General features: G+C 37.2%; 9 protein-coding genes across 12 annotated transcripts in view; 7 read left to right on the forward strand and 2 right to left on the reverse strand.

Annotated features, from left to right (window-relative positions):
• The window catches only part of LOC119066582 (senecionine N-oxygenase-like), a 2355-nt gene extending 2018 nt beyond the window's left edge, over positions 1 to 337 (forward strand). The window contains exon 1 of the mRNA XM_037169138.1: positions 1 to 337. This exon is cut by the window's left edge and continues 2018 nt beyond it. The gene's annotated coding sequence lies outside the window, so the exon portion shown is untranslated.
• A 7971-nt stretch (positions 338 to 8308) lies between these two features.
• On the forward strand, positions 8309 to 9436 carry LOC119066589. Its single transcript, XM_037169146.1, has 2 exons — positions 8309 to 8752; positions 8815 to 9436. The coding sequence occupies exons 1-2, from the start codon at positions 8367 to 8369 to the stop codon at positions 9404 to 9406; spliced, it is 978 nt and encodes a 325-aa protein (XP_037025041.1). The 5' UTR covers positions 8309 to 8366; the 3' UTR covers positions 9407 to 9436.
• Positions 9437 to 13844: 4408 nt separating this feature from the next.
• LOC119066596 (pathogenesis-related protein 1-like) lies at positions 13845 to 15044 on the reverse strand. The gene is made up of 4 exons (XM_037169152.1): positions 14942 to 15044; positions 14604 to 14870; positions 14463 to 14545; positions 13845 to 14376 (listed from the first exon to the last, which is right to left on the reverse strand). Coding segments are annotated over exons 1-4 (798 nt in total). The 5' UTR covers positions 14943 to 15044; the 3' UTR covers positions 13845 to 13929.
• A 3508-nt stretch (positions 15045 to 18552) lies between these two features.
• LOC119066578 (L-dopachrome tautomerase yellow-f-like) lies at positions 18553 to 21498 on the forward strand. The gene is made up of 8 exons (XM_037169132.1): positions 18553 to 18730; positions 19320 to 19579; positions 19736 to 19847; positions 19915 to 20119; positions 20537 to 20716; positions 20774 to 20858; positions 20921 to 21112; positions 21186 to 21498. Exons 1-8 carry the CDS (start codon positions 18610 to 18612, stop codon positions 21372 to 21374), a joined length of 1344 nt encoding a protein of 447 aa, XP_037025027.1. The 5' UTR covers positions 18553 to 18609; the 3' UTR covers positions 21375 to 21498.
• A 2704-nt stretch (positions 21499 to 24202) lies between these two features.
• LOC119066590 lies at positions 24203 to 27371 on the reverse strand. The gene is made up of 7 exons (XM_037169147.1): positions 27285 to 27371; positions 25608 to 25647; positions 25448 to 25545; positions 25067 to 25386; positions 24866 to 24996; positions 24623 to 24798; positions 24203 to 24563 (listed from the first exon to the last, which is right to left on the reverse strand). The coding sequence occupies exons 1-7, from the start codon at positions 27286 to 27288 to the stop codon at positions 24388 to 24390; spliced, it is 945 nt and encodes a 314-aa protein (XP_037025042.1). The 5' UTR covers positions 27289 to 27371; the 3' UTR covers positions 24203 to 24387.
• Positions 27372 to 38473: 11102 nt separating this feature from the next.
• LOC119066585 (testis-specific serine/threonine-protein kinase 6-like) lies at positions 38474 to 40241 on the forward strand. The gene is made up of 7 exons (XM_037169142.1): positions 38474 to 38658; positions 38725 to 38924; positions 38990 to 39121; positions 39200 to 39271; positions 39415 to 39779; positions 39839 to 39970; positions 40032 to 40241. Exons 1-7 carry the CDS (start codon positions 38551 to 38553, stop codon positions 40193 to 40195), a joined length of 1173 nt encoding a protein of 390 aa, XP_037025037.1. The 5' UTR covers positions 38474 to 38550; the 3' UTR covers positions 40196 to 40241.
• A 1532-nt stretch (positions 40242 to 41773) lies between these two features.
• Positions 41774 to 45106, forward strand: LOC119066561. The gene is made up of 12 exons (XM_037169109.1): positions 41774 to 42059; positions 42211 to 42381; positions 42448 to 42682; positions 42749 to 42836; positions 42949 to 43076; positions 43136 to 43282; positions 43343 to 43608; positions 43669 to 43899; positions 43961 to 44299; positions 44368 to 44500; positions 44567 to 44694; positions 44761 to 45106. Exons 1-12 carry the CDS (start codon positions 41880 to 41882, stop codon positions 45085 to 45087), a joined length of 2373 nt encoding a protein of 790 aa, XP_037025004.1. The 5' UTR covers positions 41774 to 41879; the 3' UTR covers positions 45088 to 45106.
• A 4085-nt stretch (positions 45107 to 49191) lies between these two features.
• On the forward strand, positions 49192 to 52985 carry LOC119066576 (transcriptional repressor CTCFL-like). 3 transcript variants are annotated; one of them, XM_037169127.1, is made up of 5 exons: positions 49192 to 49492; positions 49550 to 49726; positions 49963 to 50323; positions 50395 to 50533; positions 52389 to 52985. In XM_037169127.1, the coding sequence occupies exons 1-5, from the start codon at positions 49304 to 49306 to the stop codon at positions 52918 to 52920; spliced, it is 1398 nt and encodes a 465-aa protein (XP_037025022.1). In that variant the 5' UTR covers positions 49192 to 49303; the 3' UTR covers positions 52921 to 52985. The 3 variants fall into 3 exon arrangements, with proteins under 3 accessions (XP_037025022.1, XP_037025021.1, XP_037025024.1); XM_037169126.1 differs by lacking the exon at positions 52389 to 52985 and adding an exon at positions 50922 to 51646; XM_037169129.1 differs by lacking the exon at positions 52389 to 52985 and adding an exon at positions 51692 to 52218 and having other exon boundaries at positions 49194 to 49492.
• A 3031-nt stretch (positions 52986 to 56016) lies between these two features.
• LOC119066573 (sialin) overlaps positions 56017 to 70448 on the forward strand; it is an 18843-nt gene continuing 4411 nt past the window's right edge. The window contains exons 1-2 of one of the 2 annotated variants that reach the window (XM_037169124.1): positions 56024 to 56087; positions 56516 to 56759. In XM_037169124.1, the coding sequence (XP_037025019.1) occupies positions 56717 to 56759 (43 nt within the window). In that variant the 5' untranslated portion in view covers positions 56024 to 56087; positions 56516 to 56716. Of the gene's footprint in view, positions 56760 to 70448 lie in introns of both variants that reach the window. The other variant, XM_037169123.1, reaches the window with a different exon arrangement.

Below are 70448 nucleotides of genomic sequence, written 5' to 3' on the forward strand. Positions count from 1 at the left end.
AATGGAATTAGCGCCAGTCAGGGGAATATGCTTCAAATCAAAATTATGGAATGTTTGGAGCACTTTGTCGCGAATAACCAAGGCAAAGAGGTTCCACGATTTTTAGAAACATCCTACAATTTCAAGTGCCTCAAAGTCGTTTGTGCGAACGAGTTTAGTTTAAACTGGTTAAAGGAAACAATTGCGAAACTATCGCCATGGCCTCAAGCACGATTGGAAGTAACTTTCATGTCGACGTATTCCGTTTATTCGACCGTGTCACAGAAACAGACACCTAAAGCAATGCCAACACAAGGCCAAGGACGATTAAAGTTTGCTATTCCCAACAACAGTGCAATGACCGCAACAGGAGGAACAGCATCAACAACAGCAACGACATTCGGTGAAATTACGAAGCAAATTGAGTTGCACAATACGCCAATGAACGTTGCCAACTGGAAGGAGTTACATAAAGAAGACAAGGGTGCATACACGATGTACTTCGTATCAATGGATCTCAATTGTATCGAAGAGATTAGAAAGAAAGGTAACCGTCTTTTCTATAAACTCGGTACGATAAAAGTTGCACCGTGGAATCAAAATGACGAAATTGTTTATAAAAAGAAAATTCAAGAACAAAGGAAACAAAAGGCGGCCGCTTTGGCAAAGGCTGCTGGACAGACAAAACCACCACCATAATATACATTAAGAGCGTGCACCTATGACTTTTCTTTCGTCTACTCTCTAATACGTAGTTGTATTGTAGTTGAGTACTTTACCTCCATGCTGTAATTGGCAGAGTTTCTAATTTGATTAAGATTGTTGTGGGAATTGCGCTAATCGATCATTATAATTAAATGAAAAAAATCATGTAAAAGAAGCAGGGTAAGTATTGAATATGTTAAATATTTTTGTTAGAGAGTCGCGGGAAAGGAATTCTATATTTTCAAGTCAACTAAGTTGTTGATTTTTCGCCACCTGAACTTGTTCCAGACCATAGTATGAAATTGTGGACCTCTCGAATTTTTTGTGGACAATAATTAGACAATAATTTCGCAGCTTTCGAGTCTAGAAATAAGTAGCTAGTTTTCAAATTTTTGGGAAGACTGTAACGAACGGCAATGTATATAACCAACGCACTTCAAGCAAGTTATAATGGTCAGCAGGTCAGCTGCAGAAAGTACTCTATTTTACATGAAAATATTTTTACAGTGTTTTTCAGTTGTGTGACACACTGTCAGGTTTCAGAATCCTATTTAGAGTACCACTCACACTCATGCTTGAAGTGCGTTTATGTAACTAAAATTTCACACGACTGACTCTAGCAAACCAACTAGGAAAATTAGGGCGTAAAAACTGTACAGTGTACGCTGTCATAGAAAATTTTACACTTTTAAAAATAAATTAAATGCAGAATGAGCAATGCACGTCAAAATTCAAAATAGAAAGTGCGGAGGTCTCTCTAACGTAGCGTCATTTTCATACAATGAAGCGTTGAAATGTATTTTTCGGTTCACTTTTTCATCGAATCGTTAACTCGAAAAATTCAAATTTTAGGCACACTTACGCGCGATAGTGAATAATTCAAAGCTGTAAACTTTGGGGAGGTCACGCAGATCGCCATTTTATTAGATACGCGGGAACACACCACTTCTGTAGATTTTACGTATAAAAAAAATCGTCACAGTAAGTGAATTTGTGTATGAAATCCGCCATTTTATCTTCAACTGTCATGTGTCACCCGCGTATCTGTTTCTGCGTGACCTCCCCAAAGTTTGTAGCCTTGGAATAATTTGTGTTTGTGATGTCTTTTTGTGTGTGTTGCTCCGTCCTTTTTGGTGTACAAAAATTAAATAATGTTTGATTCCCTCTTACCAAAAAAGTTCTCCGTGTGAGACAAAATTGAATTTTTAAAATTTTTGCTTTGTTTACTTGACAGCTCGCTCTCTCACGTAGTACTTTTTGTTGAGTGGAAACCATACTTAAAGTCTAAAATTTGTGTTTTTTTGAGTCATGTTAATATTGTTTAAAAAAGCAATCTTTTGAAGTTTCAACTGAAATTCTTGTGCTACAGCCTGGGACAGTCAAAAAGTGCATTTTTATTCTATACGTGTTTCATCGATTTCAGCTGTTTTGCCATTGTAATTTGTATTGTTAAAACAGCTGAAATCGATAAACACGGAAATCATAAAAATACACTTTTTTGACTGTCCATGGCTGTAAAACAGTCATAAAACATTTTATTTGATTCGAAGGACAAATGAAAAATTTGTGTACGTCTTTGAAAAACAAATAAAAACAGTTTAGTGTGGAACACAAAAACTACAATGAGACCTTATATCAAACTGAAGTGTGTCCATTTAGTAGCGCAATTCATAGAGGGGCTTTAGCGCAATTTTATTCCAAATAATTTCCAAAATGAACACAACAAATCCCATTATCCATCCATACACGATCGACGTTGGGAATTCAATGTGTTCCATTGATATAGGATTGCCATTCCGTAAACGTTTGAGATTTTTCGTAATGATGTTCTTTTCTTCCAAAACAAAATCTCTCCGCGCCCATAACTGGTACAGTCCCGCACTTTTTAACCGGTGAAGGATGGTGTTCAACCGCTCGAAATAAATAAATCTAGGATGTACGTAATACGAAAAGAGAACTGGAGAAAATGCTATTTGAGCCTGATGATAACCCTTTATGTTCAAGCGTTTTTGGACCTCTAGCAAAATATTCGCTTCGTCTGATAGTACCACAACTATCATCGATCGATCATATGACTCGATATATCTCTGAATAAATCCCTCCAACACCACGATCCTTTTAATCCAATCTTTATACTTCGTTTGACTCTCAAACTCATTCAGAATATTAAATTTCCAATCCGGCTGATACGTGTAAACTTGATAGGGAGAGCTGTGAATGTCGTCCAGCGAATCGATTTGAGGCTGCAGTACGGGACGCATGAGATGGCTTTTTAAATCTGATAGGACTCCATTTACGGCCACAAATCCGGCGATTGTCAAAGCAACAATTACGAAAAGCTCTGCGTGAAATAACTTCCGGTAGTTTATGTATCCGTTGTCGTACACCAACAAATTGAACACATCAGCGATGCTTCGTAGAATAACGAACCGTCTTTGGTGTTTGATGCACCGAATGGCGATCAGTGTCGCAATCGATGCAACTGTTGAAATAAAGGAGTAGATGAGGAGATCGACAGACATTCCATTTTTTAGATAGGCCCAATATTCAGAATAGGGCAATGCTTCCGGTACCAGCACTACAAGACGTCTTAGGGCAATAGGATAAACATCGATGAGTACCGGATCATACACCGCATGCAATTTTTTGACTATATCGAGCCCATTCGTGTATGCTTCGTAGGGAGTTGTGTAGTGTGTGTTGTAGGGTTCCTGATAGCTAGCGTTCATCATACGAAACACTGTGAGCCACACATTCTCATCAGAGCCGCCCCAATAGAATCCTTCAAAATGCAACTTGTGCTGATGAAAATTGGAATTAACGCTCTGAAAGTAATCATCGAACGTCGCACTATCGGTGACATTTATAAGGTTCACTGTGCCAAAATCATTTAACGTGAAAATGTTGAGCGAACATTTTTGATACGAACACCGCGTAGCATCGGAGATGGGATAAATTGCAGCGAAAGTGTCTGTAACGTCGTTTTCCTTCAACCAGCCGAACAGGCCACTTAATTCTTGCACGGACGAACGATGAGTAAAGAATATTCCAACTTTCATCGATTTCTTGTGGATTCGAATGAATTGGATTGCCTCCAGTAAGGTGACCACATATTCGAATTCCGTTGAGTCAGCGGCAACAATAGCGAAACCGTTTTTGCTGTTTATTTCACCGAAATCGTCAACGTTAAATTCTGCATAGACGCTAGGCCGAACATACACAGTTCGAGGTGTGAAGCCGCTTCCATCGAGAAATCGCGTCGAGTCAGCACTTGAGTCCAGCACAAAGAAATGATGGTCGAAATTGAAATAGTCGGTTAGACGTGTTATCAGTTCCAATTCTTGAAATTCACAAAAAACAACCGACGGCAGTAAGATCATGATCAACTTGATCGGCATTTTGTGGTTTACAGACGAATAAGTTCTATGCTGAGCTTATGTTCGTTCAAATGTTTGATTTTTAATGACTGTGTTCGAGTAAATTAATGTTGGTTCGTACAACTCAACATCCAAGAACAACAAGAATTCAGTTGTTCGATTACAATCTATTAAAAACGTCCGTGTAGCTGCACTGGATGTTTAGACCCGTACGAAGTACTGGGGTCTTATAGGTTTACGCATACGTTTGTAACACGTCGAATTGGACTCACTGAGTAAGGGGAAACCTATTGTGGTTGTCTAGAGATGCCAAATCCGCGAAAAAAAATGTCCGTCTGTCTGTCTGTCTGTCTGCACGATAACTTGAGTAAAACGCATCCGATTTTGAAAATTCTTTTTTTTCCCGTTTGGTAATGTCAAAAGACAGGCTAAGTTCGAAGATGAGTGATTTTGGATCGACCCCTCCCGAGCTGTGGCCCAATAAGTGCTTTACGGTTTTTCGAAGATATCTCCGGACATTTAAACGTTAAACTTGTAAGTGATACGTCAAATAAAAGGTATTTACAATACCGATCGACAAAAAAAAAGTTTATGGAAATCGGATGTCCGACTCGTGAGTTAGACCCCTTGGTGTGGAACAGGCACAGGGCGGCAAGCAGTTTTTGCTTGTAGGTCGGCCAAATTTGAACATATTTCGTCTGTTTGAGCTTTATTAGATAGGTATTGACCGTACCAATCAGGGAAAAAAAAAGTTTTTGAAATTATGTTCTCCGGAGCGTGAGCTAGGTCTCTTGGAGTGAGCTCTTATCTGGCTACTCGGCCGTACAGTGAACGTGGAGTATTTTGTCAATATCTCGAGTAAATTTTGACCGAATTTCATGATTTTTTTTTGTTTGAAAGGTATTAACGAATGTAAAGCGTCGGTAAAATTTCCGGTCTCCTAACAAAATGGCTGCCGGTGGCCATATTGGATTTTAATAAAAGTGATATATCTTGGGAAAAATGGTACTTAGAGTGTTTCTGTTAACATAGAAATAATTTGTTATGTGTGTGGGGTTTCAGGGATTCCATATACGGACATCTATATATACCTATATTCACCTATATTGAGCTATATAATAGCATATTCATCTGTGAAATGTTTATTTATAGGAAAATATAGGTAAATATAGCGGTATTTAGCTGTTTAAATAGGAATTTATGAAAGTTGACTTCGTACGGGGCTGTCTATATTGCCTCCGGCAATTTATTTGTATATGCTAACAAGACAAAGAAAGATAATGTAAGTGATTTTAAAGGGCGAATAGCTTTTCAGTAGAGAATGAAGTAAAAGAAATGAAGAGTTTCACAGTAAAGGCTTTTTATGTTTTTATATTGCATTTACATGCCACCATACGCCAGTACATCTATTTGCATTTAGAAGAAGGTTTTGCGTCGTGATTTTTTTTTTTCGATCGACCGCTCGACTGTGCCATACTTTTCGATAATAAACTTTGCACCTAAAAATTACGAATGAGACTCAAAAACCATGTACATCTCGCACGTAGAATGTACATTTAGAGCGTACCAGCCATCTTAGTCGTCTAAGTCGTATTGGTTCTGTCTTTGCCTCAAATGTCTCATTTGGCTCATTTCGGTTTGCCACCCACCATATGCCTCCCTTCCCTTCGTTACTACTGGGAGACATTTTCAATTGTCAAATATTACTCTACAACCTAGAGGCAGGATACGGTCTCAAACAGTTACTATCCAGAGATGACAAAAATAATCATTTCACATCAATTATTCAATGTTGTCGCCACCGATAAAATTCACGCAGAAAGACAAACACATTTATAACGAATTTTAATTGCGTTGGGTAAGGTAGTAATATTTAATTTATTATGCGTTGCGTGTTAAAATTGTAAATGATCTTTCAAGCGCGAGAAATCCATATATAAAACATAGCTAACGCCGACCCGTACGAAACACCTATTCGTATCAAAAGCCTTTAATGTGAAACTCTTCATTTCTCTTACTTCATTTTCTTCTCTGCTGAAAAACTATTCTTCCTTTTAAATCACTTACATTATCCACTCTTTGCCTTGTTATCATATACAACTAAATTGCCGGAGGCAATATAGACAGCCCCGTACGAAGACAAATTTCATAAATTCCTATTTAAACAGCTATATACCGCTATATTTACCTATATTTCACTATAAATAAACATTTCACAGATAAATATATGCTATTATATAGCTCTATATGCCTGTATATAGCTCAATATAGCTGTATATAGGTATATGGAATCCCTGAAACCCCACACACATAACAAATTATTTCCATGTTAACAGAAACTCTCTAAGTATCATTTTTCCCAAGATATTTATATTTTACTAAAATCCAATATGGCCGCCGGCAGCCATTTTGTTAGGAGACCGGAAATAGTACCGACGCTTTACATTCGTTAATACCTTTCAAACAAAAAAAAATTCATGAAATTCGGTCAAAATTTACTCGAGATATTGTCAAAATACACCACGTTCACTGTACTTCCGAGTAGCCAGATAAGAGCTCACTCCAAGAGACCTAGCTCACGCTCCGGAGAACATAATTTCATAAAAAATTTTTTCCCTGATTGGTACGGTCAATACCTATCTAATAAAGCTAAAACAGACGAAATATGTTCAAATGTGGCCGACCTACAATCAAAAACTGCTTGCCGCCCTGTGCCTGTTCCACACCAAGGGGTCTAACTCACGAGTCGGTCATCCGATTTTCATAAACTTTTTTTTTGTCGATCGGTATTGTAAAAACCTTTTATTTGACGTATCACTTACAAGTTTAACGTTTAAATGTCCGGAGATATCTTCGAAAAACCGTAAAGCACTTATTGGGCCACAACTCGGGAGGGGTCGATCCAAAATCACTCATCTTCGAACTTAGCCTGTCTTTTGACATTACCAAACGGGAAAAAAAGAATTTTCAAATCGGATGCGTTTTACTCAAGTTATCGTGCAGACGGACAGACGGACATTTTTTTTTCGCGGATTTGGCATCTCTAGACAACCACAATATGTTTACCCTTACTCAGGGAGTCCAATTCGACGTGTTACAAACGTATGCGTAAACCTATAAGACCCCAGTACTTCGTACTGGTCTAACTAGCAATACTATTGCGTACTGTACATATCTGTTAGGTGATTTTTTTTTGTAACATACCCTGTATGGAAAATACTCTTGTTGGGCACGAGACTCAGGACTTCACATTCTCGAGTCTAAGAAATTTCCGCTGGAGCTCAAGCTGTGAATTTTTAATTGCCTCAGCTGCGAGAAATTCTCTACGTTACTTGTTGCAGTTTGATTGTTTGTTTATTTCTTCAATTGCAACAAGTACTCTACCGTGGTTCGCTGGTAAGCTTGTGGGTGAAAAAATTTACAGCAAAATAAGTTTATACGCTTCCTTATGATGAGAATAGGGACGAGTTAACTTCGTTTCCATTTTAAAATAGTTTTCTTGCTTCAGCGCGCCAGTTAGATATGAGCATTTTCCATTTATGTTATTAGTATACAAGTGAAATTTAACCTGTCACAGACGGCAAGCACATTAACAGTTTTACTATCTGATCTATTACTGCATTTGATAAAAGTTTTTCAGAGATTTATTTCAGAAATCTTTTACTTCATTTGTTTTGAACATGCTTTTTGCTATTTATGTAAGACCTCATCGGTCAGAGCTTGTCGTTTATTATTGCTGTCGTTGTTGATAACAGATGACAGGTCTCTAACAGGTTAAGAAGTGTCGAATGGTAGAGTAGTGCTAACAGCACCAGCACGGCCAGGTGGAAAACATGTGATGGTGACAAGATTGGAACTAATTTTCTCCCGCCAACGTTTAACACTTTTTCGTTGTACAGTGAAAAGCTTTTTGGAAACTAGAGCAACATGTTTTTGGAGAATTACGTTTCGCCATACTATTACTAATGTCAGCCCTCTGTTTATTTGTGAACCAACTTTACTGCTACGACATTTAATGGATATTTCACCAGAGTGAAGTTATTCACCTAAAAATAGAGCGCAGAGAATGAAGTACTGACAAAAATTGTGGCACCTCTACAGGCCAACCGAAGTTTCCTATTTTGTACAAGGAAAACGTACTTTGAAATTATCTTGAGCTCACTTCAGTGACATCTGGTATGTATTTACTCTGTATGTCGAAACCCAGTTTTGTCAAAATTCCCTAAGAACATGCTTTGAATGAGTTGGCCGTGGTTTCCAAAATTCAGCGAAATTCGTCAATCCTGATCTATTTCGTTTACTATAATGTCGACCAAGAAGTCTTTACCAACAAAATTGAAACCAGTAACAAAGGAAAATGCGAAAAATGAGAAATCCAAAATTTGGGATAGTCTTCAAGTGCAGGAACTGGTGGAGAAATTGGCAACAGAGATTTCCAATGAAGTGGTCAGTAATACGGTACGCAAGGCTGTTGCGAGTACTGAATTTACAAAGGACCTGCTCAATATCACAGTACGTAAGGCCGTTCAAAGTGCGGAATTATTAAAGAAATATCCCCCACTTCCCGACAATATGCGAAAGCTCGCCGAACCAAAAACGGCCACATACATAGCTTTGTACAATAAACATCGCAATATTCTCCGACCGAAGGCAGTCGGTTCTGTCAAGATGAAAATATCGGACTATCTACAGTGAGTAATACCTTTTCTACATACGGGTACCGTCGAAACTAATCGAATTTTCTACGTCGCAGAAAAATCGAAGAAATTTCGTTACAGAACCTACTTGACAAGGTTTCCCAAAAAGACAGCAGGAAACAACGGAAGACGGAAGCAAAGAAAGCACAAAAGGAAAAAGAATTTGCGAATTTTTGCGACGAAAAGTGTGACGAAATTTTCAATTTATTTTTGAAAAAATTCACAGAGACTTTCAACGCTGACAGAGAGATACCTAAGCCATTAATACTAGGCTCAAGTTCATTAACACTGTACCAGAGTATTCAAGGTCAAATTTCGGAATTAATCAGTCCGAAAAAAACTGTAGAGGCTGCGCAAGCTTTGGTACCCGTTAAACCAACCGTAAAACGATTAATGAGTGCAGGACAAACTTCGAAACAAACATTGGAAGCTAAGAAAAGTACAGATTTGCACAATTCCCGAAAGACAACCGATAAAACGACGGATAAAAGAACTGATAGCGCTGCAACTGCAGCGCCATTAGTAAAGAACACTGGTGATGCAGAAAATACCAAAGAAAACGCAGAAACTAAAGAAATTGTTGATAAATTGTCGTATTTTCTCATGGAATTTGTTCAAAATTCGTTAGTCGAAGCTGTGTCAGTGTAACATTAAAAGAACAAATTCCCAAAAATTGTTCATTGCAATCTATGCGTTACGATATGTTGTACAAAAAGTTCGATGATGTTGCTTTCATATGGTTTTTCGATTGCCAGAAATTGGAGCTTCTCTATCAATCTCTCCTCTTAAAAAAATAAAATCCATTCTCCGACCCACAGCCCACAGGTTTTCAGCGCTACAAACGCAATTTAAGCGACAATTTTCCTATTTTAAATTCATATATAAATAAGTTGGTAATAACGAACATTAATGCTTAATCAAGACCAGCGTTACGGAGACTATTGAAATAGACCAGCGTTACGGAGACTATTGAAATAGACGAGCGTTACGGAGACTATTGAATCATTTTTTAATTAAATGGATACGTGGTTTAGTTTTTTTAAATTGATTTTATTTCCAAGCTTTCGGCTGCAAACAGTAGTCTTCATCACGGAACTGTGAAGTTTATTTTTTGTTTAAAAACGCCCACATAAATTGACAGTAATATTCGGGCGCTTTTTATCATTGCATGTTCAAAATCAAATCAAAAATATTGCGCTGTTTGTCGTATCGTGTATCGTAATACTGCATGTTTACCAAATTGACTGTCAAAGTGTCTTTCGTTGCTCTATAGATCTCTTCGTTTGGTGAAACTGATGACGGAAACGTGAGGAATGGTGGGGAAAAGTGTGCAAACTAATTGAAACCAACTTCACAATTTCACATAGTAATGAATAAGTGAGTGCGTCCAATTCTTTGAAATGAATGTAAATGAACTAAATACGGGGAATAGACCGTGTTCATATGACGTAATTTGTTTTTTACCAAATGAACACATAGAAAAAACGCTCGGAACGTGTATAAATAGTTGAAAAAGTATTAGTTAGTATTTTTAATTTGAGTATGAAAGATTCAGAAAAATTTTGAAAATTTAAGCGCTTAAAAAGAAAGACCACATTCTGAATTACCAGAGTTAAAACGAAAAGCCAAAATGGCGCCGAATGGGATATTTTGATCGTTGACAGTTTGGTGATGTTGATAGTTTAAAATGGTGAACACATGAAAATTTTCGGAAAAAACAGTTTAATATGAGCGATAGCGGACGTAAAAGATAAAACTTTTTATCCAGAAGAAAGTGGTCAAAAATGAAGTTCGAAATGTTTATGAACGAACGACATATGTATAACATTTGTTCAGTTAAATTATAAAAAATCAAAACGAAATTTGTGCCGGTGTATGTGTGTAGTTGATGTTTGTTTCTATAATTAATTTTTGAGTGATATGTTTATATTTTGCGTCTAAAGTGACCACAACAGTTGAATTAATCATTTAATATCCATCTGCACCGATTAAAATGCTGCGAAATAATAGAAAATTGACGTCAAAGTGAGTCTCCAAAATTTGCTTCAAAACGAACATGGCTGCCAAAAATTAAAACAAAAAAAATATCCCTATCAGCTGTGGAATAATATCCTATTTTACATTTTTTAGAGTTTCTGCTGTGAAACAAATGGACCATCGGGATGGCACCGGGATGGCAAAGTATTTCTTAAATAATTTAATAAAAATAAATATAAACATTTGTTCTTGTGGTAATCATGCTAAATTTGATTTTTATGGACGTTCGAAACTTTTTTGTCAAAATAGCACTCGGTCTATTCCCTTAGAAGCAAAGTTGGTTGTCATTAGTTTGCACACAAAACCGAACCGTCGATCGTCACGCCAGCGGTCATTTTAGTGATCTATAGATCTCTTCGTTTGGTGAAACTGATCAAGGCTGTATACTTTGGGGAGGTCACGCAGATACAGATACGCGGGTTACACACCACAGTTGATGATAAAATGGCCGATTTCATACAAAAATTCACCTACTCTGATGATTCTCGTCGTCTGGATGATGTGGTGACATTTTTTACATGTAAAATCATCAGAAGTGGTGTGTTCCCGCGTATCTAATAAAATGGCGGTCTGCGTGACCTCCCCAAAGTATACAGCCTTGAAACTGATGACGGAAACGTGAGGAATGGTGGGGAAAAGTATGCAAGCTAATCGAAACCAACTTCACACTTTCACATATGAATGAATAAGTGAATGCGTCCAATTCTTTGAAATGAATGCAAATGAACTAAATACGGGGAATTCCCTTAGAAGCAAAGTTGGTTGTCAGTAGTTTGCACACAAAACCGAACCGTCGATCGTCACGCCAGCGGTCATTTTAGTGATCTATACTTTAGCATATATCTACCAGTCTTCTCAGTGCCTCACAACAATGTGTTAATGGTTTGTAGTTGGTTTGATTTTCCGTTTAAAATTTTTTTATCAAAAAGTCAAATCAAAGATGAACTTCGATAAAGAAACATTTAATTCGATCTACGGCAATTTAATGTGGAACGATAATAAACGAATTGACGGTGTTAACACGATTTAAATCGTCAAACACTGAAGGAACATGTAGAGACTTCACGCTGAATGTCAACGACTTTGAGATGTATCCGCAACGTCCGTGTCGCGGAGAATTTCTGGACTGTGAAAAAATTAACGGAAAAATTGCAGTCAATGGTCGTTATGGGCGAAGTAAAGTTGATGCATGCGTCACTAGAACGTGAGAATTCGGAGTTGCGTGCAATGACCGATTTAGGACGGCGACGAGCGCCCGTACCAGAAGGGCCAATTGCTGATGGCAAAACATTGTCCAATTCGACGTTAACTGACGGCAGTTACAACAGTATACAGAATGCGGGGAAACTAATGTCAGTGACACGGAAGGTATGTGATGTGCATTTAGTTGTGTGCACACACACACACACACGATTTATTGAATCTGTATTATATGCACCAATTGAATTGTTGTCGTCGTATGGGCAGGGAAGGTAGGGATAATGATGATGATCAGTTTATTTTTTGATTGGATTGGTTACTGTGTTAGTGTATGTGTTGCTATGTTCTTAATTGTATTCCTATTGGTTTCTATGAGATGTCCTTGAATGTTGGTGTAATCTGTTTCCATTCATTGCTTAGAACAATTCCTTTTTCGATATTCATTAATGGGCTTGAGTGCTGTTGCATGGCTGATTCTTCTTTTATTTTCCTCAGGCTGTGATCATTTTCTCTAACTAATAGTTTTAAATTGTTCCAATTAATTTTGTGTCTTTTATTTCTGATTGTATGTCTTGCAATTGCTGACTCGTTGTATTCGTATCTCCGGACGTTACCTTGATGATCTTCTAAATAAAACAAATTTGATGAATTTCACTAGTCTGATCTTCTGACGAAATATCTCTTGTTAGAGTCCTTTTCAGATGGAAATCTGACAAACTCCTAACGCTAAATTGACCGTTTATTTGACAAATTTCAGCGTTACTGTCGATGGCACATATGAGGAAAATCCTTGAAAACTTCTTGCCATTGATTGATGAGTTATAGTTGAAAGGACCCTTATGTGACGAAACAGTGTCTTATTTCGGACTAGGTGAAGATTGTGGGTTCGTTTCCCACCCGTGCACCAATTTTTCATTTCAAATTACATGTCCGCGAACACACTACAACACAATTACACTGACTCATTTGGTACTTTGATGGTCCGTTGCAAGAACCGCAACGTTAAAAATGTAACATACAGCCAGTCACAAAATTTCGTCGTAGAAGGACACATTTCACTTATTCACGCAACATGTCGGCACTGTTGACATTGAGTCATTGCAAGTGTGGTGTCGCTGGACAGCTGAGACTTCCAGCATTTTAGAATTACCCATTTTAATAACAAAGAATTCGAAAGAGTGGGTTTCAGGTGCCTCTGAAACTCGCAAATTTTACCAAATATGAGGGAAAAACTTTGAGCTACTGTCGGCCTCTACGTAGACTGTCTCCAAAAATAATTTTTTGGTAATTGGTAAAGGAGATGTTGTGCTCTACTGCGAGAACTATTTATTAGCTTCATCCCTCAAGTATCCACACCTGTATGACTGTTTGAAAATCACGTTTTTTAAACTTTAGCGTGTCTCTGCCGGCTTCCCTTGCACTAATGGTAAATTTTTTTTGTACAATTGTTATTAGAATTTCAGGCACTACCGATTGCAACCATAACCAGTTTTCCACCACTCTCTCTGTAGACAGGATGGGCTATACACCACTGTCACCGACTGTACGGATGAAAATCAAAAAATTTTGTGGAACCTTGTTCAGGGCGCCGAGCTGACTAATAATATCCAAACATATCAAAAGTGCATCGAAATAATCAGTTAAAATTCATTCAACCGCACCGTGTTGCCTTTTTCAACATTCAAAAAGTTTGATATATAAAATCAAAGCCTATAGACTGTTGAGGAGGTCATCCAGACCGTCATTTTATTAGATACGCGGGTAGAAACAAAACAGAATTCACCTATTATTCTACTCAGAATAAAGTCCTTTCAATGATAAAAATGAACGAAAAACAGGACCGTACAACTTAAAGAATTTTCTTGCATTTATTGAACCATTTACAGGCGTTTCTATATCTACAAATTTTATAAAGATATAAACGTCAGTAATACTTACAAAACCATGACTTTAGCAGGACTTAATTCGTTATCGTAGGACCGCGTGTCATTCACCCTTAATGCACGGTTGGCTCGTGGTGGTAAAACATTTTGTTCAAATTGTCCCAGATAGTTTCCAGGTGGCCTATAGTTTATAGAAACCACGGACCTATGACCCCAATTTGCATCGGGATAAGTAGCGATTCCGACTCCGATTTCGATTGATGCCTTCCAAACAACTTGTGTAAAATGACCGGTTTGTGAAGAGAAACCAGGATTATTCCAATCGTAATACTGGATCTCACTGTAAAAACTTTTAATCGCATTGGCCACTATGGTCTCTTTGTCGTTGGTGCCGCCCCATGCCTTATAAAGATTTTCACCGAATCCAGATCCACTTGAATGGTAAAATTGATCGGTTGAGGCTAGATAGTCCGCCCATTCTTGCGCAAAATTATTGATCTAACGAAGAAATTTTACGTAATTCACCTTAATCTAGCCTACGAAAGGACAGTTTTTAATTTAAAATGAATGGCTAAATTACACACATCGTTACTAAAGGATGCCACATCAGGTACACCGTGAATATCCCGATAGTAATTGTGTTCATTTACAGCTACAACTCTAGGATCTGCAAGAATTTTCTTTTCGTAGAAATCGGAAACGAATCACGGCACACTAGCACTTACCTATTGGTGGCTTCGGTGTAGTCGGTGGACCATCGTAGCATGGAAATGTGTCCGGGTGGTTGCACAATTGTCTGGATTGATCAAAATTATATGGCAAATTACACAAGCCAGGTTGTGGTACACTTTGAGCATTATGGCAATACCAATAAGCCTGACAGTTAGACGGATCGTTAACAAAAAAACCATCTGGAAAGTCTGCACAGTTTGGTAAAGCAACTGCCATTGCACTGGCGGATATTAGTACAATGACTGATATAAGATGTGCCACTTGAAATTGGATGTAAATTGTATACAAATCTGACAATAGACAAGGAAAAAGTAAGAAGTGATCAACTTACTTTCTACTGTAGCAATTGTGTTGACGTACTAAGCAAACTGATGGAAAAAACCTTCTTACGCTTCTATTTATGCGAAGTGAATTTATAGATTATAGATTCTGAGAAACGTATTTAATAGATAAGGTTGAAGGGGTTCGAGACATTTGTTCAATCATTTTGAGAGGATTCTTCCTTTCTATGCATAACAAACGCGCAGTTATTGATAAACAATTGGAGTGATCGAAATAGAAAATTTGTTTTTTTTTTTGAACATACAATCATTGTTTACCATTGTACCTCAATGGTGAGCAATACAGACAGTAAAAGATAACGCTTCTAATTCCAAGAAATATATTATGGCTTATCAAGTAGTTTGCGAGCTAGATCACTTTATCTTTGAATGTCAAACTACTCGCTACTCGTTCCAAATTTTCCATCAGTAGATGGCAACTGAAGATGGTCAGTCCACTCTAACCTGTGACCGCCGCTAGTTCTCGAGGTCGAAACAGCTTTTCTTTTTTCTTCTTTTTCGCCACTTTACGTGATGTGCGGGAAAGGGAAGAGCTAAAGCTCTGTTTGTCGTTCCAAAGGATGTTTCTCTGAAGGATGTTTCCTTGAAGTTGGATGAATGTGAAGAGGAGTCTTGTTTTTGTTTTTCTGTGTACGGAAATTCGGTTCTTGCAATTAGCGCCCCTGAGCTTTTCGTCTCAGGTTAAGCAAAATTGGTATGTACAAAGAAGTGAAAATTTTTGAGTTTTTGTTTTAACGGTCGAGCAAAAATGACGTCAACGATTCAGTGTTGCCTGACACATTTAAAATCATCGATAACTAAAGCACTCACGGCACTCACTTTATTGATGTGAAATGTATTGAGGGATCGTTACAGTGGTGTTATTCAAATTAAGTGAACACGAATGAAGAGGTTCCGAGCGTACGCTGAAATTGTAGCTGTAGCATACATTTGTGCGTTTCGAAATTTTTGATCGTTGATATCTTTTTACGAGAGCCCTTTTTGAAAAATGTACGACCACATTTTCGAGTAAAAATATGTCAGCTTTGAATAAAAAATAAAATTGTCTGTGAAAGTTTCATGTGCGTTGAGAAAACTGTACCGATGCCCCAAATTTACATCAAAGGTACACTTTTCTCAAAGCACTTGGAACTTTCACAGACAATTTTATTTTTTATTCAAAGCTGACATATTTTTACTCGAAAATGTGGTCGTACATTTTTCAAAATGGGCTATCGTAAAAAGATATCAACGATCAAAAATTTCGAAACGCAGAAATGTAGGCTACAATTTCAGCCTACGCTCGGAAGCTCTTAATTGTTAGTGTAATGTTAATTGAAGATCCGGTTGATTGAAGATCCTGTGTAGTTCAAACGTTTCGTACTTATCCAGGACGTTTGGGCATACCCAAATTGTGATGCGTAAGCACCTTTCGTCAGTATAACGATGAATCCGTAACAAATCATGGAATCATGCCCGCACGTTAGGAAGCGGACGTGACGCAAGTCCTCTACTACAAAATTGTCCAAAAAAAATTTTAGGGACTAAGGCGAATATTTACAGTTTTTTGATTTCATCCTCTTAACTCCACCACTATACTTGTATATTTGGAATCTGGGCATCTATACGAGTTCAACGAGCTATCACACGTTACTCTAGGTTAAGACTTGGGCTGAGATATTGAGTTTCAAAATCATGTCTCCTCTAAATAAGCATTTCATATTTTTAGATAATTCAAATTTGCTACGTAACGTTAGTTAGTTAGTCAGTTAGTTCCTATGAAAAAGGAGGATTTAGTAACTCTTAAACGTTTCTTACGATTTTCCTGAAATTTTGGTTATAGGTCAATCTCGGGTACGCAAGAGTTTTTGATTAGGGATCCCGGAAGTTTCCATACAAATTTCATATAACAGCGTGTTTTATGTGTGTGTATGTGTGTGTCAGAACTTAGAAGAAACAATTTTTTTCAGTTACAGCACAATGTTGGAAAAAGTGGTTTGATGGATTTGGGTTATATTCGATATAAGTCAGGTTTTCCACGGTTGGTTCCTAAATTTTGGAATGAAAAATGATTCCTCTGACACTTTCTTACTTTCATCGGATTTTTCGATGGACTTGGGCTATTCACGCCGTAAGTGCGGTTGAAATTCAAAATGGAAAGTGCGGAGGTCTTTCTAACGTAGCGTCATTTTGATACAATGAAGCGTTGAAATGTATTTTTCGGTTCACTTTTTCATCGAATCGTTCACTTAAAATTCAAATTTTAGGCACGCTTACTGCGTGAATTGTCGATATAAGTGAGGTGTTCCGAGGTTGGTTGCTAAATTTTGGGAGAGATGATTACTCTCACACTTCCTTACTTCCATTGAATTTTTCAATGGATTTAAGCTATTGTCGATGTAGTGAGGTGTACAAAGGCAGCTTTTCTTCAACCTGGTAAACGCACGAAAGTTGCAGCACGTTTATCAGGTGCTAATGGTGATGCGGGAGGACCAGACACTTTCGAGGTTGGTTCCTAAATTTTGGGATGAAAAATGATTCCTCTGACACTTCCTAACTACCATCGGATTTTTCGATGGATTTGAGTTATTTTCGATATAATTGAGGTGTTCCAAGGTTGGTTCCTAAATTTTGGGATTTGAGATGATTTCTCTGGCACTTCCTAACTTTCATCGGATTTTTCGATGGATTTGAGCTGTTGTCGACATAAGATGCTTTCAAAACCAGTGACCCTTACCCCTAAACTTCTCAAAGAACTGATATCCGCCGAAAAACCCAGGTTGAAAGGGTCAACAAAAAATTGACCAAAAAAATTTAAGAAAGAGAATTTTAGAAAAAAAATGCGTCACAAGTGGCAGATGTTGAGGAAACTATTGTTAGGAAAATAGTTAAAATATGGAAAAATATGTTCTGAATCATCTGCCACTTTGTGACGCAATTTTTGTCTGAAATTTTATTTCTTACATTTTTTGTTTCAAAGGAGGCCCATGAATGAGAATCCACATTTTCATCAATTTATTCCATTCAATTGATCAATATTGGTAGTGAATTCGTCGAATATTTCGTTCGTAAAGAACCTCAGTTTAGAACTGAGCTTCAAGATTCGTATGAAACATTGCACGAGTATGAATGGGACGTAATCGCTCTTAAATCTTAATAAATACGTTCCAAATTCTGTAGGGTTTAGAGTTGCTTACGAAATTTTGAACTTTAGTACCGGTTGCTGGTTGCATGAGTTAAGTTACCTACATACTTAAGAAACCTCCGGACCACTTCGTTTTTCTATTGTCCGTTGTTGTACTTAGTATTATCGATAAATTGTGTGCGCATTGCACTGTGGACGAATTGAAGTATAATCTTCTCTATGAGTATAATTGGAATTCTTTCACACGATAAATCAATCATATTCGGACAAAATTAAAAATCTGGTTTGGCTTATAGGAAACCACTCTGTACTGTATAACTCACAAAGATTTTTGACCTTGAATGTTAGGTGCACATAAATATCTCCCCCAAATGTTAATAACCGCTCGTGGTGGCTCGTATAGTGATAATCATTAATTGCTTCTCATTAAGTATCTTAAACTATAAATATCGGCTTGTCGAACATTAGAACTACATTTCATGCTGAACATACAGCATTGACGAAGTCCATTTATTAATAAAAAATTTCATCAAAATGTTGAATTCAAAATATTTTATAATTTTTCAACTGTTTTGCTTTTATTTTGTGTTTTCGCAGTGCAATTTGGTGGAATTTTATCGTTGGAAGCAGATAACTTTCGAAGGAATACCTATAGGTCAGTAATAGGAACTATTGGTGTGTAGTGATTTGAGACTAGAAGTGCGGTTCAAAACATTTTCCTTCTAATTGAACGATTTATTCAGTTTCCTCATTTTTTAAGTGCGATTCCTCCAGATTACCCAGCGAAAGTATTGCAATCAGAGAAATGATAACAGATTGCGCAACTCACTCTGTTATCATTTCTATGATTGCAATAGCACTCTAGCTTAAAGCATGAACTTGAACACTTAAATGTGAGATGTCAAATTTGCATGTCTACTGTCATAGCACTGAGCCAAGCACGACAACAGAATTTTCAAGAGTGGCCTTCTCGACGCAGTAGTCAAAATTTCACATACAAATTCACATATATCTAGTGCTCGGTTCCGTGCTATGCTCCTGTCTCCTGTCCTATGATTACAGCGGACTCCACATTTTCTCTGTTCTAGCTTGGAAGCTATAATGCTATGGTATTTCATTTCGTTATCAAATCGACGGATCTTAGTTTTATCTTAAACTCGTATTTGATTTAAATCGTATCGATGAATAGGAAACATGTGCATCTAACGGAGGTCATCGACAAATCAATATTGTTGCTATTTCAGATAGGGATGGAGATGAGCAACTAATTCCTCCCGAGCAAATTCCACACGAACAAACCCTATTCGGAAGTGTAAAGCCGTTCTACTATCAATACAACAATGTTCTTAAGTCAGCCGTACATTACAACGGAAAATTTCTGATTACAATTCCAAGAAGAGGATCAGGCGTTCCGTCAACTCTCAACTATGTTCCAGACGATTTGCCTGTCGGTAGCAGTCCCAGCTTACGTCCGTATCCAGACTTTGAAACTAATGAACTGCACGTAAGTGGAATTTCATTGTTCATGTTATCTGCCATTTTTGGCGTAATTGAACTGAGAAGACTTAAGTGAACTGATACTATTCAACGCATCCTTGAGAAAGGGGGCGATTTAACGCTGCGTTATGAATTTATTAACCGCTTTTCAACCTTTTAACAGCCGGAACTTAAACCAGACGAAAATCGAATTGTTTCAGTTTACCGCACTCGCGTAGATGTATGCGATCGATTGTGGTTCGTCGATACCGGTACCCTACAAGGTCATGAAGGAAGTAATTAAATTCAATAAAAATTGGTCGATGAAATGGCAGCCTGATATGAAATCGCCTTATTTTTCAGACTATAATAAGCTAATTCAACGACCCAGTCTGTGGGTGATCGATCTGAAAACAGATAAAAGAATTCGTCGTTTCGAAATTCCTGAGACTTTAGTTCCAGAGGGATATGGTATGATTAGTGTAAGAGTTGATGTGGAGAAGGATAAGTGTGACGATGCGTATGCGTACATTGCTGATTATTTGAAAGAGAAGATTTATGTGTACAGGTATGTAGTTACAGACGCAGAGCCCACATTCATATCATCAGTCGTTGATGACCGCGGTTTGCAACTTAAGACAAATTGTTACATTTATCCAATACTGAAAGGATTTTGGTTCTACGGCTTTTATTTTTTAGCTCTTTTGAGTCTTTTATGATCAATACCATCGTTGTGACACCAAATTTGACTTTATAATATATGAGTCAGAGTCAGCCGGGACCACACTAGACCTACCATCTTTAGGCTAATTCTAGGGCTCAAACTAGAAGTGGTGGATCTAAAATGCTGTTCGTATTGGATTAGTGTAACAATTTGGCACGAGATTTTATGTGGGACTGATATGCATGTGGGCTCTCGGTCTATTAACGGAATATGTACAATGCGGCGAGTTAATTAACGAAATCATTTTTTTTTTCGATTTAGCTTCAAGACGAATCGCATGTGGCCCGTTAGTCACGTTTATATGAATGATGAAAAGAAGTTCGGCATTTACAAAGTCGATGGTGTCCAGTTCGAATGGTTTGATGGCATCTTTTCGGTGGCACTAGGAAGGAAAAGTCCGTCCACTGGTTATCGAACCGCATACTTCCACCCACTCTCAAGGTATACAAGAACAGCCGATGGTGATGAATCATTTCAATAATTTTGTTTTGTTTTTAGCAACTCTGAATTTCAAGTCAGCACGAAGATTCTTCGAAACGAAACATTGTCGCAAGACGCACAAGCAATTCAACCTGAATTTGTGGTAAATTGAAGACATTTTTGGATATCATTACTTTGCCATTAAAAGTTAATTTCGTTCAAAAGAAAATCGGCAATCGGGGAAAGTCTGGCCACAGTCTGATGCACGAGTTCGATGACCGGACTAGCGTTATATTTTTCGCAATGCTTACCAGAAATGCGATAACCTGCTGGAATTCGAATACAAAATATTTAGCCGAAAATCAGGGCACCATCATCGAAAATGACGACAGGTTCAAGTATCCGGTTGATCTGAACGTACGTATAATTTCAGTGTATTACAAAACAACCGTGCAATACGTTCATAGAAATTTCGTTTCGTTGGTATTAGATTGACACAAATGGTACATTGTGGGCATTGTCGAACAATTTCGTGAGATTTAGTTACGGCAAGTTGGATACCAACGAATACAATTACCGTTTATGGCGTGGTAATCCCAAAGACTTGGTCAAAAACACTGTTTGTGAGCCCAGAAAATTTAAACCTGTCAATAAGGTGACAGACGGTGGTCCGAGATAGATAATTTGGTAGTAAGTAAAAATTTATGGCTCATAAGAGATGTGGTTAAAGAATGAAGATTGTGTGGGAAGAATAACTCATACAGCTTTGCGGTTTTACCAATAAATTAAGTACTCAATTTGTGCGACGAGCCTAAATTACATTGATTGATATGCCATCTACGCACAAAAGAGCAAAACTAGTAGCAGTGGAATATGGATGTCTCCCACCAATGTCTTTTACCAGTAAACAGAGTCCCAACTCCCCACTCAACTATAACCAAGCCTCGAATCAATTCAATTAGCTTTGTTTTGTTTTTGCTGCGGTTGAGTTTTAATCCAGGCCTCCCATTTAATTTTACCTACTTTTTTTGTATACTTTCCTACTTTTACTTAAGGACATGCTTTAAAAAATTGAAACTTAGAAGCCTCTGCTATCAATATTTTTTAACGGGCGAAAACGGATTTGTTCCACAGATTTTCATGCTCTATCCATCGCCGAAAGTTTTGGTTGTCCTCATATATAGATTAGATTAGATTGTATGGGGTGAGACGAATCTCTGCACCTAAGCCTCCGTTGGGCCTGTTGTACGTGCCCCTTTTTCGTCTAATTGGACCTACTGATTAAAGTGGAATCCGAACCACTGTCAAACGTAAGTCTTATTATCCTCACGTCGAGAGATACATTTCGACTTGAAATCCGGTATGAGTGTGATGTTTATGTGACATCACAGATGGCACTGTAAGTTACAATTGTGTATATGCATGATTGTCATACATGAGAAATCGCTTTCTTATTGTACTTTTTTACGACTTTATTACGGTCGAAAGAGCCTATTGGCATTGCTATTGCACACTTTGATTAGGAAAAACCGTATGAGCAAGTTTACTCCGGGAATCGAACCCGGGAACCATACGTTACGAATCCAATGCTCTACCGATTGAGATACCTGGACCTTGTACCTCATATATAACTCGACGGTTCGCTCATAGTAGCTCATAGTAAATTTTCAAAATCTTAAAAATCACCTATCGGCGGACGCCTGAGTTTCTATAGCGAACGAATGAAACTTGCTTGTAAACTGGTTGTGGTTATGCAACACTATTGCACGAGGCGGAGGTCTGCATTTTTCAACACATTACTACGACGATTTCCGCTTGGAAACTGTAGCCTACATAATATCATTCCTAAGCTTGTGCCTTAAGTGGTATTTTGCGCATACGATTTGTTACACATAAATTACTGAGTCTTTCAAAAAATCCGACGATAATAGCCACATTCCAACGACGATAAATGCTATTTTTAGTCAGTGTATTACCAACACACTTCAAGCAAAAGTGCTATTAAGAGGGTACAAGGGTTTAGCTTCGGACAAGAACCTAAAGTGCGCGAAAAATAGGGCATGTTTAGAAACATAATTCTCAGGATTCCAGAGATGGAATACAACAAAAAGGGGATTAACGGTTGATTTGAATCTTAAATCACAGAAATGTGTTTTCGCATTTATAAAATTACTTGATTTTCACAATTATCTTTCACAATAAAAACACGTCTGCAAGGCAAAAAGATTTTCCACTTTAGGTACATTTTTTCGGCAGTACATCGAGAATAATCACATAAGTTGCTATATCAAAACCGTTCCTTATGTCGCTGACCACGAAAATATGTTTTCCTTTTTTTAAAATTCCTTTTTGTTTTGACGAAATTAAGTAAAATCAAGAATTTTTCTACGACGGCGGCCATCTTGTTTTCACAGTATTTCTATGGTGGCCGTCTTCGATGTTCCAGATTCTTTTGTTATTGAAGACACAATGATCATTTCATTTGAATTAAAAGAGGTGGCGCCATAGTATTTGGTTTATGTCCACTGCTAAACCCTTGTACCCTCTTAATGATAGCTGCCAAATAGTGTACTATTTTGTATGAAATTTTATCCCCACTCTTTTTACAGTGTAAAATTTTATATGGAGCACTGTCAAGTTTCAGTACTCTTTTTAGAGTACCACTTTTGCTTGAAGTGCGTTGCTCTAACACATTGTGTCTTTTGCCAAAACATTCCGGCATTTCGGCGATTTTTTGATTGGGAATAGTATTGAAATGTCACCTGACACCATTTCAGGCAAAATTGGGGCGCGGAAAGCAATTTTAATTTTGTCACAAGGAAAATGAAAAATATAAAATGTCTTTCCGCGCCCTAATTTCGCCTGAAATGGTGTCAGGGGACATTTGTCTACCATTCACAGTCAAAAAATCGCCGATCCACTCTGTTCACCTATACTGCATTTTAGCCAACATTCCTGTTGTCTGCCGTCACAATGAGGTGGCGGAACATTTCTACACAGTCAATATCGTTAGGAACGATATTATCGTTTTTTAGACGATATTGACAGTATACTAGTATAATAGAAAAGGTGTTGAGGAATTTCGCGCCGTGTAATTCACAATAATCCACAAAGTGACATTTTTCTTATACAAAATGTGTCAGTTTGTCGATTATTGTGAATGACGCGGCGCGAAATTCCTAGCAGCCATAGAAAAGTCGCCTCACCTTCAAAATTAGTATATTAAAATCTCCAAAACGATATTGCCATCCAACGCACTTCAAGCAAAAGTGCTATTAATGACAGCTGCCGAATAGAGTATTATTTTGTATGAAATTTTATCCCCACTCTTTTTACAGTGTAAAATTTTGTATGGAGCACTGTCAAGTTTCAGTAGCCTATTTAGAGTACCACTTTTGCTTGAAGTGCGTTGTGCCATCTCATTGAACGATAATATTGGTGCAAGGAATGATAATATCGTCACACCTTTCGATGAAAATGTGTGTTTTGTTTAAAATCAAATTGCGATAATTCCTTATTTATTTTCGATATTTGAACAGAATGTGAACTAGCGAATGAAGGCTTAACAAACCTTTTATTTAAAAAATTACCCATCACCATTCACAAATTATTGCTTCTTATGTGTCGTCTCTGTCGACGTCGCAGAGATCCGTCCGTTATAGGTTTTTGATTAATATACATCTACAAAGAATTTAAGACAAATTCAGAAACTTCAAAAAAGAGTTCCATTTCTTCCAATGTAGCGGATTTGATTGCTTCCAAGTTGCGATTTTTTGACGCTTGTCGCATGACGGAGTTCCTTTCGATGTCGCTTCCATGTAGGTCTTCCTATTACCAGAAATTCGAGCCTCTTCTAGCAATTTGTCCTCTAAAAACAATTTCGAATATTAATCATTCGTTCCATTCGCAACCCACACTGACACTTACTATTACGCTCCCGATTGCATTTCACGTGCATCTTGTGTTCATAAGCAGTGATTACGTCCCACTCGAGCTCGTTCCATGAGCCGTACCTTTCTTGATATTTAACTCTAAACCGAGCATCATTTTGGACGAAATATTGGATTTTCCCGAATTCGGTTTGGTATTTAGTCACGTACTCCCTATGAAAAAATAGATGCACTCAAACGAAAGAGAAATTACTGGACTATAAACTGGGATGACACTTACGAGTCCCGCTTCAAACGAAAAATTGGATTCGGCGCAAATAAAGATGCAACGGTAATATACAGGACAGACGCGACTAGCGGGAAAATGATAAGCAATACAACGGGCGACCAGCCAAAGATGTTACATCCAATCTGTCGTTTAAGTGTAACATACAAAAAGCTGAGTATATGGATGTCAGTTTGCTATTTATGAAACTGTTACCAATGTCTCCCACCAATGTATATGCCCATCTGATCTGACACCGTTACGATTATTGCTATAATAATCCCTTGCACCTTTATTTTCATCTTCACTGCCATAATTGCCACCATTATTATCTTCACCACTGCCGCCATTATTATCGTCACCACTGCCGTCATCATTATCGTCATCACTACTATAGCTGTGTCTTAGATTGCTTTCGTTGCTGTTCAAATTTTTCTTCAGCGTCCCATATGCATCCAAAACTTTTTGAAAAGCTTTGGTGAATTTAACTTCATAGTCTGGATGTTCTTGGAAGTGTCGCAGAATTCTGCCATTGTCTAAATGATTTCTTATCAGTCTCAGTCTCTCCGTCAGTTTAATGTATAATTGACAAATTACTTGGATGCACATGTCGGCATAGGTTGCGATAGGCTCTGTTGATTGTTTTTGCGTCAGCATTAACTGATACATTCAGAATATTGTGGGATCCATCTGCACTAGAGTACAATAAAAATGATGTGGCCGTAAGAGTATAATGAATTAAAGCAAAATGTTTTACCTTATGATTCGTTGCAATTCCCATAATGCACTTTTCAAATCTACAAAGAAAAAATCAGAAGATTTCATTTCATTTATTTTCACAATAATAAAACATAACAAGTGACCTGCGTAGCTCCAGTTTGTAAACAATTCTAAGGAGCTACTTCAGTTAAAACTATTGTGGATCTTTATATATCTCCATTTGAACTACCGTTTAGAAGTTAAATGGGATTAGAGCCATATTTAGCTATATCAAACCAAAGTGGAGATTAGTGCCACATTAGCTGATGGCAATTTTTTTAAATTATTTTTGATCGACTCAAGCCTTGTGAATTTGCTCTTTCTCTTCTGATTCGAATACAAACCGAAATTATTTTTTGAAGGAAATATAATTTAGACCAGTTATTTTAAATTGCCTTGGGTGATTAACTGGACTTCGGAACTCTCGCTCTGATCAGACTACATATGCGACAAAGTTAAATATTCGTGGGACAAAAAAAAACTTGTGTTGGCAGCACTGATTTTGAGCGTTGCTCTGTAGCGGCGTAGGTTCTACAATTTCTTATACAATAGACTGTTATGATCAGAGCGAGAAAACCGAAGACTAGTTAATTATAACTTGCCTTGAGATACTTGTCAAAGTATTTTTCAACATGATACGTTGAGAGCGAGAGAACCACACATCACTTTATTATAACTTGCCTTGGGGTACTTGTCAAAATATTTCTTTCTCTTTCATCATACAACACTCTATTTGACATGCAACTAGATCAAAATCAGTGTTACAAACACAGGTTCGCTCACCCTACGTATATAGTAAAGGTTCGTCACATTCAATTTTGAATGGGTGTATAAATAAATCGAAAAGAGGGATTCTTTTGAAAAACAGCCTACCGACGTCAGACGCATTTTCTTGTAGAATTTTTATATGTACGTAGAAAGAACTCCGACCCTAGAAACCAAAACCATTTTCAAAAAAATTCTTCGAAGTTTGTGTGGCTACGGCTATATACCATATATGTTTCGTGTACCTAGAGAAACATCTCTAAGAACAGTATAAATTTCAACTGAACATCATATTTCACTTTGGAAGAATTTTAAACCCAATAAGTTTCTATTCAGCTCAATAGTACATGTGATTACCCATCCAACGACACCTTACACGACACTGCACGGCTCGTGTAAATGGAGAAATTTTTGTAAGAAAAGTGCTAGTTTTCGGTTTTTGATCACCTTTCACCAGCCACACAAGCTTCGAATTTTTTTTTGTAATTGGTTTTGGCTACAATTTCGTATTTGGCGAAAGTTCTTTACATGATAAAGTTGCGTGCCCTTGTCCTTGTCGTAGAAAGGTCCACTTGGATTGTCCTTGCAATAATGATGTAGTTTTTGATGTTCAAAATTAATCAGATGTGGCATATTTTCGCCCATCCAATAAAAAGGCAGTACGTGTAATCTCCTCAAGAATACGTATACATATAGTGTATGAAGCTGAGTCATACCATATACTAGACTAATCTATTGTTTAAATTTTCAATTTCAATTTTTCAAAAAGAAGGTGTTGACCGTTTTGACTCATTATATATATACCATAGTAGAAAAATGTAGATAATAATTATTTAATATTTCACACACAAACCAAATGATGAGATACGCGATGGTGTAATTACTTTACTTAATTTAATTTATATCGTACCCATCTCTTAGGTTACACTTCTCATGAATCAAAAAAAAACTTGATGTGATTTCCACGCCTTTTCTGCTCGATTGGTTTTGTGAATTATTTTAAATAAAACTTTTGGACAGGAGCGAAAATGCACCTTTTATATACTGTGTCGTTATCTTTCTTCATTTTAATATAAAACGATGATTGTACACAACAATCTCTTTTTCATGTTTAGGGGCCGAAAACGAGGTTTTTCAAATGCCTTCTAGACCCCTTAGATGAATTTTGTTTTCATGCCTTGTGCATAAATTTCTGAATTTTTCTCACGGGCCCGCGAAATTGCCTAAAATATACCGTCCACGACAGATATGTAAATGACTAGTTATGTGTTTATACCTATTGTACATAATACGAAAATCAATACACACTTAAGTGTGCGAAAATCTAATATATGGAGCTTAAGTCAACTCTAGCAAATAAGTCAAGTTATGTGAAAGGGTCACATCAAGTAATTTTGAATTCATTCTCTGATTTCCGGTCTTTGCATGCAAAATAGCATACATAGCTCTCTTGGACGTTTGATTTAACTTTTCGCGCTTAGTTGGGACAACTCGCGAAATTGCCTAAAATCAATCGTCTAAGACACGACACATACGTAAATAACTATTAATTTAGGTTAAGATAAAAATCGATTGAAAAGTATCATCTACAGATATGTTCATGTGCGCAGAAATCTTTGCGGCGGTGTTGAAATATCAATCGTGCAATATTTCATTGTAAGCAAAAGCAATATGAAGAGTGCAATAGCACCGGACGACGGTATAAAGGAAATTAGTAAGCAAATTCCATTACTAATAACGCTATTGTTTTGTACGACATTTATATGTTATAAATACCAAATACACAGTATTATTTTCGCTCAGTCTAACAACATCTTTCTCAACATATCCACTGCAACATGGTAGCAGAGGTGAATTTTTAAATTAAATGGAAAAGGCTGAAAATTGTCGTAGTACTAGTACGAGCCCGTCGTCGGACGTAAAACGCGATAGAAAATTAGACCAATCAAGTGTTTACTAAATGTTTAGAGTAAAAGTCGGCTGATTGGAGAAATTTAGTCTATCAAATGTGAGATGTGAATACAAATGCTGAAATAATTGTCAATCGAAATAAAAGGTAACAGCGAGTAACGGCGCTGGGTCAAGAGTTTATACTCAAGACGAAAATCCGTCCAGATAACTTGAGATAATGCCAGTTATGTAGCGGTTGAACAATTTAGAAGCCTATGTTATATCATGTTTTAGGAAAAAGGTTGACTGGTCACTCAAGTAAGTGAAGAACCGATATGGTCGCTCAAGCAAGCAAAGAACCAAAGAACCAGTTTCCAGTGAAAAATGGTCAGTGACGTACCAGTGGCGGTAAGCTACCAAACGTTGGCTATGTGCCGTACGTAAAAACAGGTTATTGACGGACCAGTGGCTGTGTGCTACAAAGACGTTGGTTTTTACGCAGTAAAAACAACTTTGAGATGGATCATTTACGTAAATTCGAAATGGCTGATCAAAAGAATGCTGAGGGAATCATCACCAGCGTTTGGCATTAAGTTCAAGGAACAGTTGTGCAGACGGTGAATTGGATTTTGTTCGCTCAGTTGTTCAACGTGGAGATTTGGCTGTTGGCATGGAAAACAAATTAATCGAAGATTGTCATCTATGGCCTGTGGAATGGTCAAGAAGGTTGGGACAAAAGGATCGAAAATTTGTGATGCTGAAACAGAAATTTCATTGAGGATAGCCAACCGTAATGTAGAATGCGCTGGTCAAAGTGCATGGTGTAGCATCGGAAGTGATAGATCTGGACAGATAAACAGAAACCTGAGGAGATATAATCACTGAGCTATAGAAATGTTGGAGGTGAAAAATCTGGACAGATAAAGAGAAATCTGAGGAGATATAATCACTGATCTACAAAAGGAGTTGACTTGTCTGGACAGATAAATGAAATCTGTAGAGATAGTCATCGAGGTCAATAAAAATGCTAACCTGAAGAAGTCATAGAAATGACCATGTTGCAAGTGAACGTACATGGAATGGAACTAGATCAGGACGAGCTGGACATAAACGAGATTATTGGACAATGGCTGTACAGTGGGGTCAAACGTTTTCCTGAAATGGGGAATAACGTGGTAAAAAAAACAGCAGCGAGCTCTGGCGCTGTGTTTAAAAAAAAACCTGCAACGCGACTAAAGCAAATGTTAGTTGTGAAATAGTGCTGTTCCAAAAATTGGTTGGTCGTCGGACGCAACACAAAAATTAGCAACAATGGGTTTGTACAAGCAACAAATTGGTTGGCACAAGCAGCAAAATTGGTTGGTACAAGCAACAATTTAGTTGGCACATGCAAAAATTTGATGATTAAAACAAGAACTGTGTGGACGTCGAGGTAATTGGAATTTATTAATTTAATACATTGGTGTATCGTTTTAGAAAGCAAGAGAATGTCTACTATATCTAGTGTCAAATGCATTGGTCAAATGCAATTGATCGAATCAACAGTGGGCAGGTCAAAGACATTGGGCTGTTGTGTTGAAGCTATCCTGTTGAATGATAACTGAGGATAGTAATGTTGCATCTAATAGTGTACTGAAGATTAAATGAGTTTAATATCCATTATGGGAGACGTATTGATATGCAACATTTGTTGAGGTATTCGATTAAGGGGCAGTAAATTGATGGAAAATTCGCGTAATCGAATCGATTGAAAATTGAAAGCGGGAAGTAAATTCGTAGAAATTGTATTTGATTCAGGAAAAGTGATTGCAGAATGGATCTGGGAAAAATTGAGTTTAAATCTGAGTGAATCTGAATCACAGGAATCTAAAGTAGTTCTAAATTTTGAAGGGAAGAAATAAAAGCGATAAATCTAAAATAAGAATTGATAACTTGAAAATTAAAATGATTGCAGGAAAATAAGAATGTGATCACAACCAGTTTTTCAAATATAACACTACGAAATAAGATTCTATCAACCTAAAATAAGAAGTGATCACAAGTAGTACCTACCACCCGCTAAATCAAATGTGATCACTAAAAATAAAGAATTTGATCACTAAAAGTAAAGAATTTGATCACTAAAAGTCCGAACGAATACACATAAAAAGCCTTTTAACACGCCGAGCGATCCGGCCCATTGCCCCGGAGCGAAGCGGAGGGCCGCAATGCGAGCCGGGCGCCGGAACGGTGTTGGTAACTTAGGAGTTAATTTTTTCTCTCTCGCATCGTCTAATAATTAGTCTGTGTAATTCATTGCACATAAAAAGCGTTTTAACACGCCGAGCGATCCGGCCCATTGCCCCGTAGCGAAGCGGAGGGCCACAATGCGAGCCGGGCGCCGGAACGGTGTTGGTAACTTAGGTGTTAATTTTTTTTTCTCTTGCATCGTCTAATAATCAAACAGAATAATAGGTAGCATATCCTTATTTCTTGCAATCAAATTTTTTATTTTGCACGATCATTTCTTTATTTTTTGTAATCAAATTCGTATAATTGTAGATCATTTCTTATTTCGAGACGATCATATGTTAGTGGTAAAATTGCATATATTTAGTGATCAAATTCTTATTTTTTGGTGATCAAATTCTATTTTTATTGCTATCATAAAAAAATTGTGATCATTTCTCTTTTTCTAGTGATCATTTCCTATTTTCTTGTGATCATTTCTTATTAAATAGCTATCACTTTAATTACATGCCAATTTTGAATGGTATCAGATTTTCTGTGAAAATAATGAAATATGTTAGAACTGATATTTGCATTGTATAATGAAAAATTTTGAAGGATTAAAATATTCATTAAGGGAAAGTGTTGAAATATCAATCGTGCAATATTTCATTGTAAGCAAAAGCAATATGAAGAGTGCAATAGCACCGGACGACGGTATAAAGGAAATTAGTAAGCAAATTCCATTACTAATAACGCTATTGTTTTGTACGACATTTATGTTATAAATACCAAATACACAGTATTATTTTCGCTCAGTCTAACAACATCTTTCTCAACATATCCACTGCAACAGGCGGTGCAAGCCGAATTAATTTTGCAAGATTGTCAAACTTACCATACTTCTATTAAAAGTAAACAGAACGTAGCGCCTGCTCTGGAATGAATATTTTTTTCATGAATGATAGAACCTCCTAATTATGTGTAGTTCGAATCAAATTCATTTCATTTGTTGTTGTACAGGAGGGCCTCCGGCCTTTTGAATGAAAAATTGCCTAAATAAATAGTTATTTACTTATCTGTTGTGGACGAAGTGAGTGCAAATTACCATAGACGTAGACTAATTTGACAAAAAAAAATTGCGTCACAAAGTGGCAGATGATTCGGCCTTCTTCCGTTTAAATTCCATTATTTCACGACGGATTTTGTCCTATTTTCATAGCCATGGTTACCTCAACATCTGCCACTTTGTGACGCAATTTTTTTTTTGTCAAATTTTCTTTCTGAAACTTTTTGGGTCACTTTTCGGTTGATAAAAAGTTTACGTACAGGCGCAGAATGCGTCACCCTCAGCGATATCAGTTATTTTGTAAGTAAGATAAAGGACTTGCGTCACATTTACCCTTCTGGGTTTTTTGGGGGATATCAGTTCTTTTGGAAGTTTAGGGGTAAGGGTCACTAGTTTTGTAAGCATCTCACGTCAACTGCAGCTCAAATCCATCGAAAATACGATGGAAGTTAGGAAGTGCCAGATGAATCATCTGTCATCCCAAAATATAGGAACCAACCTTGGAACACCTCACTTATGTCGAAAATAACCCGAATCCATCAAAAAATCCGAAGGAAGTTAGGAAGTGCTAGAGGAATCATCTGTCATCCCAAAATTTAGGAACCAACCTTGGAACACCTCACTTATGTCGAAAATAACCCGAATCCATCAAAAAATCAGATGGAAGTTAGGAAGTGCCAGAGGAATCATCTGTCATCCCAAAATTTAGGAACCAACCTTGGAACACCTCACTTATGTCGAAAATAACCCAAAACCATCAAAAAATCAGATGGAAGTTAGGAAGTGCTAGAGGAATCATCTGTCATCCCAAAATTTAGGAACCAACCTTGGAACACCTCACTTATGTCGAAAATAACCCAAAACCATCAAAAAATCCGATGGAAGTTAGGAAGTGCCAGAGGAATCATCTGTCATCCCAAAATTTAGGAACCAACCTTGGAACACCTCACTTATGTCGAAAATAACCTGAATCCATCAAAAAATCCGATGGAAGTTAGGAAGTGCTAGAGGAATCATCTGTCATCCCAAAATTTAGGAGCCAACCTTGGAACACCTCACTTATGTCGAAAATAACCCGAATCCATCAAAAAAACCGATGGAAGTTAGGAAGGGCCAGAGGAATCATCTGTCATATCAAATTTTGGGAACCAACATTGGAACACCTCACTTATGTCGAAAATAACCCAAATCCTCTGAAAAATCCGATGGAAGTTAGGAAGTGCTAGAGGAATCATCTGTCATCCCAAAATTTAGGAACCAACCTTGGAACACCTTACTTATGTCGAAAATAACCCGAATCCATCAAAAAAACCGATGGAAGTTAGGAAGTGCCAGAGGAATCATCTGTCATCCCAAAATTTAGGAACCAACCTTGGAACACCTCACTTATGTCGAAAATAACCTGAATCCATCAAAAAATCCGATGGAAGTTAGGAAGTGCTAGAGGAATCATCTGTCATCCCAAAATTTAGGAGCCAACCTTGGAACACCTCACTTATGTCGAAAATAACCCGAATCCATCAAAAAAACCGATGGAAGTTAGGAAGGGCCAGAGGAATCATCTGTCATCTCAAAATTTAGGAACCAACCTTGGAACACCTCACTTATGTCGAAAATAACCCAAAACCATCAAAAAATCCGATGGAAGTTAGGAAGTGCCAGAGGAATCATCTGTCATCCCAAAATTTAGGAACCAACCTTGGAACACCTCACTTATGTCGAAAATAACCTGAATCCATCAAAAAAACCGATGGAAGTTAGGAAGTGCTAGAGGAATCATCTGTCATCCCAAAATTTAGGAATCAACCTTGGAACACCTCACTTATGTCGAAAATAATCCGAATCCATCAAAAAAACCGATGGAAGTTAGGAAGTGCCAGAGGAATCATCTGTCATCCCAAAATTTAGGAACCAACCTTGGAACACCTCACTTATGTCGAAAATAACCTGAATCCATCAAAAAATCCGATGGAAGTTAGGAAGTGCTAGAGGAATCATCTGTCATCCCAAAATTTAGGAGCCAACCTTGGAACACCTCACTTATGTCGAAAATAACCCGAATCCATCAAAAAAACCGATGGAAGTTAGGAAGGGCCAGAGGAATCATCTGTCATCCCAAAATTTAGGAACCAACCTTGGAACACCTCACTTATGTCGAAAATAACCCAAAACCATCAAAAAATCCGATGGAAGTTAGGAAGTGCCAGAGGAATCATCTGTCATCCCAAAATTTAGGAACCAACCTTGGAACACCTCACTTATGTCGAAAATAACCTGAATCCATCAAAAAATCCGATGGAAGTTAGGAAGTGCTAGAGGAATCATCTGTCATCCCAAAATTTAGGAACCAACCTTGGAACACCTCACTTATGTCGAAAATAACCCGAATCCATCAAAAAAACCGATGGAAGTTAGGAAGGGCCAGAGGAATCATCTGTCATCCCAAAATTTAGGAACCAACCTTGGAACGCCTCACTTATGTCGAAAATAACCCAAAACCATCAAAAAATCCGATGGAAGTTAGGAAGTGCCAGAGGAATCATCTGTCATCCCAAAATTTAGGAACCAACCTTGGAACACCTCACTTATGTCGAAAATAACCCAAATCCATCAAAAAATCTGATGGAAGGTAGGAAGTGCCAGAGGAATCATCTGTCATCCCAAAATTTGGGAACCGACCTGGTGTAAGTTAATATTTAATAATTTACACAATTTCTAACAAGAAACACATCCAAAAACAACACACACCTTTCACCACATTACCATCCATATCATGCACTAAATTATACAAAACACACACACACACACATACAAATTGGTTTTTATATGACATTTGTATATGGAGACTTTGAGGAGCTCCAGCTCCCAAGATATGAGCTTTTTCCAACTTTTGAAAATTCCATTGTTTTTTTTGGGCCATTATTAGCGTATAACCAAAATTTCAGGAAAATCTATAGAAACGTTTAGGAGTTCCTGGATCCTGGAATCCTGGAACTAAGTAACTAACTAAGTAACTAACTAACGTAGGCGATTTCAGTTATCTGAAAAAACGAAATTTTGCTTATTTCCATACAAACATCAATATTTCGAAGTTCAATATCTCAGCCAATTTTGAAGCTGCAGTAACGTGTGATAGCTCGTTGAACTCGTATGGATTCTTAGATTCCAGATATTCTAGTTTTGGGGTCGTTGGAGTTAAGGGGGAGAAGTCAAAAAGTTGCTGTAAATATGCTCCGCCGTCCCCAAAATTTTTTTTTTGTAAAACATTTTTGGTAGTGGACTTGCGTCACGCCCGCTAACTAACGTGCGGGCATGATATACTTCCGACACCTATATAATAAGTGTTGTTCTACGTACCCAAAAACCACTATGGTAACTTAATGCTCGATGATCGTTTTTTTTTTAACTGGAGAGCTGCAAGTTAGAAAACGTAAGTTTAAAAGCTAGTTATCACTCGTAATAAAACAGTCAAGGGTAAGTTCAATTACAGCGAAGACAAATTAGGGAACATTGTCCAATTTACCACTAAAAAACAGTTAAAATTGGCTAACTGATCAACGAAAACATTTTATAAAATATCTACAAAAAAATTACTTAACCTGTGTGTTCGTTCAACGACGTTTCAAGCGTATTGCCTGAGACGTTTGACGTTGCAAGCGGATTTTATAAGATTGATGAATAACATGTAACACCTTAATCTAATCTCACTCTAATTGAGATTCTCACTCTAGTGATGAGTCTATCTTAAATCATGTAGATGCTTAAAACCGTCACTGACGTCACTCCATTACTGATGATGACAAGACAAGATGTGTGAGACAATAAGCGAAATAAAACAATAAGTAAACAAAAGGCTATCGTTCAGATCCATTGGTATAAGAGGACTCTTATAGGCGAGGGGTAACCGACTCGGGTAATTGACTACACACCCTCAAAGGAATTGCCGGAGTATCCGGTAAATAATTGGAATTGATGGAATTGACCAGAATTGATCGGAATTGGCAGGAATTGATAGGAATTGACTGGAAATATGTGGAATTGTAAGGAATTGAGAATTGTAATTGAATTGTGAAAGTAAATGAGAGTAAATGCTGATAAGTGTGATTATCGGAAAGAAGGACCAGCGAATGCAAAACCACATTATTTCCTTTTTGTTTTAATTTTAAAAGCTCCCGCGCAATAAATAACAGTGTACAGTGTTGATCAGTTCCATTTTAGAACAGGTCCAACGTCCTTTTATGTTCAAAAAATTCACACTGAAGGATTCTTCTTCAGAGGATTCTTGTGAGTCAGATACGGAAGAGTTTGAGCCGCAACAAACAAGTGAATATTCGTCGGGGGAATGTTAGGCTGGGGCATTGCCGATGCGAAATGCTCAAGTTTCAAACCAAATTTACAAAAAAATGTATCACCGACAAGATGATATTCCATCAACTTTTCAAAAGCCTAAAATCTTACGATGTCGATCACTTGAGCGAAACAAAAAATTGAGTGCTTTGGCTTTTGCTGACTTGTGCTGAACAAATCCCTTTCCTGTCGAGGTACGAACAACGTTTTGTGCATCGGACAACTGAAATAGACAAAACACAGCAACTTACTTGACAGCAACTTCACATTCACCATATTAATCAATCGTATAGTCATGGAAAAATTCATGTAATTTCTTTCCCGCACCATAAATCGTAAAGAAATGAATTTTTTTTCATGTCTTGGGCATAAATTACCGAACTTTTCTCGTAACTTAGGCCCTAAGCATGAAAAGTTGTATACGCATCTGTTGTGGACGGTTTATTTTAGGCACTTTCGCTTGTCATCCTCACTTCGTTCGCGCTACAATCCGCGAAATTGCCTAAAATATACCGTCCACAACATATACGTAAATAACTATTCCTGCACGATATATAGTTCGGGAAAAACTGACATTTCTTAATGAAAAATCATGGCAAAATATGTCGTATTTCAGTTGTCGGTACAAAAGTTTTTCGTCATTTCCTGACTTGGTACGAAAAATACTATTTATCTAAAATAAACAATGACGTGCGATGTGAAATCATTTTAAACAAAACTGCAGTCAATTGGACGGTTTAATCTAAATTGAAATTGAAAAATTAAAGATTCTAACAAAATGAGTCACAAATGTAGGACAACATAGTTGTTCCAAATTTTTAGACCCGTACGAAGTACTGGGGTCTTATAGGTTTACGCATACGTTTGTAACACGTCGAATTGGACTACCTGAGTAAGGGGAAACCGATTGTGGTTGTCTAGAGATGCCAAATCCGCGAAAAAAAAATGTCCGTCTGTCTGTCCGTCTGTCCGTCCGTCTGTCCGTCTGTCTGTCTGCACGATAACTTGAGTAAAACGCATCCGATTTTGAAAATTCTTTTTTTCCCCGTTTGGTAATGTCAAAAGACAGGCTAAGTTCGAAGATGAGTGATTTTGGATCGACCCCTCCCGAGCTGTGGCCCAATAAGTGCTTTACGGTTTTTCGAAGATATCTCCGGACATTTAAACGTTAAACTTGTAAGTGATACGTCAAATAAAAGGTATTTACAATACCGATCGACAAAAAAAAAGTTTATGGAAATCGGATGTCCGACTCGTGAGTTAGACCCCTTGGTGTGAAACAGGCACAGGGCGGGAAGCAGTTTTTGCTTGTAGGTCGGCCAAATTTGAACATATTTCGTCTGTTTTCACTTTATTAGATAGGTATTGACCGTACCAATCAGGGAAAAAAAAGTTCATGAAATTATGTTCTCCGGAGCGTGAGCTAGGTCTCTTGAAGTGAGCTCTTATCTGGCTACTCGGAAGTACAGTGAACGTGGTGTATTTTGAGAATATCTCGAGTAAATTTTGACCGAATTTTATGAATTTTTTTTTGTTTGAAAGGTATTAACGAATGTAAAGCGTCGGTACTATTTCCGGTCTCCTAACAAAATGGCTGCCGGCGGCCATATTGGATATTAGTAAAAACGATATAAAGTGGGAAAATTTGTACTTAGATAGTTTCTGTTAACATGGAAATAATTAGTTATGTGTGTGGGGTTTCAGGGATTTCATATATGGACATCTATATATACCTATATACAGCTATATTGAGCTATATACAGGCATATAGAGCTATATAATAGCATATTCCTCTGTGAAATGTTTATTTACAGTGAAATATAGTTAAATATAGCGGTACATAGCTGTTTAAATAGGAATTTTTGAAATTTGACTTCGTACGGGGCTGTCTATATTGCCTCCGGCAATTTAGTTGTATATGATAACAAGGCAAAGAGTGGATAATGTAACTGATTTTAAAGGGAGAATAGTTTTTCAGCAGAGAAGAAAATGAAGTAAGAGAAATGAAGAGTTTCACATTAAAGGCTCTTGATACGAATAGGTGTTTCGTACGGGTCGGCGTTAGCTATGTTTTTCTTGATATAGTCTGACGATTCTTTTTCCAAAATGCTTAAGGGTTTAACTTTGACTTTAAATTTATTTCTATTTGAAAATATCGAGCAATTATTTCGAAAATTCGTGGAATTGAAGGAATTGATTGGAATTATAGGAATTGAAGGGCGAATCCGGCAAGTAGTAGTGTTAATCCGTTAATTAAAGAAATAAAAGGAATTAAGAGCAATTAAAAGGAATTGACAGGAAGTACCTTTAGAAATTGAAAGGGTATTTAAAGGGAATTGAAATGGAATTGAAAGAAATTGAAAGGAATTGAACGGAATTGAAAGGAATTGAAAGGAAATAGAGCGAATCCGGCAATTAGACGAGTTGGTCCGGTAATTGAGGTAATTAAACGGAATTGAAAGGAATTAGAAATTGATTTGTCACCATTTTGGCCAGTCGGTTACCCCTCGCTTATAGGATTATTTACACTATAACGAAAACCCTTCCTTTCAAAGTCGTTAATTCAATCGAGTCGGTAGCAAGATTTTCTGTAAATTGTCACTCAAATCGACAGTCTCCTTTTTTATGTTTATCTATTAAGCAAAATTCACGATAAATTACTATGCCAAGGGCTTTAGAGCGTTTGAATTTGACAAAATCCGAGGAGAACATTCTTAGCAACAAGGGATACGAGATATCAGCGAAACTTGGTGAAGGCGCTTATGCTAAAGTAGGTTTAAACGACAACTTTCTGATGTTCGTGTTGATCACAAGCCATTCGTGTATATTACAAAAGGTTTACCTGAGCGAATACAAAAAGGGCGACGAAACTACTAAATTGGCCTGTAAGATCGTGGACACGAAAAAGTCTTCCAAAACCTATGTGAGCAAATTTCTTCCTCGTGAATTGGATTGTCTGATGAAACTGAAACATCCGCACATCGTTCACGTTCACAGCATCTTCAGACGGAACTCGAAGTACTACATTTTTATGCGGTACAACATTTTGTTTTGCAAACCATTAAATCTTCACTCCCCATCACATCCATTCCGTTCGACAGGTATGCTGAAAAGGGGGATCTAATGGATTATATTGTCCAATTCGGAGCTGTTAGCGAAATACAGACACGATTCTGGGCAAGACAAATTGCCTTGGCAATACAATACTTGCATACACTCGGTATTGCTCATAGGTTCGAATGGACAAATATATTCGAATTGGCTGTGTTCGTTTCTAAATTAAATTTTCTTTTGATTTCACTGACTGGCAGAGACGTTAAATGCGAGAATATCCTGATAACGGAAAACAATAATGTTAAATTAACGGACTTTGGATTCAGCAGGTTCCATTAAACTTTTTCTTTACCGGCGTCTTATTATGAGAGGTCATTTCCACCAAAATTTAAAAAAAAATCAAATTTTGTAAATTAGGCTCTGTGAGGATCTCGCTTCAAGTTACTAAAAGTTTACATTTACAAGCACACAGGTACATTCTTGACACGAATTCGAAACAAATACTGAGCGACACATATTGCGGTTCACTGTTATACACATCGCCAGAAATACTTCAAGGCATACCGTATGAACCGACAAAGGCCGATGTCTGGGCACTAGGAGTTCTGATATTCACCATGCTAAATAAGTGTGTTCCGTTCGACAATTCGAACATAACGATTTTGTATCAGAGTCAAGTCAAACGAAGGTATAAATTTCGCGAACGAATATGCGGTAACGTGACGATGGAGGTGAAGAAAATGATCAAACATCTATTGGAACCGATACCGAAAAAGCGTCCGAGCATAAATGAGGTGCTAGAAGATGAATGGTATAAAATGGATTCGCGATTGCTGAGTAAGTTGCAAGATGAAAGTCACCGACTCGATAACTCTGTTGTACCAATCTGCCATTAGAATTGAGTGACTTCGAGAAAGCTGCATTGGACGAAGCGAAGCGATTGGACATTTCAAAAATGACTGCACCAACCATTGATAGTGTCAATGCTAGCATACCAAAGAAAGCATCGGACCGGACACTTAAGGATGGTACATAACATGATCGTCGTCAATGTAAAAATGGACAGTTAAGACATGGTTGCCATTTCAGGAAACTTACTTACTGGCATTGGTGACAAGATTCTGGAGCCTACTCATAAGCCGACTGTCGTTGCATTGGAACAGAAACCGAGTGCAAAATCACATAGAAACCAACCGACGATTGGTGTTACACTGGAACAGAAACGGAGTGCGAAATTGAAAAATAACAGTTGAATGTCCCGTATTTGTACTCCAAATTTGAGTAAATATTTTGCTATTTGACCAGACTTTTACAGTAAATGTAATAACTGCCCCAGACGTACTCATTAAGAATTCAGACATTCCCTTGACATTCGACTGAGAATTCGGATTGGGTATATATTCAGTGCACTGTTTTTCGTGATCACTCTGGAAACAAACTCTTAAAGACGTTTTGATCGATAGAAGTAGTAGACTTGATATGAGTTGAAACAAAATCTCTACGAGAAAAGGTGACGCAGTCTTTGTAGTACAATTTTTAAAATGAATGATATCGCTAAAGTTGACGCTTTCAGCTTCGTTACGCAAAAATTAAATTGTACACCCAGTTAGTTCAAACAAGCTGGCTTAGTTTTCCTCATCATCTGCCAAAAAAATGTAAAAAAAAAATTTGGCTGAAAACAACGAAAATTTTACCAAAAAAATCTGTGTCAAATGTGGCAAACGGTCACTTTTCGAAATTTCGAAAATTTGACGAAATTCCAAAATTTAACGAAATTCCAAAATTGAACGAAAATCGAAAGTTTGACGAAATTTGAAAATTTGGCGAAAATCGAAAATCTGACGAAAATAGAAAACTTGACGAAAATAGAAAATTTGACGAAATTCGAAAATTTGGCGAAAATCAGCTACACCGAAAGTTACCAAAGTTTTCAGCTGCCCAACATACACCGAAAATGACCAAATTTTTCTATCTGCCTAACATACACCAAATTTTTCCAACTGCTCGCCATGAAAACCATAATATTCAAAAACTTTGAATTTTAATATTTCGACCAATATACAACCATTTTCACAACAATCATAACAACACTATCATCACAGCACTATCATCACAAAATGGCTGTACATTTTTATATAAGAGAAATTGTTCCGAAAATTAATTAATTCTGATTTTTCCTGGGATAATGATGAATGAAACTTTAGTTCTAATGGCCTGACTAAACTTCCTGCAAAGTTTCATGGAGATTGGCTGACTACTTTCCGAGATAGCCCGTCGATAGATAGATAAACAGATAGAAACATACAGAGTAAGTTGATAGATTTTGATTGTTTGGAAAAGTCAATTTGGTGTAATTAGTATGAAAAATGAGCAATTTCAAAACGATGTATCTCCGGTAATTTTAAACCTACATAGTCGAGTGATAGCTCGTTTTGTTCGTATTAAAAGCGAGAATATGATGGAAGAGGTTTTGTGGTGATAAATGCCAAAGGGTAGAAACTTAAATGTTCGGCTATCCATAGTTGATGCGTCTCAAAAAAATTTCTTCTCCTTTTTTTGGATATTACACTGCGTCAAGTCCTCCGCTATCGCTCCGGACATGATGACGCGTCTCAAAAAATTTTCTTCGTTCTTTTTTTGGAGATTAGACTGCGTCAAGTCCTCCGCTATCGTTTCGGACATGATACAGCGAAGTAACGCTGCAGGCTGCATTGGGAGCACTGTCTTTCAGAGGTAAAAATTAAAGAAAATACCGTGCAACGACTTAAGATATATGTAAACCGTGGAGTCGACCTCATGTCAAGACAATATTGAAGAAAAGGAAAAATGACTGTCACAACACTGTCAGAAAGAATGTTTTTGTGTCTATCGATTTATGGTGTTTGTGATGTGCCAAGAAGGGATTAGTGAAAAGGATTAAGTCTCACCATTTACAAAATGACGGACTTATCAAATTGTACGATTTTACTCCCAACGTGTCGTTTATGCATGGAAAGCACTTCCGAAACTTGTGCGCTAATTCCAATTTACGAAACAAATGCAAATTTTACCGGCCGCTATTTCAACGGATTCAATGAAAATATTCCGGAAATCATTTCATTGTGTGTCGGTATTCAGGTGAGAACGAAACATTTTTTGAGATTAGTTTTGTCTCACTATGCGAACTACTGAGTTCCTGTTTTCGGGAAGTTCGTATGAGGCATCTGTGACTAATGTGTTCTTACTCGATGACACCAGGTGACTGATACAATTTTCATCTTCCATCTAGATTGATCCCAACGATGGTTTACCGACTGCGATTTGCTCGTCATGCCAAAAATCACTCATTTCTTCGCACACTTTTCGACAGAAATGCCTTAAGGCGAATACGTGGTTGTCACAGTTCAAGATAAAAGTTGAGAACACTGACAGTGAGGGCCACACAATCCATGATTCCGTTGTAAATATTTCCATAGATCGCGACCGAGGTGTAACTCCTTATTTTGATTCTTCCTTTAATCTTCAGACTGCACCCTCATTAGAAGCAGACACTTTCGAAGTCAATCAGGTGAAGGAAGAGGACGAAAGCACAGACCATGAAAGTGAATCGGCTTCGTCGACGAACGATTTAACATTTAATTCCAATCAAAGCCAAAGTATGACGGCCACTTCCCAAGGAGGAATCATCAATCAGTCAAGGAATGATTTAAATCTGCCCGAAATTGACAACGAGTCTGCTTCCAAAACTTGTGTCATTTGCGGTAAATTTTCGTTTTTTTGATTGACATTTTTGGAATTCAACAGTTGAGCAAAACCATTTCTTTCAGGCTTGATTGTACAACGGCTACACGAACACTCGAATGTGCAGAGAAATTCAACAACGTCTCACATCAATTTTCCGAGTGCAACACCACGGTAAGCAAGTTGAATCTACAAGCAAGACTTGACAGGATCATTCCTTCGTGGTTGTTTCAACTTCCAAGCCCAACGAAGCTTCAATCTGATTTTTTTTTGTTCCCTTTTGTAGGCAAAATTCATCGTCTGCGACAGTCGATTTCCTGATGTGCCGAATGTTCCACAAAAACATGCGACATTTCGTGAAAGTGAAATTCCCCAGCAGCAATGGTGTTCGTTTCAACGATTTTCTACGAGCAGGTAATGCTGTCATGCCTTTGGTTCGAATTTATCATTTAACCATTCAAAACTCCAAACAGCTTCCGAAACCTTCAACTTCAACCCATCATCGTTCGATCATTTTGTGGACCAGGACGGATACATCATTGATAGCAAAGACTTTATGAATGTCATTGCCAGTGATGCCTACCGAAGTGGGTTTGCTGTTGGCGTTGTACTGCGAAAAGGTTGGGCTGTTCCTTGCCTCGACTGCATTGATGAACATTCTAATTTTATTTGATTTAAAGATGATGTCTTGATGAATGGGTCTCCAGTTGATAGTGTTAATCAAACGACATTAACATCACCATACCGTTGTGTTGCAACCATCCCACTCACCTGTACAACTAATGTTGTCACACCGGCTGAGTGCGTTAGCACTGCAGTATTTACATCAACATCGACTTTGTCCTCATCTTCCGTTATAACTGATAAAGTTACATCAGCAGAGAATGTAACGACACCATCTCAAGCGTATGCTTCCATTAGCAGAATCAATCCGGTGACGGCAGCCGTGAGTATCGGAAATAGTATTCAATCAGCACCGATATGAACAATGATTCTTCTGTTATAGGATTTGCAAGCGTATTTGGTGAAGCGGAAGGGATCGTATCTATTACAGGAATACAGAGAGAAGTCAATGTTGTCAGACAAGTCGCGGCGATTTTTAATCAACGCTGCCGTTGATTTTCTGGAAGAAAATTTTGGCATCTACCCGAAACGGATATACAAGGAAGAGTTAGCTCATGCCATCGTCGAATTATTTCCCGCCTACAAAACCAAAAACAGTTCCATCGGTGGAATCGTAAGTCAACTTTGCGATTTGAGGCCGATAACTTAAGTTCCTGATTCTCGATTCACTATAGGATCTATTCTTAAACGGTCGAACCGGCTACCTGAACAGTCGCCTGAAAAACTTGCAAAATAAACGCCGATCGGAAGAAGGAACCTCGGACGTATCCAATGGGAAAAAAGCGAAAATTTCGATGACGTTCGATGACTGTCCCGAAGAAAATGAAATCGAAAACGACGCGAATGTTGAAGAGAATTTGAAATTTCTGCGAAGTGCTGTCCCATCGTACCAATACGATGAAATTGAATTCAAATTGAGATCGACATTGAGGCGACGAATTGAACTAACGTCGAACAAGCCGTCGGTTCATTTGCGTAGCAGCTTTCCGTTCTTTTTCTCGGATCCGTCGTTGGTAAATTGGATTTGCGTTTTGTTGCGGAGTCCGTGGAGTCGTTACATTGACTGTATTTGCTGTTTCAGATATCGTTCGACTACAAACTTCGTTATCCACAGTTTGAGGAGAATTTACAACCAGTCGTTGCAGCTATCGAAACGAACGCCTTCCAAATACTGAAGTCGCTCAAAATCGAGGACAATGCTTACGATGATTCAGGTGAACTTTGAAAAATTTTGATTATATTTTGGATCCGTGCTCTAATGCCACCGCTTTTTCACACAGACTGGCCACATATCATACAATGCTTTTTGTGTCTCTTAAAACTGTTGCCACCCACAGCAACTGGAAGGTATTCAAAGACCAGACAGTCCTCCGACCAGAGAGTCAGCAGCTTCATCTTATTTACACGAGTTAGTGTTCTGACTCAAATTTTCCTATAAATCTCCGTCACATCGTCTGCCTCTTATAACTTTCAGGATCACGTATCAGACCGGACATTATTCGAGAACATCGATCCGTTCATTGTGGCATGCGGACCGAATCGATCTTCGATACATAAATATTTTGTTGTGGTCGACGGATGTGTTATTGACGTGCCAGCCGAATGGAATTTCGTTGATGTGTTCGACCTGTTCTTCAAAGTACATTTTGTGTTTAACGTGGACTACAACAACAATTTGCGAACGTTTCTGCGGTTCTTCGAGAAATTCGCTTACAATCACATCGGTGCAAAGATTACCAATCGAATCCAGGAAATTTCTACTCAACTGTTGCATCAACACGATGAATTAATGGCCAAATAAAGAAAATGAAAAGGAAAAATTCGTGGAAATTTCTGTACAGCAAGTAATAAGCGGTAAGCTTTTTACGGCCCAAAGACTGTATTGAACCGTTTTACGGTGTCATTTTTCGTCAAATTTTACTCAGGGGAGGTGCGGGAAAGCAGGAACTTTTATAATATTGAAAGACTTTTAGACACTCAAATTGTAATTATTTACAACGAGTATTACATCTGAAGGTTGACGTAAGAAAATTGCACACAAAAAGGAAATCCTTGGATACTGATCCAAAAACCCAATTTTCGAAAATTAAAATTTTCTGATTGGTCTAGTTAATATCTATCATTTGACATATTGACATCAATGTTTAGCAGATTCTTCTGAAGTTATCCGATGAAAACTGAAGAAAACAAGTGAAAACACATAAAACAGGCTGTTTTGCTGACTCTAGGCACACTGGCTATTGATCAACGAGCCTGATTACTTTACTGGAGTCCTGTAGTGAACATGTAATTATTTTCGGTCCATTTTTAAATCTGCCTTTATCGCTGACATTCGCCATTACCATACGGATTTAACGTTAGCGTTTGCGTGTGGGATTTAGCGTTAAAAAAATCTGACGTTCTTTATAACGGATATCCACACGCCACAAAGTGTGTGTTGTTAGTGAGGATGGTTATTTGCACAAGTTCGTAAACATGCATGGCAGCTCTCTAGCAACCGCACACATATTGTTTAAAAAATTAAGAGGCCGAAAATAGGACAGTGTCCGCTTGCAAATTTCATTATTTTAGAAGTGCATATAAATAAAATCGAGGGGCCACAGAACATTCTGTGTCCATGAATGGTGCGCAGAATGTCTCAACGGTTTCTGATCGTTTTCGAGAAAAGAGGGAAGGAAGTTTTGGGTACAGTACTACCGTTTTTCACCTTTTTTGGTCAGGTGGACCCAAGTATTTCATGATTTTGTTAGCTAAAGCTAAAACGATAGAGAAATAAATTTCCTACATTCAGGAACTTAATTTTTTGGACAACACAGGGTGATTCAGAAACGTTTCCAAAGTCAAGATTTAATTTGAAACATCCATTTTTTCACTGTTTTTTTTTACATTTTTGAGACCCAAATGTTCTACAATTTTGATGCTACATCAAATTATGGTGCATATTGTCTGTTAAAAGTCACAGGGACCTTGTGACCAAGGTAAATATACATACTGAAGGTAACGCAAATCCTCAAGGAATAGCAAAAAATGCGGACCCCAAGTTCTGTGTGAATATAAGACTTGTTATGTTGCATCCGTGACGTTTGGCGCGATAATGTTGTTGGAAGTAGGCATGGGTGATAATGATAATGATTATCGATAATTGATTATCGATAATTATCGATAATCGATAATTATCGACTTTTTTATCGAAAATTATCAAAAAAAATATCGATAATCGATAATTATTGATATTTTGATAATTATCAAGATATCGATAATTCCAAGGTAAATATAGTGAGGATGTAATGCCATTCAGACCCGCGGCCTAGCACATAAGTTCGATGCCAATGACATCTTTTTTTAAAATGGTTGACTACGATTTACTTGTATTTCACAAAAATATTTTCGCTATCTCACAACAGATGGTCCGACTTTCTATTCAATTTTTTACTTTTATCGTAGGGATGAAATGGTTTTTGTATCGAACTTCGGTTATTCGGTTATATATGGCATTACCTCCTCACTATATTTACCTTGGATAATTCGATACATCGATGTTTCGGTCCGAAAATCCGATATTTATCGATATATTCCGATATATCGGTATATTATCATGAATTTTCAGATAAATATCAAAATATCGATATTTTGACAATTATCGAATTTCGATATTTTGATATTTATCGATAATTATTAAATTATCGATAACGATATGATTAATCGATTATCGATAATTTCTTTCGATTGATATTATCGATAATTTTGAACGTCTCCCATCCCTAGTTGGAAGCAAGGTTCTGAAAGAACAGGTTAAGACACCCACGAGGGCGGCTGACACACAAATTTTGACAAATAGATGCTATGTATTGAACATACTCATCACAGATTGTTTGAAATGTCAACTTGAAGAAAAAAAATAGTTTTTATCAGGTTGACATTTCGAACAATCTGTATTGAGTATGTTCAATAGCATCCATTTGTCAAAATTTGTGTGTCACCGCCTTCGTGATCAACTCAGATGTGTCTTAACCTGTTCTTTCAGAACCTTGGTTGGAAGTGTGTTGTATAGTATTGAGTTTTGGCATGTGTTGCAACCTAACAAAGTAAATTTGACTTGTGTCCAACATTATAAAAATTATATTCACCCGAAAGTAGGGGTCCGTGTGTTCTTGCGGATTTGCGTTACCTTCAGTGTTTATATACTTTGCCTGTGACAGGGTGTTCCAAAGTGGTATCGTGACAGAAAAATTATTTTATTTATCTTTGCCAATCAATTAGATTTTTATGATGGGATTTTTGTCTTATAATTGCATGTTGACGGTCTATCATATCTTAGAATATAGAACTGATCTACAGGGTGTCTATACAAAGATTGTTCAGTGATCACATTTTAAAAATTGGAAATATTTTTACTTGTTTTGATCGAATCTCGATACTATTTTGACCTCTTTAACTGAGTTAATGAACAAAATGTGTTTTACGTCAGTAAAAGTTGGAAAATGTGGTTTAAGGCATAACAAATAGTGTGATCCATAGTCATTTGAACGAGTTGTCTTCTTCTTCTTCTTTTTCAGCCATTGTATGCTGCTGCATGTAGGCCTCCCCTTTCCTCCTTACATATTGAACGGTCTGTTGCCACTTGCTGCTAATTTGTTCCTACTGCTCTCTTGATGCTATTCGTCCAACGTTCTGGTCTTCCCATAGGTCGGGTTGTTGGTGGTCTCCAGTTCATGATCGATTTTGTCCAACGTTCATCCGTCATTCTTGCAATATGACCTGCCCAATTCCACTTTAGAGACGCTATCCTTTCCATAACATCGACGATTCTTGTCTGTTGTCGGATCCATTCGTTTGTCATTTTGTCTCTGAGCGAAATTCCCAACATACTTCGTTCCATGGCCCTTTGAGCAACCCTCAGCTTGTTTTCTGATGCTTTCGTTAATGTCAACGTTTCCGCTCCATATGTTAGGACTGGGAGGACACACGAATCGAACACTTTCCGTTTCAAGCTGTTATTAATCTTGCTCTTGAAGATTAGCCTGAGTTTACCGAATGCTGCCCAACCTAGACCAATTCTTCGCTTCACTTCGGCAGTTTGATTGTCCAATCCCAATTTCAGCTTGTGACCAAGGTATACGTAACTATCGGCTCTTTCAATCACTGTGTCTCCAATTTTAATTTCTCTGTCGTCGTCGATGTTCGTCATGACCATCGTTTACGTTAGGTTCATCTTTAAACCCACTTTGCTCGATTCTTCGTTCAACTGCTGTAGCATTGTTTGTGCTTGATCCAGATCAACTGCTATAAGGACAATGTCATCTGCACGAGTTGTAATGTCTAAATAAAAAGCTTTTACTGAAGACTACGAAATCGACATAGTAAAGTAAGTTTTGAGCAGAAGCAGACCATTCTTGAAATTATGAATGGTCTGCAATGTAGGAACTTTAATTCTCTATCGTTTTCGTTAACGAAATACGAATAACTTGGTTCCATCTGACCAAAAAAGGAAAAAAACGGGAGTACTGTACCCCAAAATTCCTCCCCTCTTTTCGCGAAAACGACCGGGATTCCAGCCTGGCACCCGAACTTTTCTTGATCAGGACACTTAACTCTATCAGAAACCATTGAGACATTCTGTGCACCATTCATGAACACAGAATGTTCTGTGGCCAGTAGACCAGTGAAGGCCAGTGTAATGAAATTGACAAGCGGACACTGCAATATTTTTGGCCTCCTAATTTCGAGCTGTTTTGGAACGTGCTATCAACTGAATTTAAAGCTCTCTTGAAACGTGTGCAAACAACTGGTCGGAACAAATTAATTTTAAAAATTGAATCCGTTAATATACTTCTTCGCTGACAATATGGGCTCGACCAATCCGTGCAGCGTTTACTTCCAATGAAAGAAGATCCAATAAACAAATCAATACAAGGTGACATTTGTGCCATTTCTCTGTCATTTTAAGTTAATTAACTAACAAGTTGCATTGAAAATAAACACGAAAAAGTGACAAAATTTCCTAATCTTGTTTGGCTATGGCTGAACGGATTCGTCGAAAGGATTTCGATCAAATTTGTCGCCTGTGTCTGGTGTACGCATCCGATAAAACAGATCTATTTCCTCTGTACATAAGCGAAGCTAACATTCCTGGATTCTACGGTCGCTTCTTAAAAGAGTTCAAAGAAAGTTTACCGGAAGTTATCACGGCTTGTATTGGCATTGAGGTGGGATCACATTGATGCTGATGAATTTGTGCATTCAGACAATCATTTGTTTCGCAGATCGATCCGTCCGAAAAACTGCCCTTAAGGATATGCTCCAATTGCGAAAGGCAGTTGATCGTGTCCAATCAGTTCCGACAAACGTGTTTACAATCCAATGAATATCTCATTAAATTACTGAAGACTGACGAGATCGATGATTTTGATACAGACGACGATGTACCGCCCAATTCTTTGGTAAGTGTGTGCATGTCGATAAGAGGAGTCAAAATTGTCGGTCTAAGAACACTAAACGAAACATAGGGTACACCGGTCTCCTGACATTGTACCAGTGCCTATTGTTCTTTCATTGAAGTTTGAATGAATGAACAAAAGGTCTCCCGACTACTGGTACATACCCGGAGACTGTTGCCGTCACAACAACCAAGTGATATATGTTTACTGAAAAACGAATTTTCAACGTCTCCCTACAGGAATATCCGGAACTCATCATTGTCGATAAAATCAAAGATGAATTCAAAGAGGAACAGATGGAAACGGATTCATCCTGTGATTCCGTTTGGGTGGATAACCTTAGCGATAATTTGCAAACTGAAACGAATGTCCAAGACAAAATCGACGATGACGAAAAACCTGTGCTTTTAAGCACCGACAAAGATGTGATAAAGAAGTCTGCCACTAAGCGAACGAAAACGATACCTTTGATTACACCATCAACGCCAATAGTACCTGTTGACTGTAACAATTCCGAGAAATCCCAGTCAAACATAGATGTGCCGAAGAGTACAGTCAAATATCACTACCCCAAGAAGCAGAAAATGTGCACAGTGTGTGGTAAGTTGGATGGGCCTTTTCCGTACATTAGAAACGAAAAGGTTTTGATTTCGGGAAAATGCGAATTTCAGGAATAATTGTTGATCGACTGAGAGACCACATGCGAACGCATCCGGATGCATTGGAACACAAATGCACGTTATGTTCAAAGAAGTATTTGACCACGAAAGGACTCACCAAGCACATTAGGCACAAACATACAGAAGATAGGTAAGCGAAATGGTGATTGTTGGCTGTTGTGTGGATGCGATCACGTCGGTCATATGCACTTCCATTTTCCTGATGTAATTGATTGAGATCAAACCTTTGTTCTGCTCAGAGGATCTGCGTTGATTAAGTTAGCTTAGACATTGGTTTTGGTTTCTGTGACTATTCCGCTTGGGTTTCTGAACTCCTGTCATTTTCCCATAATGCCCATTGAAAAGAATGAAACTCCTTCTGATTGAAGTCCCATTCACAAATTCCTTAGGAAGTCCACGAAGTGTTTAGGCTCCGATTTTCTCTATACATTTTGGTGTATGCAGTGGACGTGTGGGGCTGAAGATTATCGTAATTTAGGCGTAATTAGTAAACGATCCCTAACCGCCTTTATTTTCAGCTCAATAGAAATTAGTAACAACTCCGATGGCGACGGGGGTTGCAACCGAAATTTGTGGCAATCGAATTTGCGCAAACGATTTCGGCAAATGGGCGAAACGTACATTGCTGTCGACGGTACCGAAAAAACTGGCCGAAGTGTTAAGCCGGCTACATGTCCCATTTCGTGCTACCTGAAATGCCAGTCCAATGTCGACGAGGCACAACGAAGCGATATTCACAGATCGTTTTGGAAATTGACGGACAACGAAAAGGATCTCTTCTATGCGCAAAATGTTCGAAGGGTTACAGCTGCCCGCAAACGCACCAAAGCCGAACGTTCGCAACGATCGTTTTCGTTCACTTACTATTTCGATGTTTGCGAAAATGGTGAGCATTCGAGGCGAGTGCAGGTGTGTCAGAGGTTTTTCGTCGACACGCTCGACATATCGAAGGGGCGCGTTTATTACTATTTTCAAAATATTCACGATATCGTCAAGGGAGGGCCGACCATTGAACGGCATTTGAAGAAACGGAAAAGCAAAAGTGTTCCCCAGATGCGTCGATAGAATTAAAGAATCATTTGGCAAACTTTCGGTGCTTTCATTTGGTCTTTCTTGTTTTAGTTGGCTGTTTGTCGATTCGTCGCTTCTCTTATTTCATCTCTGTTCCACTTGCCACCCTCCCAAGGCCTATCTGAATTGCGACCATATGAAACTTGCCTCTATTTTACTAACGAAAGTCGGACCCTTGCGTGACTTTTCTAACGATTTGCATATTTCTCTCTGCCAGAAATTTACATAATCCAACGCTCGCAGAACTGAGAACATTGGAAACGATAAAGAAATACCGAGGCGAAAGCTACATGTCCCGTGATGGCGTTGCTCGAAGTGGTAAATGCATGGGACCGCCGTGTAAACAATGCATTTACAAATGTTCCGTTCACATTTCGACTGAAGAGCGTACACAGCTTTTCAACAATTACTACAATCTGGCCAGTATTCAGAAGCAGTGGCAATATATTGCTCGATGCATGCATCGCGGTTCACCGAAACAACAGAATCCGTCACAAAAGCGATGCAGGCTGAGTATTGAGTACTATTTTCAGTTAAATCACGGCCGGATACGTGTCTGTAAGACATTTTTTGTGCACACGTTGGGCATTAGTAATACGGCTATCAAAACGGCGCTTAGAAAGTGCAACTTAAAAGGTGAATTGATAGTGGGTGATAGACGCGGTAAATACAACAAAATACCAGCTTAGCGTAACACTTGTAGAAGCGCTTCCATGCTTTGAATAAATGAGCTCAAAACGAAAATGTGTTTCACTGGTCCAGTGCTCAATATTCAAGTTGGATTGATTATCTGCCCCTCTTAGTCTCAGTTCTCTGTTGAAACTTCTCACACGCTACGACTTCTTTCCTTCATTCGCATAAATTCTCACAATTTTCGCTGTCACGATTAAAATCTTTCTCTGTTTCCGTTCAAGCGATCAGTCGTCCTGCGAATACGAATACTACTACAACAAACGTGGCGAAAGAACTGTTCGTAAGCCAGTCGCAAAACCACACAAATGGAAACGGAATGTGGCCAAGACGCAGCGTAACTTCGGGCAAAGGTACATAACAGCAAAGGGAATCGAAAAACCCGAGAAGAAATTGAAAGAGCCTTGCAACAGTATTTGTCGCATAAAGTGCACCACCAAAATTACGCACTCACAACGCGAAGAAATTTTCAAACATTTTTGGAGCATCTGCGATTTGACCCAGAAGCGAGCCTTTCTCATACGACACATCGAAATGGTGATACCGAAATATCGACGATCGAACGGTTTGAGGTCGTTGAACCATGCGTACTTTTTCGAAGTCGATGCGAAACGGATTCAGGTGTGCAAAACGTTTTTCGTGAGGACGTTAGACATTAGCCACGTTTTCATTAAGACGGCGATCAGGAAATTTAATTCTGAAAAAGGGCATTTGGAGGGTGAACGTCGTGGCAAGTGTAGAAACATAAAAAAATAAATTTGTTCTGTTCATGTTCATGTAAGAAATACTTAATAAATGGAATGTGTGCCAACTCGCAACCAGCAAAATTGAGTTTGTGATTTACTCTCTATTTGTAGTTAGATGATCAACATTTTTAACCCTTTCCAAACGCAACATTAGTCATTATCATTTTGCAGCTTCAGCTGATTGTCAGCTGATGCACTCATGCACACGTTGGCTATACATGTTTGGTTTACACTGCCGTACAAACACGTATAACCAGTTTTGTTTGAATAGGTGAACCAGCTGAAGCAAATTTCAGCTGAAACTTGATTGCCCTTTCCTGTACGTTTACGTTGCTATGTAAATATACAACCTTAGACAGCAATTAATGTAAAATATTATCAAAAATTTTCTTTGGTCTTTGACATCTTACAATAATTACTCTCTTGCTGGGATATTTGTAGTTGATGCGTCCGGTAAATTTCTGGTTCGAGTCGAAGGCGAGAACTATATTCACCATGTCGAAACAACCAATTTACCAGCAAGACAGTACAGTATTTGGTCTAATTGTGTCCAGAGAATGCGAAACTTCGGTTTTATGCGAAACAGGAACGACGTACTTTCAGGCCACAAGCAAACAAATAAAATTTTAGGTGGAATTTTGCATGACATCTGTCAATTGAATTATTTTGCAATTGAGGTCAATTTTGGATATTTTTCTCGAGTTTTCGTCCCGTTGTATAAAAAGTTAATCTGCCATTTGTGACGCATTTCTATTTGAGTCTCGAAACTGTAAGTTTCACCCCCACTGATTTCAGTTCTTTTGTACGTGGATAAAGAAACTTGCGTCACACTTCCACAGTATGTGGGTTTTGGGCGATGATAACAGTTCTTATGTAAGTCATCTTTTCAATCAAATTTCCATTAAAACATAGGGTTCTGCAGGATAGTACGATTGTAGCCACCTGTAAAACTCAGCTGAAAGACACGGCTGGACTCTTAAAACGGCCATAGAATCCAAACGAGCGACATTTGTGAAAAACCCGGAAACATGTGTCGACTAGAATCTACAACTCTATAACTTTGTCGTTTAAACTTTAAATCTGCGATATTTTCCGAGTTATGGGTCACATACCTCAACAGCTTAAAACGCTCATAGCATCGAAATTATTACCTTTTATAAAAGTTCCTTCAATTAAGGTTCTTAGAATTACGTCCACGACATACCCTGAAAATTTCAGCCAAATCCACCGAGTAATAGATTATTGTCAATGTCGTTTGAGCTGTCAAATAAGTTGTCATTTTCACAAAGCTAACCTCAAATCGAACAAAAAAAGTATTGGATGGTGAGATGCCACACAAATTTTCATACATTTCAAGGGGCGGCTCTGTGAACGAAACATCTTTTGAGGTTAGCTTTGTGAAATTGACAACTCATTTGACACTTTTTGAGAGAAGAAACCGCTATTTGGCACTGATCTATTCAAAAGTTAACTGTAAAAGTAACAAACTCACAAAGTAACAAAGGTTGGTAAAATCGATCTATATTTCAAAACGTATGAAAATCCGTTTCTTCATAGATATTTCCAAATTTTGAAATTTAATATCTCGGCCAAATCTAAACCTATTTTAACCAGTGATAGCTCCTTGAGCTCGTATGGACTGGACAACCATATTACAAACAAAATTGGGGGTGGTCATAGAAAAGGGGGAAAATCAAAAAGTTAGTGTATTATGTTCCTCAGTCCTACGGATTTTTTTTTAGTGTGTACGGACTTGCGTCACGGCTCTTCACTAACGTGGAGCGAAGATACGGACCTGCTTTGGAAAATTGATCTGAGGCGAAATTGCCTAAAATCAATCGTACAAGTCACATACACAAATAACTGTTACACGCATCATACTGCGAAAGACACAAAACAAAAAACAGAAATATAAGAGAGGTAGTTCCTTCCACGTACGCTTTCAAAAGAAAAAGATCATTTTCCAGCCTCAGAATCTCCAACCTGTAACATACGGCTATTCATCTGTTATCGATAACGACGACATAAATAATGACAAGCTCTTGATAATGTGGTTATTTATATAGTAAAATGCATGTTAAAAAAATTGAAGTACAAGATTTGAAATCAAAAATATTTTGATCGATGGAAGTAATAGACGCGATAATAATACGGGTCATATATTTGCCGTCTGTAACAGGTTAAAAGTATGAACATCTCCTCCTAAAACATTCGTACACCTTTAGGGTATTCCGTTTCATGTGTAGAAGATTTTACTTATATTAGATCGAAAAAAGTAAGACTGTCGGTAGTGTGAACATTTCGAAATTTTACTTGCCTTTCGGCATTTTGCTCATCATCCAATCGACATGAACAATATAATCAACGGAGCGAGTCAGTAGAAATAAGTACGAAAAAAACCTGATCGACTGCAAATTCAACTGAAATTAACGAAGGTGGTTGTGATAAAGATTGATACAGTCGACAAAACATGCAAAGTTTTTGCGCCTTACTGTTAGACGAAAAACCAGGGCCGCATTTAGAATCTGGGAAATGTATTTCCAACCAATTTTGCTATGAAAGAATACAACGAACTGAATAGAACGAACTTTAATTACGGAAATCGGACTGGAGTGTGCAGTGCAATCTGTTCAACCAAAGACCTAACAGAAGACTTAGTTCTAGCAAAAGCAACAACAAGACTGATATCAGTTTTTTCGAGTGATATGCTCGGTCTAACTTTTGCAAAAGGATTATTCAAATATTGACTCTGTGCTTCGATTTATCTGTCTATTACGAATTTCCAACAAAAGTCGAAAGACTGAAAATACGCAAACGATCTCTGCGAACATGTCTATAGTCTATCGTATTGACTTGAGCAATCTTGTAAAGCTAATAGTTAAACAAGTCGTTTTATGCATATACATATATGACTATCACAAGTAAATATAGTCCAGTGTCAATAAATCGAAATCAATCAGATGATAGCAAAAATGACTCTGTTTATAATCAAACATCTGTTGTGTGTATCGTTAAACGAGCATATATATATATACATAAAAGCGACACAAAAGCATGTAACTGATCACCGATCATACATCATGTATATGAACCATCACACCGTATAAAATTCCCAGGTATGCCTCATGCCGTGCTTACAGTAGTTTTATATCTCCAACTAAAATTGTATGTGGAAAGGTTATACATTTGTGTAAAATTATAAAATTGTTCTGCTGTTGTTGGCTGATTGAAAAATTTGAAGTTTCAATTCAATTTTGTATGTTGTTCGCGCGGGATCAACTCTCTCAGTGTAAGCAGCACATTTTTTTTTCTTGGTAAATTTTTGTTTTGGAGTGAAAAAAAAAGTTTTTTTTTTTTTTAAATTAAATAAAACGACAAATTTGAATCAAATACGTAAAAATTTCCATGCAAACCACCACAGTCTGAAATTGGTGTCGCTATCGAGAAGATCCATCCGCAAACCGCATATTCATAATTTTTTTGCGATTTTTTTGTTGTTGTCTTTTTTTACGTTTTGTTTTGTAAATTTCTACTTTTTTGGTGTGTTAACAGAAAAAAAAGTGTGAATTACTTTGTATGTGAAACAATGTTACCAAATATTTTAGATTAACGAAGGAAAAAAAAAACCAGTCAATTCAGAAACTGGATAATTTAAATTTATTATTCTCCGTATTTTCGTTGATTATAATGCGATTTGTTCAGTGTTAAGCAAAAGGAGTAAAAAAAAAACGAAGTTCAACCTCTCGTCGAGTGATAAATATAAATAATTTTTGTGATTTTCGTTTAAATAATTTAAGGAAATAAAAATGGTTTTACTAACGGTACCGAAGCAGATACTGAGTGTCAATGGTAAGTTTAACGATACATGATGATAACAATGTGTTCAATTCAACGAATGAAGAATTACAAACCAATTGAAGTGGCACTTCTAGAAGTGGTAGAAATTATGCGAAAAAGAAAATCTTAAAAGAATTCTGTAGAATACAAAATTGGTGGAATGATTGAAACGTTTGTTTTTGGAGAATTGTACCGAATGCAGAGTAGATTAACACATTAATCATCCACTTTTGCTGATCAAAGATTGATTTAGGAATACGGAAAGGAGGTAGAAAATTTATTCTTGATATTTCGGGGCCTGCAGTACATTGTACAAAGTAACGGTGACCTTGAAGAAAAGTAAATAAAAAAGTGGATGCTTTTGAAACGTTTTTAACGATAATTGTTACTCAGTATCCCCTGATCTGGGAAAACTCGAAAAATTAAAATAATAAATTTTTGAATACATAATGCCACATTTTTGGTTCTTCTCAGCCACTCTAAACTGGCTATTTTCATTGCGAGTGATGTAATGCTTTTATGATCATAATGTTCGAAAACTGCGAACTTTAGATCCCTCTGTTGCATATAGAACGTTCTATGAATCTCGGTGCGAAGTACTTTATTAGGATGATGATGTGTCATATTTAGACATCCTAATAAAGTACTTCGAACTCGATGCCATAATAGTTATTTATACAACCGAGTGATAAATGCTTTTTAGGCACTAGATGTGAAGATTGTCACTCGGGGCCGTAGGCCAATACACATCGTAAGGCAACGGAAAGTCCTACTTTTTGTCACTTGTTGCGAAAATAACTATTATGCAACGCAGCATCATAATGTTCGAAAATTGCGGACTTTACATGACTCTTTTACATAAAACATTGTACAATTGTATGAATCTCAATGCAAAGTGCGGCTTCGTGCCACATTAACATTTACATCTAGTGCAGCACTTTACCCTCTATGTTATAAATAGCTATTTGGGCACTAAGAGGAATTTTTTATCTGTACCTTGAAAGGACTTCGACCCTAGGAACCAAAACCACTTTCAAAAAAATTCGTTGAAGCTTGTGTGGTTGGTGAAAGGTGATCAAAAACCGAAAACTTGCACATTTCTTACAAAAATTTCTCCAGTTACACGAGCCGTACAGAGTCGTGTGGGGTGTCATTAGAAAGGTAATCACATGTACTATTGAGCCGAATAGAGACTGATTGGTTATAAAATTCATCGACACTGAAATATGTGCACTTGAAGTTTTCAACCGAAGACTTAAACTGTTCTTACTGAAATTTCTCACAAAACGTACATGGGGTCATTGGAAAGGTAATTTTATGTGCTTTTGGACCAAAAAAGGTCCTATGTGGTTTGGATATATCTACGATGCAAGAAACGTTTAAGTACCCATATTTTATCGCATATGCATCCAAACCTCATAAGACCCGAAAGTACATAAAATTACCTTTCCAATGACATCAGACAAGACCATGTAAGTTACGTGTACCTCGAGAAACTTCTGTAAGAACAGGGTAAGTTCTCAGTATTTTTCAGTTGAACACATATTTCAGTGTGGATGAATTTTAAATCCAATAAGTCCCTATTTGGCTCAATAGTACCTTAATAATGACATCCCACACGACACTGCACGGCTCGTGTAAAAGTGCAAGTTTTTGGTTTTTGATCACCTTTCACCAGCCACACGAGCTTCGAAGATTTTTTTTTTTTTTAAGTGGTTTTCCCTTCTAGGGTCGAATACCTTTCTTTTTCCTTAGTAGTTATCAGCCTACTCAGCTCAATCTAACAATTGTTGTCTTACCGCCATAAATATCTGTCCTACAGAAAAACCAATTTCTCAAACTATACAAAATCCTTGTGTGGACTACGTGGAAAGGCAATGTACCAAGGCAAAATTTAAGCAAGAAAGAGTTCGATGAAGAAGGTACATTCCAATAGAGCTTGGAATCTCGTAAGGTTAACCTGAATTTGATTTATGTAATTTTACCTGACCTTAATTGACCTGAAACCTGTTCACTATTAGTAATCAGGTTAAACCTAAACAATTGTTTGCAAAATACAGGTACGTGTGGCAGGTTTTTTTTCGAAAATCAGGTTCTTTTTTCTTAACGGTGTCATCCATAAATAACCCCATATCCAAATAAAATAAAATTTATTTAAGCAAAAAACGCAATCATGGTACTCCCCACTAAGAACCCTTGTTTCAGACCTCCAAACTGATTGTCATAATTTTTCCGTAATTGGCTTTGGTGACTGGTGAGTCTTGATAGATTAGAATAGATAGATTAGATTGATAGACCTTGATAGATTTTCTTATATTTTCTCCGACGAATTAGCAATGTTCTTGCCGTATTTAAAAGTGAAGCTTCCATCTAATGTTATACTTACGCACCTTCTTTGCCATATGCCTTCTTTCTCATCTTGAGGACGCTAAGCTACGTTTCAGCAGGAACGAAACATTGAATTTGATGTGACGTTTGTCAGACCACCAAAGCCATCCATCAGTTTATTTGGCTTCAATTAAAATTTCCATTTTATTGGAATTTAAAATAAAATAAGAGAAATAAACGAACTTCTGCACCGGCTGTGTAATTGTATGAAGATTTATTTTGTCAATAAATTTATTTAATAGAAACACAAATTTGCTTAGCAAATCTGATGACACATCGAAAATTTTCCAAATTCATACCTGCGTCCACAATATCATTCAAATAAAATTGGTTCAAAGCAATTACCGAAACCCCGCTTCAATCATTTATTTGGTATGCAAAGAACAACTTCACACACGAAAAACCACATTTACGAAAAATGTGAATCTCGAATTGTACTCTCGTTATCGGGTAAAAGAGTTACGTTCATTTGCTGATTTTTACATTACGTTTAAAACGTCCGATGATGTGTGTTAAAACGGTGAACGATCGCCATTCAGTCAAAAATGTTTGTGCTCGAACAACAATTGAAACGAGTTCGATCGAGTATATAAATAGTCGCTTTTTAGTGTTGTTTATTGTTTTGTCATGTCGATTGATAAAAGATATAATTTCCGGTGTGCATCAATGGAACTTCAACAAAATAATTCACGTTTCGTTCGCTGATAACACTGTATAACTGTTTTCGTTGAATTAAATAGAAAATCTCTCTTTGAAGCTTGGAAAACAAAACCAAAGTCCATTCAATCGATTGCTGAAATTCAGGCTGAAATTTCGTATGACTTTCCATAATGTTGATATGGTGCTCTAGTGTGGAGGAACTTGATTGTCACGATAAATGATAAAGTGAGTCAACATAAAATATTGTGAGAGTCAACATAAAATATTGTGAGAGTCAACAAAATGTTGAAAAAAAACATCAGTTGCAATGATGTGCGATTCGCTACTCTTCGGGCTCTTCGCCCAAAGAATTGGATCGCTGAATTTTTTTTTGGTTTAAGTCATTCTGGCCAGACAGAATAAACATTGAAAACTTTTATTATCCATACACTCGGCCACCTACCTAACGTGTTGCATCTGTTATCCGTAAAAAATTCAGTAGTTCAAAAAGCTGAAGTGAAAGATCTGAACTCATCTGTTGAAAATACTTTGATCAAATGAAGTAATAGATTCTATAGTAAAACCGCTGATATGATTGCCGTCTATGAAGTCTTTTTTCTTTGAGTCTCTTACTTCGTTCAAATTACTGTCTACGTCTGGTGTTTCACAGAAAAATCTAGTACGTCGTTTGTTTAAGCAAACTATTTTGATATAATAACACCCTAGCCCATGTAAGGATACTCATTTTACAGATGTTTCCAAAAGGCTCAATAGGCTCTTTTGAAGCTGGTATAATATTACCTTCTTACCTGAGCATCAAACCAAGGAATTAGCACGAAAACGGTGAAACTCTCCATGAACCAATATCGACTCTAAATTCAATTTTTTTCCAAATCAATAGCCGATGACGAAAACATATGAACGTTTGTTATGATCATTAGACTGTAATCGTCACATTGTAATTTACCAGGTCGGGGTCACCCAGTTATATTATGCAAAATGTTTACAGTAGCCAATATTCTAAAAATTACAGGGAGCATGGACGAGATGCGTGAAAGCTACAATAATTGTATGAGTAAACAGACTTATATGTGTTAACAAATTTATGTCCACCGCTTCGGTAATTTCTTTGCTAATGTAAGGATGGTTTTGATTTGTATATATATTGCCACACTTATCTGATGTTTTAGTTAATTAAAACTTCGAATGTGTCTTATGAAGCATTCAGATTCAACGTATACGAATCAACCGATATCGATTTTAGATTACCATCAAACATCCTCGTTGTGGCATAAGGAAGTAGCACAATTTTATTGCACCTCATTTTTACAATGTCAATAAACTTTAAAGACTTGTCAACAGCTCTCTGCTAATTTAACCATATTGTAAGAGTATCAAACTGATAAAATGAATGACAAAATTTATATTTGTCTTGACCTCATCAGCTGAAATCTTGCCATTATAATTGGCATTTTAGTTCGTGCTAATTAAATGGTGTTGCGAAATTTATCTGATGACTGAGGAGGTCTAAGAATTTTGGTTTTTTTCCACGAATTAAGTGAAATTTTGTCGAGTCGGATAACATATGGGAATCCACCGTCTAAATGATAAACCCATATTCATACCGTTGAAATTTCTATCAGCGATCAGTGTGCTTATGCCTGCCAAAGAACTACCTATTTTACTCTTCGAACGAGCCCCTTTTTGATACGTTGTTAAGTTAAACGACAAGACACCAAAACATTTACGGTTATCTGAATGCGTATCGTAACGTTAGAACTGCGTTTGTTCTTTGATTATTTTTTTTATCTTGGCTCATGGGACACATTTAATTCGCTGAAGGCTGTCCACAATATTATGATGGTATCTCCCATTCGGTTCGTAAAAACTAGCGATATCACCTTTTTTTTACATTTCAAACATAATTCGTACCTATAATAAAGCGCAAAAGCTAACTTTAAATATTCATACCACCGGCATGCTATCAACATCCGATGTGATGTTGGAAATTCCAAAGGTTTTTTTTTCTGTCAATAAATTGCTTGTTAAAGCTCTCGGTTATTTGATATAATTAATTAATGGATATGGATATTGATATTGATTCAGTTAGATATATCATATGTCGTACAAATGGATTTGTGAGTTATTTAATCATTCGTAATGTGCAAAAAAAAGACCGAGCTTGTTTACATGAATTCATCAGTCCGCACATTGATGGGTTTTCTCTCTATTAGCCCCGTACAAAGTACTGTGGACTTAAAGGTTAAATGCGTGAGTTGCACCACTTGGGTGTATATAAGTGTAGGAAGGCACACTGAACAAAGCAGTGTCTACCAATGTAGAAAATAAATCCTCACAAAACCGTCTCTCATTATGAGCTATAACGAAAATGTACAAATTTTACGTATAGGTTTCAAAGGCACAGAAATATAAACTCGACAGGGTGTTACATCAACAGAAAATACCTAGAAGCGATAACTCAGTCAGAAGAACTCAACTATAAAGCTTCAGAGTCTATATTCGACTATTCGGCAGTCGAATACCACCTCAAGCATTCTAGACTAATTCTAACCATTTTTTGTGGAAGCTAAATGATAATTGCCGATTCACAGAATTGCTTTTCGTTTTTTTTTTTGCTTTATATTCATCTCGTGAAGGATAATCTGTGCTTCGTACGGGCTTTCGTAATTGCGCAGTTTTGTTAAATACAAATTTCATGCGTAACGCTTCATTCGGCTTCATTAACCTTCTTTGATCTTTCGCATCTTTTCCGACTGAATTTATTGGACGTACAGTGTACACGTGCGTGGTAATTTGTGATTTGTTTGTACACTTACTGTACTTGCATACCTAGATCCAATTCTTTACACCACAGCACATCACTGTTTCTAGCATGAACACTGAATTGACAAGTGTCAAATTTTTAGGCTTTAGTGATAAGAGTTACAGCTGAGGATTGTTTGTATTGCATGTTTTAGCGAAAACAAGTCATCCATCTTTACAAAAAACGCTGTGTCTACTGTGATTCCATAATTCTCCTAATTTTTCTACGTTCATGCTAGAAGCATTCAATTTTATAAATAATTGGGAAAATGAAGAAAATGTGAGAAAACCTTTCCTTGAAAATAAACTAGAACGTTAATATTCTAGCGACGAACTGTTGATACTATTAATTCATATCGCACAAAGTTGTATCGCCATTCGTATTCACGTCAGAATTAGCTCTAAACACATGGTAAGCCCGAAATGAGCTATCATTAACACATAAAGTAGAAATCATTTGGATTCCTAGCCACTCTGGCTTACTGGGCCAGAACCGGTGAGGTATACCTGATTCTATTATTAAAGCAAAAATTAGGAAAATAAGGGAAAAAGCATTCACACAATATTGGCAGAACATTCCTGGATGCCGTCAAGCAAAACAGTGCATCAATATAAATAAGAAAAACTCAAAGTATCTGATAAATATCAGCAGAACAAGACTAAAAATATTCACTGGAGTGATGACTGGACATGATGGCTTGAACAAACTCTTATTTATTGGAATCCCTCAATATTATCGTAGCGTTGGTGAAATAAAAGCAGTCCGTAATTAGAAAAGGTAAAATAACGTCTTTATTCAAGAACAGCAGAAGACAGAATGAACTAGAATTTTGACAAATGTTCCAAAGCTAAGTTGATTCATATTTATGTGAATGCTAGATTCATCGAGCATTTTAACACTCCTCCTCATTCACATAAGATGAATAAAATAAGTTTGATTATTCACGCTTAAACTCCGGCTTCGACACAGTTACGTTTCTCCTCCTTAACTCGTACGTCAACTTATTTTTCAGGCTAATAAAATTATTGTAAACTTCAATCAATGGCTCAAATTCTGTTTCACATTCTGTTGCCACAAATATCCTCTTGTATTAATGGCTCAAATTCTGTTTCACATTCTGTTGCCAACAATCCTTTGGTCATCACCAATAACTCAAACTCTTCTTGTCATAATCGAAACGAAATGTTGTAAATGTGTCTCTTACTCTCCTCCTCATTTACACAACATTGATACTGTCATTTGGTATCTCATAGTCCATTAACGTTGCCATAGTCGAATCCGTATAGTCAATTTATATTTAATTCTTAAAACAGAAATTCTTCTCGAGAACATTCGTCATCCTCGCTTGAGCTTCCGCCATCGAAAATCGCGTTTGCATGTTGAGGACGTGACTGTTTTTTTTCCAACCATTCCTTATAATCCGCACAATGTTGCTTGACGTGACCTTTCTTGTCGCAAAAGAAACACATGACTTCACGTTTGAACGATGAAGAACTGATTCTCAGGATCGATTCGTTGCTTGCTCCTTCTTTTCGTTCTTTCCGCCGTTTGTATTCATCGATTATCATTGAACACACTGTGGAAGATGTCAGTTCCTCATTACGGGATTCCAATATAGCTGCTAGACTGTTGTAGCTTTCTGGTAAAGATCCGATTAGTGTAGCGCTCAAGATAAACTCCGGTTTGAATTCTTCACCAAGAGCTAACAGCTTCTGAAACAATTCGTTCATTTGGTTAACATGATCTTCCACATCTCCATCTTCCTCCAGCCGTCTTGTCATGAGTTTCCTTAGGATCGTTACACGATTATTAGGGGAATCATTTTCGTGAAAATCTTTCAGTTTTGTCCATGCATCCTTGGCAGATTTGCAATTTCTAATGTGTTGTATTTGGTTGTCCTCAACACACAGTGCAATCACCGAATGAGCGTCCTGGTCGTTTTTAGTCCATGCTGCGGTAACCGGATCGGGCTTCGCATCTTCAATGACGGTCCAAATGCCTTGTCTCGTCATGTACATCTGCATCTTGTAACGCCAATTGAAATAATTATCCCCACTCAGTTTCGTTATCGCGTATTTAAATTCCATCGCAATTTTGATTCGTTCTTCACTATTTTTCTTTATTTCACTCTTCCTGGGCCCATAACCTATTGGAATCCCTCAATATTATCGTAGCGTTGGTGAAATAAAAGCAGTCCGTAATTAGAAAAGGTAGAATAACGTCTTTATTCAAGAACAGCAGAAGACAGAATGAACTAGAATTTTAACATTATTTACCATTGGAAAACGCAATATTTCAAGCTGTGATTTGTGTGATTACCACACAGATTCAGCCGAGCACTACCTCTGCAACTGTCCGGCTTTTATTGAAAATAGGCGGAAGTTCCTAGGGGGCTATTAAATCAACCACAAATTGATTATACATTTGAAACCACAAATCATCCTGAACTACATAGCTAGTACAGGCAGATTCACTTAAACCACAAACGTAAGGAAATAAGTAATAGTAAGCGCAATAGGCCCACACAGATGGCCTCCGTGCGTGCACTATCGATAACAGATGCGAAGCCTCGTGAGACGCTGTCCGTTACAATTTCGGCTTGCTCGGGATCAGGTTTAATTGGTTCTAAAGAAGTACCAAATCTCCATTCATCCCCAGATAATAAATTACGTAAATTGAAATAATTTTGTTTACATTCACTTAACGTTCCAGTTTCTTGAAACCACTGAATCCATTTATTGATTCAGTCCATTCACCGTTTGTTCAATTTTAATTAAATGATCTGCGAAGACATTTTGTCGATTTTAAGTTAAATTAAAATCTCGATGAGAAAAAACAAATTCCAAAATAAAAATCAAATAAATTTTTCCTGGAATGATTTGGAAATAATTTTAACAATTAACATGATTTCTGATCGTTTTGCGGTATCACATTATTAGATTTATTTATTGTTCACTGTTGTTGCTCTTTTTCTAAATATTTACACACACGACATCTCAATAAAAAAGTGCTATTGCATCATAGAAATCGAAATTTATATAAATTGATATTCAAAAATGAAAAATAAATAAATATTGGAATTAGGATGGCCAGACGCCAAAAACAAAATTAACAGACTCTGAATCTGAATTTATTGATTCATTGAAAACAAAGAGGTCAAACGTAATGTCTACCTTCTGACCATATAAATTATAATTGAATGTGTAAACATAGACAGGGGTTTACGTCCAATTGTAAGAAATAGCTGTTTCGCTCACTTGTTAGTAAATGTGGAGTTTGCCGGTACGAGCGAAGCGAGTTCATCATCACATTTACCCCCATTTTCCTTTTCAACATGATTCTGTCAATTGCGTGTGCCAATTCTTATACCCTTCACATAGATTTGCGCACGATAATCGCCGTGTAGATAGAATAAAATTTCTTTAGTTCAGCTTCATTCGGCTAGCGATTCTTTTTCTTCTGAAGTATCAAAAAGCTTCTACTGACATCATCAGACTATTCGAAACGAAGTTAAATCAATTAAATTTCATTTTTCTTATAATTCGCTAATTGGGTATGTCTTTATCTGTATTTAATATCTGGATTGGCATACATTTTCCAAAGTCGCCAGCCACCAAACATATTTGATTAGAAGAAGATTGGAAGTAAGGAAATCGGTCGGAATATTTTTGAAATGTAATTTTTCGTCTGTGAACAGGCGTCAATGTCTCGAATTGCATATAAAATATTGCGAATGTATCATTTGGTCACCCCGTGTTTAAGCAAGTACACTAAATTTATCGTTCGTAGACTTTTTGCTTTTTATTCATTTTGATTTGAAATGGCATGAATGTAATACATGTACGTGCCGAGATCTATTTTACTATTCAAAATAGTAATTTACCTTTACGTGCTTATGTAATAAACGAACTTGAAAACCTCTATCGATGAAATAATCAATGATCATTGCAGTTGATTTATGCGCATATGACATGTTGTATACTGAAAATATGATGACGATGATTCGATATGATGTTTAATCATATCATACATGTAATTGCGTCAAAAGAATTTTACTTTTTTTTCTGTTTAAAATTTAAATTTATGATATTTGCACTAGACTGTCGTCGTATCGCTGACGGATTCATAAATCTGATTCTCTGAAATGTATAGTCAACCTGTCGCCATAATATAAAACGTGCATAATAATACATCTAATGATGGAAGTCTCTGGACTCAAAAATTGTCATTATCGACTACGCTAAGAGAAAGTATTTTGTTTGTATTTTAATTACATAGGTGGACTGAGGAACTCACCTGTTTCAGCGTACGCATATCGGAAACTGTTACTTTATTTGCTTCATTTTTCTTCAATGTAATTTTTTTTTAAACTTTTTTTATTTGTCTGTTACGAGGTGTAATTGCTACTTTGCTGATTCATTGATTGCTGGTCGTACATCAATTATTATAATCAATTTGGAACTTAAATTGATGCTTTCATTATTAACTCAATAATTTAGTTGATTGTTTCGTCTAAACAGAATTTGCACGAATAGGAAAGGAAAATCGAAATCTGAATATTTTATGTGAATCTGTTTCATATGTCTACGGTTGACCGGGAAAATGTAGTTTCTTCTCCCGCCACTCCCGCCACAGTAGTACGGGATCCCCTCAGTGGTGCATTACATTTCCGAAATTCGAGCATTCATATCCACCACAACTCATCAATTCCGCTGAATCTGTATGAAGATGCAATATTGCACTATAGTCCAATTCGTCCGAAATTTTGGTCCCGTTGTGTATGGAAAACGCTGAAGGATTGCGTTACCTTCAGTTTTGTTTATATTTATAATTACTTTTTCATTGGCATGTCCAATAAATTTACAGGTTTAGCGCTTCTGTAATACAGAATCTGTATAATGCAATTTACATATGTTCGAAGTATTTATTTCAACAACGTCACACAATTTCCCCAGTAAATATTTTCGATTAGCGTGTAAATCGCTAAATTAACGGAGTTAAATGAATTTTAATTGAATTAGAGAAGCTGTGATCAGTTTTTAAGATACACTGTGTTTGATACAGTCGCCGACTTAGAAATAAATGACGCATTTTGTTTCATACGCTTTTACAGGTGATCCACTTATACAAAAATGTGCTAAGTCGCCGACTGTACACCATGACAGCATCATACTATTGGAATTCGGAATCGGACATAAAGTAAATGGGGAAGTGAAGTTATGACAAGTTTTTTTTGAGACGTAAAACATGACTCTGGGCCAAAAATTGTTTTACAGCAAGTCCCAAAAATAGTCAGATTTTTTTTAAGAAATACGTAACGCACTTCAAGCATGAGTGGTCATAGTGGTCAGCTGCAGAAAGTACTCTATTTTACATGATTTTTAGACCCGTACGAAGTACTGGGGTCTTATGCGTTTACGCATACGTCCGTAACACGTCGAATTGGACTCCCTGAGTAAGGGGAAACCTATTGTGGTTGTCTAGGGATGCCGAATCAGTGAAAAAAAATGATCAACCCTTCCCGAGCTGTGGCCCAATAAGTGCTTTACGGTTTTTCGAAGATATCTCCGGACATTCAAACGTTACACTCGTAAATGATACATCGAATGAAAGGTATTTACAATACCGATCGACAAAAAAAAAGTTTATGGAAATCGGATGACCGACTCGTGAGTTAAACCCCTTGGTGTGAAACAGGCACAGGGCGGCAAGCAGTTTTTGCTTGTAGGTCGGCCACATTTCAACATATTTCGTCTGTTTTAGCTTTATTAGATAGGTTTGACCGTACCAATCAGGGAAAAAAAAAGTTTTTGAAATTATGTTCTCCGGAGCTTGAGCTAGGTCTCTTGGAGTGAGCTCTTATCTGGCTACTCGGCCGTACAGTGAACATGGAGTATTTTGTCAATATCTCGAGTAAATTTTGACCGAATTTCATGATTTGTTTTTTGTTTGAAAGGTATTAACGAATGTAAAGCGTCGGTACTATTTCCGGTCTCCTAACAAAATGGCTGCCGGTGGCCATATTGGATTTTAATAAAAGTAATATATCTTGGGAAAAATGGTACTTAGAGTGTTTCTGTTAACATGGAAATAATTTGTTATGTGTGTGAGGTGTTTCAGGCATTCCATATATGGACATCTATATATATCTATATTCACCTATATTGAGCTATATACAGGCATATAGAGCTATATAATAGCATATTCATTTGTGGAATGTTTATTTATAGGAAAATATAGGTATATATAGCGGTATATAGCTGTTTAAATAGGAATTTATGAAAGTTGACTTCGTACGGGGCTGTCTATATTGCCTCCGGCAATTTATTTGTATATGCTAACAAGGCAAAGAAAGATAATGTAAGTGATTTTAAAGGGCGAATAGTTTTTCAGTAGAGAATGAAGTAAAAGAAATGAAGAGTTTCACAGTAAAGGCTTTTGATACGAATAGGTGTTTCGTACGGGTCGGCGTTAGCTATGTTTAAATGTTGTTTTACGTTTGTATGTTAAACTGTCCAGTTTCAGTACTCTATTTACGCCGTAAGTGCGGTCGAATTTCAAAATGGAAAGTGTGGAGGTCTTTCTAACGTAGCGTCATTTTCATACAATGAAGCGTTGAAATATGTATTTTTCGGTTCACTTTTTCATCTAATCACTTAAAATTCAAACTTTAGGCACACTTACGGCGTCAATTTAGACTACCACTCATGCGTTGCTATAAGTCGAAAAACACAGATGAGAAAACTAGGCAATGTCGGTCAAATATTTTTTCTTTAACTCAATTCAGAAAAAAATAGATCTAAAAGGTCCATCTTGTACAGTTTTTGTCACAGAGCACCCCTTACATATTTATGAAGGTTTATGAAGGCCGCAGACACATTTTAGGCAACTGACAAAATTAGGACGATTTAGTCAGTTGGCTGGCTCCAAAAAGGCCCGAGCGTTGTTTGCAATACGAAAGACCCAATAAATTGAAAACTTTATACAAAAATTGAGCCCAGTATGGTCAGTTCGTGTCTGGATTTTGGGTTGTACTTTGTAAACAGAATTAATTTTATTAAAAAAAAACGGATCCCCAGTAACTGGTACATGCAACCATAACTTCCATCTTCAATCGTTGTACTCATCATATGTCATGTCATCTGTTACCGTCAGCCACGAAAAGAAATGCGATAAACTGATAAGACACAAGATTTTGTTTGAAATGCTGTAATCAAAAGAAGTAAAAGATTCGATTAATTATTGTGTCTACCACCTGTGAAAGGCTGACTATACTGAATTATCAAAACTTAGAGACCTTTTTTTTGATTTTTACAAAATTATATTTCTTTAGTTCCCAAAGTTTTACAAAATAGTCAGACTATCTTCGATCTTCATTTTTTTTGAACGACTACATGTAGAGGAGTTTTTTATGTTTTCAATTTCGTGTAGTTTTTTCTTCGTACTTTCGTTTATCTTCTAGAGAAAGTTCTCAAACCCTGCAGGTACAATTGCAAGTATTTTATTTTCAGGTATGCAAAAATCTACAGTTTGAATTTTATCTATTCCTCTGCAATCGGCTACCTTTTTAGATATTTAGTTTAGTGAGCATTCCTCTTTGGGTTGATGTCGACGTGCCAAGTGTTTCACGTTATTTTCTTGTGCATTTAAAAAAATAAATTAAAAAAATGTCTCATCGTTCGAAAACACAGTTTGAGAATAAACACACAGGTTTTTATACCCTCCATGTTTAATAAATATGTGAATTAATTGAAGCTGTTCGTACAGCGTTCCAGTTTGAAATTAAATCTTAGATTATTTCAACGCACTGACAGTGCGTTGATTATTTCTAATAAATAGCCTCAACACAA

Source organism: Bradysia coprophila, chromosome IV (assembly GCF_014529535.1).
Source record: "Bradysia coprophila strain Holo2 chromosome IV, BU_Bcop_v1, whole genome shotgun sequence".
In the NCBI taxonomy this organism is placed as follows: domain Eukaryota; kingdom Metazoa; phylum Arthropoda; class Insecta; order Diptera; family Sciaridae; genus Bradysia; species Bradysia coprophila.

What these genes read in the sequence shown, in the direction of transcription:
- LOC119066589 (XM_037169146.1), top strand. Translation starts at nt 8,367, where the DNA reads ATGTCGACCAAGAAGTCTTTACCAACAAAATTGAAACCAGTAACAAAG. An exon ending in AAAATATCGGACTATCTACA is followed by an intron (nt 8,753 to 8,814) that starts GTGAGTAATACC and finishes TCTACGTCGCAG; the next exon opens with AAAAATCGAAGAAATTTCGT.
- LOC119066596 (XM_037169152.1), bottom strand. An exon ending in TACACCGAAGCCACCAATAG is followed by an intron (nt 14,546 to 14,603) that starts GTAAGTGCTAGT and finishes AAATTCTTGCAG; the next exon opens with ATCCTAGAGTTGTAGCTGTA. An exon ending in TGGCATCCTTTAGTAACGAT is followed by an intron (nt 14,377 to 14,462) that starts GTGTGTAATTTA and finishes TTTCTTCGTTAG; the next exon opens with ATCAATAATTTTGCGCAAGA.
- LOC119066578 (XM_037169132.1), top strand. Translation starts at nt 18,610, where the DNA reads ATGTTGAATTCAAAATATTTTATAATTTTTCAACTGTTTTGCTTTTAT. An exon ending in TTTCGAAGGAATACCTATAG is followed by an intron (nt 18,731 to 19,319) that starts GTCAGTAATAGG and finishes TTGCTATTTCAG; the next exon opens with ATAGGGATGGAGATGAGCAA. An exon ending in TACTTCCACCCACTCTCAAG is followed by an intron (nt 20,717 to 20,773) that starts GTATACAAGAAC and finishes TTTTGTTTTTAG; the next exon opens with CAACTCTGAATTTCAAGTCA.
- LOC119066590 (XM_037169147.1), bottom strand. An exon ending in ATGCCGACATGTGCATCCAA is followed by an intron (nt 25,387 to 25,447) that starts GTAATTTGTCAA and finishes GAAATCATTTAG; the next exon opens with ACAATGGCAGAATTCTGCGA. An exon ending in TTTCGTTTGAAGCGGGACTC is followed by an intron (nt 24,799 to 24,865) that starts GTAAGTGTCATC and finishes ATTTTTTCATAG; the next exon opens with GGAGTACGTGACTAAATACC.
- LOC119066585 (XM_037169142.1), top strand. Translation starts at nt 38,551, where the DNA reads ATGCCAAGGGCTTTAGAGCGTTTGAATTTGACAAAATCCGAGGAGAAC. An exon ending in GTGAAGGCGCTTATGCTAAA is followed by an intron (nt 38,659 to 38,724) that starts GTAGGTTTAAAC and finishes ATATTACAAAAG; the next exon opens with GTTTACCTGAGCGAATACAA. An exon ending in AATGGATTCGCGATTGCTGA is followed by an intron (nt 39,780 to 39,838) that starts GTAAGTTGCAAG and finishes ATCTGCCATTAG; the next exon opens with AATTGAGTGACTTCGAGAAA.
- LOC119066561 (XM_037169109.1), top strand. Translation starts at nt 41,880, where the DNA reads ATGACGGACTTATCAAATTGTACGATTTTACTCCCAACGTGTCGTTTA. An exon ending in CAAAACTTGTGTCATTTGCG is followed by an intron (nt 42,683 to 42,748) that starts GTAAATTTTCGT and finishes CATTTCTTTCAG; the next exon opens with GCTTGATTGTACAACGGCTA. An exon ending in GCTTCATCTTATTTACACGA is followed by an intron (nt 44,695 to 44,760) that starts GTTAGTGTTCTG and finishes TATAACTTTCAG; the next exon opens with GATCACGTATCAGACCGGAC.
- LOC119066576 (XM_037169126.1), top strand. Translation starts at nt 49,304, where the DNA reads ATGGCTGAACGGATTCGTCGAAAGGATTTCGATCAAATTTGTCGCCTG. An exon ending in GAAAATGTGCACAGTGTGTG is followed by an intron (nt 50,324 to 50,394) that starts GTAAGTTGGATG and finishes TGCGAATTTCAG; the next exon opens with GAATAATTGTTGATCGACTG. An exon ending in CACAAACATACAGAAGATAG is followed by an intron (nt 50,534 to 50,921) that starts GTAAGCGAAATG and finishes CTTTATTTTCAG; the next exon opens with CTCAATAGAAATTAGTAACA.